This window comes from Dipodomys spectabilis, unplaced genomic scaffold (genome assembly GCF_019054845.1).
Source record: "Dipodomys spectabilis isolate Male_0828 unplaced genomic scaffold, ASM1905484v1 ptg000164l, whole genome shotgun sequence".
In the NCBI taxonomy this organism is placed as follows: domain Eukaryota; kingdom Metazoa; phylum Chordata; class Mammalia; order Rodentia; family Heteromyidae; genus Dipodomys; species Dipodomys spectabilis.
Genome location: NW_024870841.1, coordinates 21,001 through 93,089, shown reverse-complemented (window position 1 = coordinate 93,089; position 72,089 = coordinate 21,001).

Below are 72,089 nucleotides of genomic sequence, written 5' to 3'. Positions count from 1 at the left end.
AAGCCTTCAGGGACTGTATATGATTGTGGTTAAACATTTTTATTAATATAGTTTACCAAGTTTAGGAACCAAAGAGGGTATACTATAATAAATTATTTTGAAATGAGTGAATCCTTTAACATAAGGTGTGTATCTTCCTTGAAAGGGAGTAATAGGGTGGAGGCTTAGCCAGTCATGGCCAGTCTTTGTAATTAATTTAGATAAAGTTTCCTTTAAGGCCCTATTCATTCTTTCTACCTGCCAGGAACTTTGAGATCTATAAATACAATGTAAATTCCAATTTATTCCTAGTACCTTAGCTAATAATTGAATAATTGGGACATGAAAGTTGGGCCATTGCTAAGGGTAAACTAAATCGAGGACTTATCTTATTTCATGGAGAAATTTTAGAGCTGTTACCTGAGTGGTTTTGGTTTTTGTGTGGAATGCCTCAGCCCAGCCTGGAAAAGTGTCCACTAATCCTGACAGATACTGATACCTCTGCTCTTCATGCTTCAACTCTGTGAAGTCCACTTCCCAAAATCCATCAGGTGAAGATCCTTGCATAAGAGACTTTTCCACCTATTCCAGTTTTCCAGTATTTACCTACTGGCAACTTTCTACATACATTACATTGGCTTGTCAGGCTGAGGCCCACTGGTTTTAAACAGATTTAGGCAGTGGTCCAGGGTAATTTTAACAGAGTGCTAAATAACCAGGTATAAACCGACAGAAGTCTTGAGCCTGTATCCATTTTTCACGTTTAGTCTCTACATTTGCACACTTGTTACAACTGTTTTGGTTTCTTCCTTTAATCTTAATGACTAGCAGCTCAACAGACCCCATTGCTTTTAGAGTGGTTTCCCCTGATGGTTGATCAATTTGTTTTTGTCCTGAACTTCAGGGTCTCTAGATTCTTTAACCCCTATTAAACTCCTGTTTAGTACTCTGAACCTCAGATTTAAGCTTGGTGACTTCTGTTTTATCCTCCTCCTTTACTCTCATGCTCAATTTTGTAATTACAAGCTTCATCAAAGAATGCCTATTCTGTGGTTACATTCTATTTCACATGTTGCTTGTGGTTTGATATAAGAAACCCATTCTGACATCAAAACAATTGTGGCATCACAGTGACTTTGTGTACATAATCCTCATTCTAATGACAATTGAGGTCAGACATGCCACTGTAACATCACAAACTATTTGTTATCTAATCTCCAGTGTGACATCACATTTCTGTTATGACACTATCACCCACTCTGACATTAAAATTCCTGTGTGACATCACCTTGCCATAGAAATATCAATAATCACATACCTCTCATTTCATGAATTTATTTATTTTTTATTGTTAAAATACCATACAGAAGCGTTATATTACATGGCCAAGATAATAAGTACATTTTTTATCAAGTATTGTTGCCTCCTCTTTGTTTCCCCTTCCTATCACTTCCCATCTCCCCCTACCCACCATACTTCCCTTTATGCACCCAACCCCACCCCAACCAAGCTCCATGTTTTCCCTTATTTGCAATAACTAGTGTATGTCTGAGACAAGCAGAAAAGTTCGGATAAGTTGATGTTAGATGAAATGAACCCGAAGATACATAATCAAATGTTTTTTTTTTTTTCTTTCATGTGATTGTTTGTAACATATTTGTAGATGATTTCTTTGTATGTCCCTCCCCCATGGAATAACCCTTGCTTTTACTGTACTTGATGTTGGTCTAATTTGTGGAGGGAAAGGGAAAAAACAAATTGTTGAAATTGGGATACAGGTGGACCCATTGCAAGAATGAGATGTACGTCATTATGACATCATAAATTTTGTGAAATACACTCATTGTAATACTTTAGGACCTTTGTGAGCTCATTTGTTTTTAAACTCATAATATTTCAGATATGACATGTGATACAAGAGAAACGTTGGGAGAGCAAGACCATGGTGATATCACTGTCAGACATTATGACCATTGTGTCACATGTGACATTACAAACCCATTGGGACATCATAAACCTATTGTCACTTCCTCACCATGATGGAATCATCAAATATTTGTGACACCAGTACATTATTATGACAAGATATTGTGAAATCATTTTGCCATTGTGATAGCCCTGTTCCTTTTTGTTTTCACAAAACTAGTATGACCACATAATATTTAAGAAAATTCCTTGCCTTTCGGGCATAAATCTCTGAGCGTGAATATCTATCCTCATTGTGAATTAGTGGCAATTGAAATTGGACACGTTACTATGATAATACAAACTCGTCCCATCACTAACCTATTGTGTCCTCATCACCCCTGTGACAGCACAAACATAATGAGACATCTCATTGCCATTTTGACATCATGATCACATTTTGACATCCCAGACATATTTTTAAAAATCATGGTCTTTATGACATCATGGTCCCTTTGTGTACCATATCCTTATTGTAACTGACAATTGAGTTCCGATAACATCACAAACACTTTGTGACAGAACATTGTCATTATGACACCATCAAATCATTGTGACATCACAAATCTGCAATGACATCAACATATTATTGTGACATCATTGACACATTGTGAAAGGCCTACCCTGTGATTTCAATATATTTCAAATATGCCATGTGTGTTCATATCAGATGTCACATTGTTTTTATGATATTTCTAACCCACTGTGCTATCCAAAGTGTCCTGTCATAAATTTTATGATATGATGCATTCTGATATCTTAGGTCAGAACACCCCATAACTCAGCCCTTTGAAGAAGCTAGTATGAACCAGTTAACAGATCAAAGGAACTTGATATGCCAGGCTCAGATTCAGTCAACGAGAAAGTTTCATTTCCCAGGCAGAGGAATCTGTGCCCATGGAGGACTAACTTTCATCACTGGGTAAATGGAGTGAGAAGCTCCCCCACGGCACTGTATCTTAGTCAGCAGACCTAGCTGCCTGAGAGTAAAAGATAAACAATTGGTAACTCAGTAAACATAAATTCTGACAATGGCTCCAGGCTAGACTATATGAGTGTCTCAGGAGCTAGCCCCTCAGGGAAAAGCTACACATTCTGACAGGGCTCAACACTACCCTTAGCCTAGCTCATCAGAACAACACCAACTTAGAAAAAACAGCCACCTCTCTTTTTTGTGATACTCAAAGGAATTAACCTGGGAGGGTGTTATAAAATCTCTAGTAAGGGAGAGCTTTGCTCTGCCTGCTGAAACAAACTGATTTAAGAAACCAATGAAGCCACAGGAAATCCAAACACTGTAAGTAAACCAGAGACCCCACCAATAAACTGGTTAAGGACTCAGGGGAGATAGAAGATCACTCCTGAAAAAAAATAGAACACTTTTGTCTACCTATTTTTAAAATTTATGCAAAAATTGTTTTCTATTTTTTCATCTTTTTTTAATTGTTTTTACTTTTTTCTCTTGGTACTTTTGTGCTTCTTTTGCTGTATATAATAGCGGTTCAATTCATCCTCAGATGTATATCCATATTCAATTATTTGACCTTATTCTTAATTGTGCACATACTTAATTCATATATTGGTTACTTAATTACAAACACTCATCATTAACTCCCTCAGGTGTAGTATTATTCCTTTATACATTTTTAAGTGTTTCATTTAAAAGTTTAGTTTTTCTTTTTTCCTTTTTCTGTATCTCCCTTATCATTCCTTCTATCCATTTCCTCTCTCAGCATTTAGGTATTGTTTATGTTTTCTCTCTCCCATTCCATCCCCACATTTCATTAATCTTATTTTCTCCTCATAATTCTCACTAAACTTACTAATTTCTGGTCTTCTGACTTCTTCTCCTGTCTTCATAACTTTTGTGACATGCTGCTATTGTGATATCTTAGCCCTTTTTTTAGTTCATATTCTACTTTTGATCTCATAATATTTCATGTATGAGACGTTATATCAAACACCCACTGTGACATCCTAGCTATTATGACATCATACTGCCAGAAAACATGATCAATGTGCCACATTGTGACATCATAAACCTGTTAGCATTTCATAAAATTTGTCAAAACACATGAATTTGCAGACATCTAAATCCCTTTGTTAACTGATATACTAATTTTGAGTTAATGAAAATTGCTATCCACCACGCTATTACATCACCAACCTATTGTGACAATACTAACCTACTGGGTACCTCAAGAGCATTGTGACATCACAAACCCATTGTGAGGTCACAATGCAGTTGTGGCATCACAATGGCATTGCGATATCTCAAACCAACTTTGTCCTTTGTCTCATTATTTCAACATCATTTTATATGAGCATATGCCTACATATATTGAGCCTTTGTGATACTCATTTCCAGTTAGCAAAAGGAAATAAAACTTTACTAAGAAATTTGAACCTAGGTAATGTGAGCTCGGAGCCCCATATTTTAATATGGCTATGTCATTATTGTATAACAATTGTGTTAAAAGAAGGTGAAAGCAATCATAATGTTCAATATACCTATGTGAAAATTGGACCAGGTAAATGGAGGGGACATGTGGGGTTGAGAGAGATGGAGGGAGACCAGGTAAATGGAGGGGACATGTGGGATTGAGAGAGATGGAGGGAGATTGATAAAAGAGGTAACACTAATCAAGATGACATATTAAATTGATGCCATTACATACAACTACTCTAAGATATTAAAAACAAAATTTTGAGACAAAAGAGTGATGCACTAAGAACAGCAAAATAAACGGTATTAACTCTGAAAGAGTTTCAAATGTGTTTAGTAAGGGGAGTCCATGGGGTGGTCATGAGTTATCTAGTAATTTGTGTGTACCTCAGGTTTAAAGTTTCTTAAACACAAAAAAGACCTTTTCTTCTATGCTTCAGAAATACTGCCAACAGGGTAGATGAAAGTTAATTGATGGTTAAATTACTTAATTGTCATTAATACTTAGATCTAAAAAAAAATCTTTCACTACCATCATGAAGACTATGTCCATGGGTTTTACTGACAAATTGCGAGTGGATTTACAATGATTACCAGAATAAATAGATTTCATCAACCACCTGGAATTTTAAATAATTTCCAAAATCTGCTGCCTGAACATACTTAAAACTCAAATAAAGCAAGCTCAGCACCGTCAATGATGAAAAGGGGAAGAAACAAAGTGGATGGTGACTCGCTTTCATAATTTATTGGTCCACACAAACGATGAAAATATAAACATAAATATTTGAAAACCCTTTCAGCAAAAGCAGTTACACTTTTTTATTTATCTATTCAATAGGATTTGCCAAAAGTCTACCACATTTACACCACAAGGGAGCATGTATACTTGAAGAGGTTGATTCAAATTTTATTCTCATTTTAAATGTATGAACCCATCTGTTGAGTTTTTACATGTGCTTCCATCAAGTTGCACCATATTCCCTTTCAGGCCTATTGCATAACATTACTGCATTGTTGGTGAGAGTGTAAACCTGTTCAACCACTTTGGAAAGGAGTATGGAGGATCCTCAAAACACTTCACATAGAGCTCTTCTATGACCCAGCAATCCCACTTTTGGGCATTTACCGAAATGTTTACAAACAAGACCACACTAAAGCTACCAGCACAACTATGTTTATTGAAGCATTATTTACCATAGCTAAGATATGGAACCAACCCAGAAGCCCCTCAGTAGATGAATGGATCAAGAAAATGTGGTATATATACACAATGGAATTCTACGCCTCCATCAGAAAGAATGACATTGTCCCATTTGTTAGGAAATGGAAAGGTTTGGAAAAAATTATATTAAGTGAAGTCAGCCAAGCCCAAAGAAACATAGGTCTCATTGTTTCCCTTTTTTTGCAATATGTTGTATATGTCTGAGTCAAGCAGAAAAGATCAGATAAGGTGATGTTAGGGAAATGAACCCTAAGATAGGTATTCAAATGTTTTTAGTTTTTTTTTTCTATCATGTGATGGTTTCTAACGCATTTATAAGATTATTTTTTGGTTGCTTTGTATGTCCTTCCCCCACAGTATAACACGTGCTTTCACTGTATTTGATGTCGGTATAATTTGTGGAGGGGAAGGGGAAAAACAAGTCGTTTAAATAGGGATTCAGGTGGACCCATTGCAACAATGAGAAGTACAAGTCGTTATGTCGAAAACGAACTTTACAACTTTGGTGGAGGGAGGCGGGGAGGATTGGGTGGCGGGGGAGGATTGGATGGGATGGGATGGGGAAACAAATGAGGAGGCTACAATGCTTGATAAGACTTGTAACCGTTATGTTGCCCATGTAAGTGTAACCCCTCTGTAGGGTATTTTCACAATTAAAAAAAAGAACAAAAAGTGAGGTGACCCCTTCATTTGTAAAGGATGGATCTTAGAAAGAAGCGTGCCACCTCACAGTATTCATACTTCAACTGAGTGAATTTATTTGATAAGTAACAGCTTGCAGATTTCCACATTGTGAGTTGCAATATATATATATATATATATATATATATATATATATATACATATACATATATAAAAGTGTAGAAGTTACCATATATGAATACATAATAATATAGGTAAAGGTGTAATTATATAATGTATATGTGCATAATATTCTTATTACTACAGATGTCTGATTACTAAATGCTATATTCAATTTAATAAATTTGGCTTGATACTAGCAAAACATTATTCTCAAATAGTAAAATTGGTATATATTTTATAGCCAAAAAAATTAAAAATCTGTTATATAGCAAACATTATATTTTGGTAGGAATTAGAGAGTGTCCTATTCTGCAATTAAATTTTAATCTAGACCGACTAAACTTGAATTCTCATTTTCTGGAAATTGTTTGAAGAAAATCATTCATCTTTATCTTAAACCCATGTTCTTAAAAGGAAAACATATATATATCTTTACCAATTATACCAAAAAAGAATGATTTTGCTTTATAGTTTGTAGTTTCTGAATCTGTTAAGGACAGGAGGGGGTTATATTTCATATTTTCTCATGGTACAATCTTGGCTTTCTCATGAGAACAGTTGGCTTTCTTCTACGACAGGGAAGAGAAACATGAGTATCAATCCCAAATTGCTCAAGTTGACAGCAAGTATGTTTTTATGGGTCCTACAGGCAAATGATGTATTCACTTCTATCAGTGAGGTAATATTTTATAATTTAAACCATGTAGCAAAATGTCACCCTTCCTCAGATTAAACAAATGACAGGAACTTGCATATGCATTCTGAGCATAGTGTGAATTACATATATGTAACCATGTGATCACATATTCCTATAGTGGAGTGGTCAGACAGCTCATATATCCATTGCTGGAGCACAAATGCGTATCCTACATCAAAAATGATCCAGAGAACTGTCCAATTCATCCTTTCAATTTCTAAATGTCATTAAGATGTATGATATTTCACATCTTCACAATGGTGCAGGGTAATTAAGTGGAAAAATGTCAGTCTTAAATTTTATTTTTATTATTTTTATTTTTCTATTTATTCAAGCAAACGCACACAAACATACACACATACACACACGTGCGTGCAAGCACACACACACACACACACACACACACACACACACACACCAGACCTTCATCTAAATTATCAACATCCATTTACTCCTTAGTAGTACATCCATTACGTATTGACAGAGAAGCCAGAATAGAATCATTTCTATTGTTAGATTAATAAAATAAAAATAAAATAAAAAGCACTTAGGTTAAGTAATGCTGTGAAAAGGTATATAGTAGACTGTATGCAGGAAAAATGTCAGATTTTGCAGCTTAAAATTAGTATAATATCCTAAGAGCTTTGAAATACATGACAAAAGTGATGATATTATTATCAAGTAAAATCTACACTTTTACTCATTAAGTATACCTGTCTGTTTAACAAGTTCTTGATTAAATAGATTTCACTTACTGACATTTATTTCTGTATTTTGATTCATTATTATACCATGTTGAATATTAATTGAGTGGATTTTATCTCAACATTATTAGTTATAGTATAGAACTTAAGAAATTATAAATTCATATCCGTTTTAAAAATAAATTTAATCACGCATGCATTCAGTAATAATTACTTATTTCATTCAAATCACCTCTAAGTGCCAGTCCTAGTTCATCAACAGAAAACAAAGTTTGACCTTAAAAAGAGTAGATGGGATATTTTGTCTGGACATCATTTAAACATATGTAGCATATATAAGCGCGCATTTTTATTTAAAGTTCTGTGGGTTTGAAGAAGGCCAATAGAATATATAGAAATTACTTTGCCACTGGAATCACAAGGTTTTCTGTTTTTTTTTTATAATTATCATGATTGTCAATGCCTCCAACATCTACAACTCTGATCTCATCTCCATCTCTACCGTTTTCCCTTTTCTAAAATGCCCTATGAAATAGCTATATGTAAATTCAATATGTTTTTATGTGCATATAATTATTTATAAGTGATGAATAAGTGATTGTGGTTTCCTACATAGGTTAATGGATTTGTAATTTCCTTTGTGCAATAACCTTCCATCGTCTTCTGTTGCTCAATCAGTAGCATTCCAAATTACCAGAGTTTTCATCCAGAACATTGGCTGAAGGAATATTTACATTTTTGTTTTTAGCAAATAAGATTGTTCTAAACAGTCACTTACAAATGTGTTATTTCAAAGACAATTTCTCTTATATAATTGTTATAAATTACATTTCAGAGGAATTTTAAATGTTATTGTAAAGATGCTGTACCGAGGGTTTACAGTTATAGGAGTAAGGTAATTAACACGTGTCTTGTTAAGCATTGTTACCCCCTCTTTTGTTGTCGTGGAGTGTATTTTTAGTTTTATTAAAAAGAGTTAATAGCCAAGTACATGTTATAGAACATATTGCATTCCTACCAACAATAGGAGAGTACAGATATTTTTCATATCCTAGATAGCAATGAGAATTAATCATCTCTCTCAAACATTTTAATGAGTTAATAATAAAATCTCTTATTTTAATTTGAATTTCTCCAATAAGTAAAGAAACATAATGAGGCTCATTTCATACAATGATATAACTATTTGATGAATATACTAGTATTTGTCTATCATTATATTATTAAATTGCTTATGACCTATTTTTAACTACCATAGTCATCACTGAGAATGAAGAAATTATTGACTAGCTCTTCTTCTTCTGTCCTTGCACTTGGTCATTCACTAGAACCACATAGAGTACATGCCAACCTTCTTGGTACTAGGTCCCACCAAATAATTACTCAATCAGAATCTTAAAAAGGAAGGACCAAGAAACTTAAGTATTTTTTCTAGACAGAAATGAGCATAAGGAGCATAATGAAACATCACTGCAATTCTTAGTCTTTCTAAAATATTAATCTTTCAATATAATTACAATATTACAATATTAAATTCTGTGAAAGGCATGAACAGCAATAGACCTAAGAGTCAATCACCTGTGGCTCATGACTGTAATCCTAGCTATTCAGGAGGATGTGATCTGAGAGATTGAATTTCAAAGGCAGCATGGCCTAGATAACTTCTGAGTCACTTATTTTGTTACGACAAGTAACAACCAATAATTCCTGAAGTGAAGGTGTGGTTCTAGTGGAAGAGCAATGCCTTGGAATAGTACAGCTCAAGGATGCTGCCCAGACCCTGAGTTCAAACCCTGAGTTGGAACAAAACAAAAATAAAAGAACTAATATTTTGAGATTTTTATGTGTCTCAGAATTTACTGATAACTTCTAATTATTAACGTTATGTGGAAATGTCATTTTCAAAGCTCTCAATCCATAACTTATTTCTAACATATTTGTACTTTAAGACAAAGCATATATTTCTATCAATGCTCTGCCCCTCCCACAGAATTCTTTTTATAAAATTCTAACCTAAACTATTCTAAATTTCTGTTGGTTTCGGGAGACTGGTCCGTTTTTCTTTCCCCCCTCTTACTTGCTTTAAAATCTAATTTGTAAGATTTCCGTTGTGATAGGAAGATGAAAGAAGTTGACGACTTTAGATCTTGGAGAAAAGTCTTTATACCTTACCCAAACTGACCAAGCAATGACCATTTATTTATTTTTCCTTGAATGCCTTGCACATGTTCAGCTAACTTGATAAAAGCTGATGTTCTACCATTTAATATATACTCCATCCTGTTTTATTTTGGGTAGTACTATTTTGTTTTAATTTTTTTCTGGTTAATTAGATTTTGGATAACTTTTCTACTTTAGCTCACTTTGAGTCAAAAATCCTCGAGATCTCAGCTTCATGAACAGCTCAGATTGCAGGCATAAGCAATTAGCGTCAATCTAATAAGTAAGTTTCTTGAGGAAATCTGCTAGAAGGTAGTGAATGACAGGCCCATGGCATGCCGCACTTTAAAGGCATCTCACATGAGATTACACTTCTCATCTTAGCCTTGATAGTAATCATTGTCATGGGATAATAGTTTAAAAAATAGTCAAAATTTACTTCCATGTAAAAATTACACCATCACTGTTAAACATATTGATGTTTAAGATTTAAGTAACTGTGTAGACTAGGCTGTAGGAAGGCATATATTTAGTAAATATTTTCATCATTTGCTCATTATATAAAATTTTAAATGATAAATGACCCTTCAATATTCACTCAGTTGATACTGAGAAAATGAGTAGCTGATCTGACAACTAAGAAACTATAAAATAATATTTTAGAAAGGAACATAATCTTCCCCAAGGAAAGACAATTTAAATCCCAAATTACTGAAGATAAACTTCATATGTTATATTAAAGCCAGGGTCCAACTAATAAAGACCCAAAATAGATTTGTGTTGGGGATGGATTAGATATAACAAGCGTAAGAACATTATCTCTGCAAGACCCTTATTAGAGATGATATGCCTGGGACTCATGGCCTAGAAAAAATGTCCCTCTTGCTTGATAAAAGCAACCCTTGAAATGCGAGTTATCTGGAAATAGGTACTTTTTTTATAAATATTTATTACCAAGCAGTATTATTTAGTATTTGAGCTATTGCCAGCCACTGGTTATTAGATATTTAAAATCCAAATGCTCCTCAGTACAACTCACATCTATATTATGTCAGCTTTTATGTCACTATTTTGTTCTTGTATGTGTGAAGAAAGGTTTAAGGTTGCCATATATTTTCAAGCTCTTTCTTGTCATTGCTCATATCACTACATATTTTTACTCCACACATAACACACGTTATGTGCATGCTTTTCACTGATCTATATTTGTCCATTTATCTGTTAACTGTACTCAGTGTAGTTTTCTCACATTGAGTCCATGTAAATATGTACATGCTTATGTAATAGATACAGATGCACACCATTCAGTTAGTGGAACAACTTGAAATCTGATGTTATTACCAAGATGGATATATCCGGCAAAACAGATAGAGGGAAAAAAAACCTCTGGGTATTTCATACTTAGCATTTGCTTATCAATAAGCAAACAAAAAACAATCATACAAGCAAAAAACTCATGAAATTCTCATGATATTTTCCCTATCTTTTGTATGCTTCTCACATACATTATTCAGCACTTGTTTGGAGTTGAATAAGCACCAATATTCAGACAATAAATCCTAAAAATTAATATTCCAGATTATGATCTCAAGTGTGATTAGAAATGAGTTGATATGAAGTTATACTAGAGTTTGGTAGTCCTTAAAACTAATAAGTAATCTTTGTAAAAATAGTAAATAACAACAGTAAACAACAGTGAAACGGCACTCAAAGATGTGTACATACAAGTATGTCCTATAAAGATTGAATTTATACTGCTTTAAGTTATGGGCCTAAAATGCATGGAGTAGGTGATAATTGAATCTTTCTGTAATCTTTAGAGAGAACATGACTCTGTTAGTCTTGTGGTCTCAGAAGTATAGGCTCCAGAATTATGAGACCATACACTTCTGTTGTTTCAGCTACATATTCTTCCTTAATCATACCTGCTTATGCTATTGATGTTGGGACTTAAGACACCCAGCTTATAGCCTACTCTTTTGGAAGTTCTAATAAAAGAATAAATCATCTATCCAAAATTTAAAAAAAAATCACACTTAGGAGCCTACTCCTACACTTCCCTTCTTCCAAGTATGAAACCATTGCCAGCTCACCCATTTTTGTCTTCAGTTAAATTCTACCCATATTTCCTGTCAATAGTATTCCTATCTAGTATATCATGGATTTCCTATTCCTCTATCCACAGCCTTCATCAAGAATTTTTCATATTTAAACCTTGAGAGAGCTACTAATGCTTCCTGCTCCATTTTCTTTAGCATTTATTGCTAAGCAATGTGTACCTTTTTAGCCTATATAATTTATTGTGCTATATTTGTTGCAGTGCTCCCTTCTAAAATTCTGCCTTAAATATAGGATGTTTAAATAATACTCTCGTAGGAAAGGGAAACACAGAAACAGCTGGACAAAGAATGACCTAATGCAACAATGATATCCACTAGACACTATGTTGGAATGAACTTTACAATTTGCAGAGAGGGGATTGGGGAGGGGTAAGCAGAAGAAATCCATGGGAAAACCGTATAAAAGAAATGTACCCATTACCTTACTTATGTAACTGTAACCGTCCTGCTCATCACATTACAATTATTTTTTGAAATCCTACTTTCAATTTTTCTACTAATTTCAGTTGTTATATTCATGAAAAATGTTTCCCAAATCCAGGTATCCATTATTCCTTTTAGGTGTATAACTTCTCTTGAATAGTTCACAGTATAATTCTTAGAATCTTTCCCTTATCATTATCCCCATCTTCACTAAATTCCTGTTTTGATCAAAGAAAAGATTGTGTAGAATATTGGCATTCATCCAAGCAGCTGATTTTTTTAGAAAAATTATTGTTGTTCCTTTCTCCGAAGAACTGGAACAAGTAGGTCTATCTGTACACATCACTGAGGAGGAACATTTCTTTGGGAGACACTGAATAGCCTCTCATTATTAAGGAATGTAAGACAGTGGTTCACACCTCCAGTTCTAGCTACTTTTGAGGGTGAGTGCTGAGTATCATATATCAAATCAAGATTGAACAGACAAATGAGAGGTACAGAAAAAGGAAGAAAACAGAAAGAAAGAAACAAAGAAACAAAGAAAGAGAAAGGAAGGAAGGAAGGAAGAAAGAAAGAAAGAAAAAGAGACTGAGACAAAGAGAGAAACCAAGAGAAAAAAGGGAGGGAGGGAGGAAAGGCAGACAGGGAGGCAGGCAGGCAGGCAGGCAGAGAAGGAGGAAGAAGGAAGGAAGGAAGGAAGGAAGGAAGGAAGGAAGGAAGGAAGGAAGGAAGGAAGGAAAGAAGGAAGGTAGGTAGGTAGGTAAACATGGTTCAATTGGAAGAATGACAACCCTGAGCAATAAAAAGCTAAGCAAACATGAGTCCCTGAGCTCAAATCTCAGAATAGTCACCTAAAACATCCACAACAAAAAAAGAATGTAAAAACTGAGTAAAATTAATGAAAGATACAACATTGAACTATGATAAGTATCCATGTTGGAACAGTGTGCTGTACAATAATTCTCCTTTGTGTTAAATCCATGTCATCAAATTTTGGGGTTGCTAGTACCTACAAGCTCCTATGAGTGTGGGCTGCTTTCACATGAGTTCCAGATACCTATTTTCAAAAATTCATTTATAATTTGATCCAGATATGCTACATGTTCCTCAAATGTAATTTCTCTAAAGACAGATATATTTTGTTCCAAAAACCTGATATTGTATCAGTGTGTGATTTGTGGTGTATTTTTTCTTCTTCTCTCTTTGTGGTGTGCCAGGGCATGGACTCAGGGCCTCTGGGTCTTACAGCTGGAATTCTACCCTCAGAACTTTACCTCCAACCTGACATTTTGTTAGTTAAGTTGAAAGAAAATTTCACAGAATTGTTTTGTTCCAACTAGCTTTGATCCAAGAACCTGCTTCTCTGCCTCCTGAAGAAGTAGGTTTACAGGTAAGTGATTTGCTATGTGTGTTGACTTCAAATTTCAGTCTATAATGCCTTCAGATATAAGCCAGAAATATGCAGTCAGCTTTCTTCGGTTGCCACTAATTCCTGTTACTTCTACATGTGAAGTGTGTCAGATCTACACTTAGAGTATTTTTGCTAATTTGCCAATAAATTTCCACAAATTTCATCATATGTATGCACTGTTTTCACAGTTCTACTTCTAAAAAGCTTAATTAATATATCTATAAAGCCATTGATATCGGAGAATTTCACTCTGCTGCCTTATGAAATAAACTTTTATTCATTGATTGACTGATGGTTTGATGAATTGTTCTAGTGCCTACACACTGGTCCTGGGCACTGTACTTGTGCTTTACTGCTAAAGGCTAGTGCTCTACCACTTGAGCTATAGCACCACATTTGGCTCTTACTGTGATTGATTGCAAATAAGTGTATTACAAATTTTCCTTGCCGGCTGGATTCCAACTGCAATCCTTAGATCTCAGCCTCCTGAGTAAGGTTGCAGGTTTGAGCCACTGGCACAGGGCTGTAAAAAACTATTAGTACTGTCAATGTTTTATGAGTATTTTCTTGCTTATGCCACATACAAAGTCAAATTTTCTCTTGCTATACTTATCTACCAATAATTTCCTATATGAATACTTTATCTGAGGGAGAAACTTTCCAAGGCATCTTTTAGCACAGGTACTCAAATTCTACTCTGTTCTTCAGACTTTTCATTACTGTGAGAAATACTTATGAGAAACAGTTCAAAAGGGAACAAGATTTATTTGGGCTCATAGCTTCAGAGGTACTGTCGCACTGTCAGTAAGTGCATGTTTCTCCAGAATCTATGAGCAGTGAGGCAGAAAAACATTGCAGAAGGGTTAGGATTGCATAACTATGCACACATAGAACAGAGAGGAAATAGAAAGAGGAAGAGAAAGAGGAAGAGAAAGAGGGAAACAATGAGGGAGAAGGAAAGGAAGAGCGAGAGGGGCAGAAGGAAAGAGAGAGAAGAACACCCTTAGAAAAAAATCCCATGACATATTTTATTTACTTCTTTCTTGCATCTTCTTTCTTTCTTGTTCTAGCAATTTATGAATCAATTTGCAGATTAGTACACTGATTAGGCCAGAACATCATGATCCAATCACTTTTCAATTACTGAATCCATTGGAACGGATGGAGATTTAGGTTCTTAACTAAAAGAAGAAATTTAGAATGTTTTATTTTCCGTTCATACACACAATAAAACTCAATGCTGTAAATGATTAGCAATAGTGAGTTACAGTAAATAGAACAGATAAATATCGTAATAAAAGTTGCATGAATTTGATCTCTCCTCTTTAAAATTATTATTCTTTACCAATGAGTCTTTTATTTTTATAAGTATATACATACCCACATATAAATATATAATATTTATTGTGCAAATGTATAGTTTATATAATATATATCTGCATATGTGGGTGTGTATGTGTGTGAGTTACATAACTTTATGGCTAACTGTTTGAATTTGTGGCCTTGTACTCTCTGTAATTTCAGCCACACTAATTTAGGTTAACTTTACAAAGGTTCACACTATTTGCTCGGGCTGTCTGGAATTATCATTCTCCCATTTATACTTCCCACATAACTGAGATTAAAAGCTAGAAAACATGTTTCAGTTATTTATTGAAAAGGAATCTTGTTAAGATTAAGCTTAAGTTGCCCTGAAAAATGGGTCCTCATGATTTTCACATTCTGAGTAGCTGGGTTCAAAGTTGGTGTGAATTTGTGAGTATACAAAGGTGTCTTTGAAGTGATGCAGTGAGGATGACTGATTTTTTTTTTGACTTAACTCATTAACCCATTGCTTTCAATCAGCTCTTATTTTGTCTTCCCAAAATTTGATGTATTTTTCCTTTTAAATAACCACCTTTAAACTATGGTTATAGTTTAGTACTATGAAAACTCTTGCAAGAAAGTTATTTTTCTTTCTTCAAATAAACACAAGCAGAAGACTCCATCTTGCCATGGAATTTAGCAACCGTAGAATATGTTTATTTTACTTTTTTTTATTATGTCAAGATATTTCACCTTTTCATTTATATCAATTAAATTTTGTTTGATGTCATTACCAGCATCACACTCAATTTTGGATCACGACCAGGTATATCAATGAACACAGACATTGCAGACTACTTCACTGAACCGATTGCTACTAAGTGACTGACAGTTTGTAGTACCTATAGCCTTTGAATGCTGGGCAAAGGAGTGGTTCACCTCTAGGGCAGGATGGAGAGTGATGGGACAAAGTATATTTTAATGAGAATACTACATGATTTCTAACTTAGGATTTTTTTTATTTTGAGAATTTTAAATGTAGTTATTTTGGAATGTAGTTAACTGTATGTAATAGAAACTGCAAAGTTAAGGTCCTGAATAAAGTACAAATTTTGGACAATTTTACTAGTATTGTAACCTCTAGATATGACACTGTTTTACATATTTTACTAAAAAATCTTTGTTAGGCCTCCTTTTTAAAAAATTTTAATATCCCCTGCCAATATTAGGAAGTACTAAGATTTTTGAATAATACTTAGATTGAAAATGTATTATATATGGTTTGCATTTTTACTATTTAGATGATTGATTTTGTATTTTTCTATTATCATAAATAATTTTTAGCTCAAGTCCTAAATCTGTTGTATTCACCTAGAAAAAATTAAGACATAAGTAGATATATAATGTTAGGCATAATATACACAATTGCTATCCACCAAGATGTGAGGGAATATTCTATATGACAGAGCTGGCAACAAAGCAGAAGTGGCAAACGGTAGTTTTTAAATTTTTTGAATAAAGTTCTTATACTAATTTCTGTATAAAACCCATCACACTTTTGAAACTATGGGAACAATAACTTATATGTGTAACTAGTAACGATATTGGTGAAATAATGACAGATAATAACTGGCAGTTAAAATCTAACTTCTCTTCAACTCATTTACCATGTATTTAAATTGGGCAAAATGTCATGCCTTCATACTCTTAAGTGATGTAAGAAACAATTAAAAATAGTTATCAACATATTAATGCCAAATTAAGGCACTTATAGAACAAATCCATCACTCCTCAAAGTCTGCTCACTTGAGGTGATGATACCACAGAGAGAACTGTTATGACAAAAATGGGTCCTGTAAACAATTTTTCTAGCAGCTGGTTTTCAAATTTGGTCTTGCCTACAAAATCAGTGCACCTTGAAAGAAATCAGAGAAGCTGATTTCAGTATTCCTCAATGGTGAGCCACTTATTAGTATTTTTTAAATTTCCATTGAGGGCTTTAAACTGTTGGTTGAAATTAGAACTCTTGGCCTTCTTGTGAAAGTTATTGCATCTTTCTTTCTTTTTTTAATACACTTTTTTATTGTAAAAATATTGTGAAGAGCGCTTATTGTTACATGAATATGCTATTGACTACATTTATTATCAAGTATTGTTGCCTCCTTCTATGGTTTTCCCCTACCATCCCTTTGTGCGACATCTACAACTACACTCACCACCCCCCAACTAAATTGTAAATTTTGTTTTTCTACAGAGTGTCTTTTATATCTCATTGTTACAAAGGATCAAACTGTATCCCTATATGAGCATTTTGTTTTTTTTGTCTTCCCCTCCCAGAATTTGAGAAGGCACCAACATCAAATACAGTGAGAACAGGGGTTATACAGTGGCGGGGTGGGGGGGAGGTTGTGGGGACATACAAAGAAACAAAAAAAAAAAAAACCACATTGCATTGTAAATACGTGGGATGTGGGAAATAATAATTAGAAAGAAAAACAAAACACTCGTGTCCCTACCTTGGGATTCATTTCCCTTAACATTATCTCTTATGGTCATATGTACATAGCTTTTGACCTTTTCTGCTTTTGTCAGATATATAGTAGTTTTTGCATATAAGGGAAACCATGGGATCAATGTTATTTGGGACTGGCTTACTTCACTTAATATAATTTTTTCCAAGTCTTGACATTTCCTAACAAATGGGACAATGTCATTCTTCCATATGGAGGTTTAGAATTTCACTATATATATATGTGTGTGTGTGTGTGTGTGTGTGTGTGTGTGTGTGTGTGTGTGTGTCTGTGTCTGTGTATATGTATATATACATATGTTTGTATATATACATATATGTATGTATACATAGTGAAATATATTATACATATATATTTATATATAATATATAGAGGGTTGGTTCCATATCTTAGCTATGATAAATAATGCCACAATAAACATAGTTGTCCTGGTAGCTCTTGTATGGTCTTTTTGTGATCATTAGGGTAAATGCTCAAAAATGGGATTGCTGGGTCATTGGGAGTTCTATGTGTAGTCTTTTAAGGAATCTCTATGCTGCTTTCTACAGTGTATGAACAAGTTGCACTCTCACTAACAATGCAGGAAGATTCCCCTCTTGCCAAATTCTCATTCAGCATCTGTTTCTATTAGACTTCATGATTAATACCAATCTAACTTGGGTGAGGTGGAATATCAATGTTTTTATTTGCATTTTTTTTTATCTTACTTAAGAACAAGATATTTATGGGTTTTGTTTCTACCAATTCCGTTAGTATAACTCAAAGACATTCTGCGTTCGTGACCACTTTTTTCTCAATTTTTCCATTTAAACTACTTTTAAATTTTACAATAACATTTACAGACCCTACTTTTGCCAAGTTAATTTTCACATGATTGCTGTTTTTTCCAGGAGTACCATCATAGCCTTCTTGTGCTAACTGAAACTTCCTGTTTTAAGAACAACAAATCTACACATTTGTAAGTGTCTAAAATATTTGGATTTTTTTTCACTGCTCAAAGAGTTTTCATATGACCAGTTGCCAAAAGAAGATTAAATATTTATGGCCATTTTAACAAAAGACATATTAGCTATTGACATTTTGAAGGTAAAATTTATATAATGAGATCCAAAAGCAAAATCTATAAAATGGCAATAGTGAAAAATAACATATTTTATTTCCTTTTTTTGAATATTTATTTCCTAATACTGAATGTATTATGTTGTTAGCTCAGTATTTTTATGGCACAATTTTTAATATTCTATCCCAGAGTAGAGTGGTATCCACTCTAATATATGGCAGGAGCCAATAGCTTAACTGTCATTTTCTAGAGAAATATTACAATTAATATATTTCTCACAGTATTATCATAAAGTGAAATTAATGACATATTTTATGTGTTGAACATCTTTCAATTACAAAAATAATAACAATTAAAATTGCAAATGCTGCTTTCTTGAGTTAGATATGGGGGACGAAGATGGTGATGGGGCAGTAGGGAAATGCTACATATCTCTTCAACGAAAATGAGAATTTGAGTTCCAAGTCTGAATTTCCCCGAGACCAACAACAAAAAGACAAACACCCAGAGAGTAACAGGAGAATGGGGAAAAAAGAAAGAAAAAAAAAGAAAAAATTTCAGAACAGAGAAACATAAAGACTCCTCCCCCAACCTTTACAGGCTGAGGGACAATGCACCAAGGGGTGGACAGCCCATCCTGGCAGGGGCTGCCAGAGTCCCAAGAGACAGAGTGGGTAATCTGCAGATCACCCATGCAGAATATGCCTGAGGTACCAGTGTCGGATTTGCTGATCGCGATGAACAGAGAAACCTCCAAGCCAGGAGCCTGTACAAAGATCCCACCCTCACCCCTCACTCCCTCACTCTCCTAGCAGAGAGGCTCCATCCTGCCAAATCCACTCGGCAGGAACCCCAGAACTACACCGGTCACACATAGAACACCACAGCAGATGACCTGCAAGGTACTGGAGTTTATTTGTAGAGCATAAATAGAGAGAATCCCTAGTGTTCAGAAGCTGCACAGAGACCTCTCCCCCAAACCTCGGCTTGAGGCCAGAAGCTCATCCCACCATGAGGCCTGAACACAACAAAGGCAGGACAGAGAAGAAAAATGCAGAGCCACCACAGCCCGACCCAGCCCACAACCATTTCAACTGAACTTTTATTGCAGCAGCAATCAGCAAAGTACATCACACATAAACAATTAGCCCCATGTGAGTACTTCACAGGGGACAGTGTTTCCCTCAAGGGACACCAGAGGTGGTGGGAACCCCAACACCCTGACCCAGATCCATACCACAACACCTGGACTACAAGACCTACAAAAACTTGGAACATTTCGAGAGCTCCAAAAGCCCATAGAGCACACCCAGCTGGCCAGGCTAGAGCAAGAGCATCCTTGGAAGGGAGCTTAAAGGCCCAAGCCAGGAATAGTGCCCCTCAGTGACAACAGCCAACAGTTGAAGAAACTTGAAATGTGTACTCCAGGCTGCGTTACCCAGGCAGGATACAAAGCAGCACAGGTCCAACTGGCATGCCCCAGGCAGGGGGCCAGTACCAGGCCTGAGGATCCAGTGCCTAAGCAAAACAGCCAACTCCTCCCAACTGAAGTCAGGATCTGAGCATCCACCTCAGCAGAGGGCTGGCGGGGAACAGGGAACTTCACCACCTGGGAATCATGCCTGTGACAGCAAAAGACCTGGGTGTCCAGAGCAAGAGAACCAGAAGTCCAAACCCCACCAGAACTCAATCCATATATCCCTGGGTGGGAATTGGACAACTCAGACCACCAGCACCTGATAACAGTCAGGAGCTCAGGCTGGTAAGGTAGCTCAGTGTTAGATTGTTTGTCTTCTTTGCATGAGGCCCTGGATCTGATTCCTCAGCACCACATAAGAAGAATGGGGTAGAAGTGGTGCTGTGGCTGAAACGTAGGGTGCCAGCTTTGAGCTGAAGAGCTGAGGGACAGCACCCAGGCACAGAGTTCAGAGCCACAACTGGCAAAAAAAAAAAAAAAATCAGGATCCTATACAAGACTCCAGTAACTGGGAGAGTACATCCATCACATTTGATCTCACCCCGAGCACCTCTAGGCATAAACAGGAGAAGTCTAGGGTGCTCAACTCTTCTAGAGGCAGGAACTGCCAGTGATCTACAGCAGAAAGGTGAGAACCCTAAGTGGGTCAGACCAGCAGCTGGAGATCAGCTTCCAACACAAACCAGACCAGGTACAGACTCTCTCAGCCAGTATAGAAATAGCAACCAAACAAAGACAGACGACTATTGACCAAAACAAAATTTCAGATCAGTATCCAATAATCCCTGATTCCCCATGTGAAAATCAGATAAAAATTACAGGATTTATCAACACCAACGATAGCAAGCTAACCCCAAAAGCCAGCAGCCACCCAGGGGAGAGACCCAGTGGGAGCAAAGTAGGAATGGAAGACAAAATCTACATCCAAGAGATGCTGGAGGCAATGACTCAAGAATTAAGTGAGAAATAGACCAGAAGAGGTTCTGGGAAGAAGGCAGAAGCTGGAGGCTAAACAAGCTCTCGCATAGAAAGCAGTTTTAGAGTTCCAGTGTACAGTCCTAAGCCAGACAATCACACCTAGTGTGCCATCACAGGACAGAGAGTAAGGTCAGAGAGGAAAAATCTAGTCAAGGAGACACATCTGAGCTCTCGCCAGCAGCCGCTACCATCGCGGAGGCAGCTGTGGCGGACGGCAGTGGCCGAACCTACCAAACCTGAATCACAGAGAGTCCGGGACAAAGGAGCCAGATGCAGTGAGGGAGTGGATTCTACTCAACACCAGCAAGAACCGACAAGGAGCAGAAATCTTCATCCTGCAGTTCACAGACCAGAGACGACCCATGAACGAAGACTCGGTGTGAGTAGAAGCCTGATGTCCTCACTCCTTCTCAGGAGCAGAGGAGGGAAGGCCACTCCTCTCCCCTCCAGTACCGGAGATCTCCATCTTAGATACTGACATAGCTCAGCGGAGCTGCGAGCTCCAACTCAGGCCTTGGAAGAAAACTAGAGTCATTTAGCAGGTCACAAGAACCTAAGCTAACCTGCCAGACTCAGCTCCACCCAGGAAAAAGTCACCTAGCTTGGGTGCCAGCCCTAGGAGTGGCTTTCTTCTCTGGGTAATCAGAGCCAGAGTCTCCTCCTCCCTATAGCAGCCTTGACAATCAATTGAAATTCAGTAAACAGAAACCCTGACAATGGCTCCAGGCTGGGCTCTGTGAGTTTTTCTCAAACTAGTCCCCAGGAAATGCTACTGTTTGCTGAAAGGCTTCAACTCTACTCAGAACCTAGCCTCATCACAGCACCTTTTTTTTTTTTTTTTTGGTACCTTTTATAAATTTTTTTTTCTTTTCTAAAATTTTTTTAATTTTAAATTTTTACCTTTTTTGAAAAAAGTTTTTTTCTAGTAACTTTTTTTTCCTCTTATAATTTTTATTTAGAGATATATGTGTGTGTGCGTTTTTCTTTCTTTTTTTTTTCCTTTTTTTAAAAAAAAAATCTTTTCGTGTTTTGTTTAGCTCTACTGAACTTCTGATCTTTTTTTCTTACTTTCTTATTGTTTTCACCTTTTCTTATCTTTCGTTCTTCTTTATGTGACTTAATTGTTTTTCTGGACATGCTCAGGTAAGCCCGTGGTTGACTATTAGACCCTATCCCCCTTTGTGTACACACTTAATCCACAAATTTATTACTCAATTCAAAACCTCTGAGACATAAATTCCTTAATAACAGTACTACATCTTTATACCTATATAATATTTTAAGTATTTTTATTTTTTAGTTTTTCGCATCTCCTTTATATCCCTCCCCTTCTCTCATTATATTCACGTTCTTTGAATAGTTTTTTCTCGAATTTGTATGATATTTTTTTATTTTTACTTTTCCATTTCTTTTGGTCTCTTTTTTCCCCTTTCTCTTTCTTCTTTTTTTTCTCTCTCTACTTTATCCTATCCTACCTATTTCCTGCTTTGAGATTAGGACTTAGTTAAGTTAATTCTCCCTGTTCCTTCACACATCACTGTATTCCTATTTTTTGCCACATCTCTCCCTAACCATAATAATTTCTGGTTTTCCAAATTCTTCCTTGCAGTTCGTAGCCAATTAATATATACTTGTTTGATGTTGAATAGATGTATCTCTTAAACTAGATTTTATCTGCAGACTATTGACTGTGCAAATTCAGACTTCGGTTGGTGCTTGCCTTAAGTTAGTGTTCTAGCACAAAACTGGTGCTATTTTCATCCCAAATGGGCAGAGTAAGCCGTAAAAAAAACAAAAGGAAAATGGCAAGTCCTCCGGGTATCTCAACTCCCACTCATGATAATAAGGGGTCAGAACAAATAATGAATAACACAGAGAAGAGTTCCCAAATAGCTCTACAGACACTGCTGGCAACATGATAAATGAAAAGATTGAAAACCTACAAAGAACTCTGTATAGCGAGATAGGGAGAGAGAGGAGGCAAACAAAAGGTCAATGCAGGAAAAGATTCAAAACCTACAAAGGATTCTGTATGAGCGTGAGAGGGAGAGAGAGGAGGCAATCCAAAGTTTTATACAGGAATATCATGAGTGTGAGGAAGCTACTCAAAAACTGATACAAGATTTGCATGAGCAGCTTTAGAATACTCTAAGAGAAAGACAGGAATGGCATAAGCAGGCTGAGAAAACTCAAATAGAACTACAGGAATGGCATGAACGTGAGGAAGTTAAGCAAAGAGCAATAGAGGAATTGAGAGAGCAGGATGAGAATACACAAAGATCAGTAAAGGCATTCATGGAATCCATTAACAAAGAACTGAAGGAAGTCAGGGAGACCACAAAGGGAATGCTGAATGGAACCCAACAGAAGGAATGGGAGTCCAAGGAAACCATAACCAATCAACTATGTGAACCCGAATTAAGGAAGTAAAGAAGTTCATACAAGATCTAAAAAAAAAGCTTCAACAAAGAACTTGAAGCCATCAAAGCTGACCAATTAGAAGGAAAAGAAATAAAAACAAAGTATAAAGTCTTGACAGCAGGTCAGACCATGCAGAAGATCGATTCTCAGGGATGGAAGAAAGCCTAGAGAACATACAACGATACAAAACTAGTCGAAGAAATATGATAGATCTGTCCAACACTTGGAAGACACCATCAGAATGCCTAATCTAAGGATAATGGGTGTAGAGGAGCACCTAGAAAGAGAAGTTAATGGTCTAGGAAATTTGTTTAACAGGATCCTAGCAGAGAACTTCCCAAAGATGCAATAAGATAGGCCTATTCAGATACAAGAAACTTTAGAACTCCAAATAGACCAGACCAGAATAGGATATCCCACCATCATATTATAATCCACACAGGATCAATTCAGACCAAGGAAAAGATCCTTACAGCTGTCAAAGAGAAAAGATTAATCACCTACAAAGGAAAACCAATTAGAATCACCTCAGATTTCTCAGCAGAGACAATCAAAGCAAGAAGAGCCTGGAATGATGAATGCCATGGCCTAAAAACAAACAACTATCAACCAAGAATATTGTACCCAGCTAAACTCTCCTTCATAACTGAAAGTCAAATAAAAAACTTCCATAACAAAGAAAAATTGAAACAACATGTCTCCACCAAACCAGCCCTACAAAAGATTCTTAAAGACGTCCTACACATAGAAAACCAACAAGGCTACAATAAAGGCCAAGAAACTGCACCCAAACTGAGAAGCCAAGAACCATAGGAAGAACCCAGTTTTTGCAGCCACCAAGAAGATGGATAACATGGCAGGAACTCCCAAATACCTCTCAACAATTCATCCAAAAAATCATACACCACGATCAAACAGGATTCATTTCAGGTATGCAAAGCTGGTTCAATATACGAAAATTAATTAATATTATTCATCATATCAACAGGAGCAAGAATAAGAACCACATGGTTATCACAATAGATGCAGAAAAAGCATTCGACAAGGTCCAACACCCCTTTATGAAGAAGGTTTAGGAAAAATTAGGAATCCATGGAACATTCCTCAATACAATAAAGGCTGTATATAACAAACCTACAGCCAGCATTATACTTAATGGTGAAAAACTACAGCCATTTCCTCTTAACTCAGGAACAAGACAAGGATGTCCACTCTCTCTACTTCTCTTCAATCTAGTATTAGAATGCCTAGCTACAGCAATAAGACAAGATGCAAACATAAAGGGGATCCAAATAGGGAAAGAAGAAATAAAACTTTCCCTCTTTGCAGATGACATGATCTTGTATTTAAAGAATCCCATAGACTGCACCCCCAAATTACTCAAGCTGATTCAAAACTTTGGCAAAGTAGCAAGGTATAAAATTAACTCCCCTAAAACAGTGGCTTTTCTGTATGCCAACAATGAGAAAAGTGTGGCTGCAATTAGGAAAGCAACTCCATTTGTAGTAGCCCCACAAAAAATAAAACACGAACGAATTAAACAAAGAAGTGAGGGACCTCTATGATGTAAACTTTAAAAACGTGAAAAAGGAAATCAACACAGAACTTAGAAAATGGCAAAATCCCCCATGTTCCTGGATTGGAAAGATTAACATCCTGAAAATGGCAATACTTCCCAAGGATATCTACAAATTCAACGCGATACCTATCAAAATTCCAACCTCATTCTTCAAGGAAATAGAAGAGGCAATCCTAAAACTCACATGGAACAATAAGAGAACCCGAATAACAAAAACGCTCCTCAATGGAAAGAACACTGCTGGAAGAATATCAATACCAAATTTCAAACACTACTATAAAGCCATAGTAACCAAAACAGCTTGGTACTGGCACAAGAACAGACCTCAGGACCAATGGAATGGAATTGAAAACTCAGAAATAAACGTACAGACCTATAGCCATCTAATCTTCGATAAGGGATCTAAAAAAATAGAATGGAAGAAAGACAGCCTCTTCAGTAAATGGTGCTGGCAAAACTGGTTAACTACCTGTAGAAAACTAAAGCTAGACCCTTATATATCACCCTGTACCAGAATCAACTCCAAATGGATCAAAGACCTTGGAGTCAAAACGGACACTATGAAAACATTACAGGATGGAATAGGAGAAACCTAAGTCTCCTTGGAGCAGGTTGAGATTTTCTGAATAGAGATCCGGAAACACAACAAATCAAAGAAAGGTTGGACAAATGGGATTACATGAATTTGCAGAGCTTCTGCATGGCAAAGGACATAGCTAGCAAGCTCAATAGAAAGCCCACAGATTGGGAGAAGATCTTCAGTAGCCATACAAAGGATAAGGATTTCATAGCTAAAATATACTTGGAACATAAAAAATTATATCCCCTAACAACAAATCCTCAAAGAAACAACTGCCCAATAAATAAGTGGGCTAAAGACTTAAAGAGAAACTTCTCTGAAGAAGAAAGAAGGATGGCCAATAGACACATGAAGAAAATGCTCAACCTCCCTAGCCATAAAAGAAATGCAAATCAAAACAACATTGAGATACCTCCTCACCCCAGTTAGAATGACAAAAATCAAGAACTCTAACAAGTGATGCTGGAGGGGATGTGGACAGATGGGAACCAAATAAAGGCCAGAAACCGCACCCAAACTAAGAATCCAAGAACCATAGGAAGAACCCAGTTTTCGCAGCCCCGAAGAAGGTAGATAAAATGGCAGAGACTCCCAAATACTTCTCAGTCCTACCTCTCAACATTAACGGACTTAATTCTCCATTTAAGCGACATAGACTGTCTAGTTGGATTAAAAAGCAAGATCCTTCTATCTGTTGCCTTCAGGAGTCACATCTTGCCCATAAAACAAACACATTTTCAATGTGAAAGGCTGGAACAAAATCTACCAAACCAATGGCACCCATAAACAGGCAGGAGTTTCAATACTAATGTCAGATAAAGTATGTTTCAAATTAAAATTAGTAAGAAGAGATAAAGCAGTCTTCACATAGTAATTAAGGGATCTCTCCTTCAGGAGAATAATACAATTCTAAATATCTTTTCGCCAAATAATGGAGCACCCAAATTTACCCAATAAACATTACTTTCCCTCAAATCCCACATAGATCCAAAGGCATTAATTGTTGGGGATTTTAACACACCACTCTCCACACTAGACAGGTCAACTCAGCAAAAACTCAACAGAGAAACCACAGGTCTAAACAACTACATAGATCAACTAGATTTAACAGACATCTACCCAAATTTATCCCAACATCATCAGAATACACGTTTTTCTCAGCAGTATATAGAACATTTTCCAAAATAGACCACATTTTAGGCCACAAAACAAACCTGTCCAAATTAAAAAACATTGAACTTATACCTTGCATTCTCTCTGACCACAAGGGAATAAAATTAGTATTCAACACCAAAAGTCACCAAAGAAAATCCTCTAACACATTGAGGCTGAACAACACACTGCTGAATCACGAGTGGGTCATGGAAGAGATTAGAAATGAAATTCAAATGCTGGTGATATTCATCAAAAACGAACATACAAACTACCAACTCCTCTGGGAGACAGCATAGGAAATATTCAGGGGCAAGTTTATAGCTCTGAGTTTCTACATCAACAAATTGGAGAGATTTGAAACCAATAATTTAATGAGACACCTGAGCCTCCTTGAATAAGAGCAGCAAGATAAACCCCAATCCAGTACATGGAAAGAAATAATTAAAATTCAATCAGAATTAAATGAATTAGAATCCAAAGAAAAACCATAGAAAGAATCAACAAAACAAAAAGTTGGTTCTTCGAAAAAAATAACAAAATTCACAGAGCTTTAACAAAGCTAATCAGAAAAAGAAGAGAACACACCCAATTAAAAAAACTCAGGGATGAGAATGGAAACATCACCACAGAAACAACCAAGATTCAGAACATTATAAAGGAATACTTCTCAAAAGTTTATACTAATAAGTTTGAGAACTTGGAAGAAATGGACATTTTCCTAGCAATTATTGACATGCCGAAACTAAACCAAGATGAGTTAAATCATCTTAACAGGCCCATATCAAGTATTGAAATAGAAAGAGCAATAAGAGACTTCCTATCTAAGGAAAACCCAGGACGACATGGTTTTACACCAGAATTCTACACGGCACTCAAAGCGGAGCTCACATCAGTACTGCTCCAACTCTTCCATGAAATTGAAAGACAAATTTCACTACCAAACTCATTCTATGAAGCCATCATAACCCTCATCTCAAAACCAGGCAGAGACTCATCAAAGAAAGGGAAATATAAACCCATTTCTTTCATGAACATTGATGCAAAACTTCTCAACAAAATTTTGGCCAGTCGACTTCAACAAATCATTCAAAAAATCATACAACATGATCAAACAGGATTCATTTCAGGTATGCAAAGCTGGTTCAATATATGCAAATCAATTAATATTACTCATCTCATCAACAGGAAAAAAGATAAGAACCACATGGTTATCTCAATAGATTCAGAAAAAGCATTCGACAAGATCCAAAACCCCTTTATGATGATGGTTCTGGAAAAATTAGGAATCCATGGAACATACCTCAGTACAATAAAGGCTATATATGACAAACCTACAGCCAGCATTATGCTTAATGGTGAAAACCTAAAGCCATTTCCTCTAAACTCAGGAACGAGACAAGGTTGTCCAATGTCTCCACAGCTCTTCAATCTAGTATTAGAATGCCTAGCTACAGCGATAAGAAAAGGTGCAAACATAAATGTAACTCAAATAAGATGACATGATCTTGTATTGAAAGCATCCCACATAATCCATTCCCAAATTACTCAAGCTGTTTCAAAATTTTGGCAAAGTAGCAGGGTATAAAATTAACCCTCAAAAATCAATGGCTTTTCTATATGCCAACAATGAGAAAAGTGTGGAAAGCAACTCCATTCTTAATAGCCCCACAAAAAATAAAATACCTAGGAATTAACTTAACCAAAGAAGTGAAGGACCTCTATGATGAAAACTTTAAAACCGGAAAAAGGAAATCAAAACCGACCTTAGAAAGTGGGAAAACCTCCCATGCTCCTGGATTGGGAAGATCAACATCGTGAAAATAGCAAAACTTCCCAAGGCTATCTACAAATTCAATTCAATACCTATCAATATTCCAACCTCATATTTCAAGGAAATAGGAGAGGCAATCCAAAAATTTATATGGATCAATAAAAGATCTTGAATAGCTAAAAGGATCCTCAACAGAAATAACAGTGCTGGAGGAATATCAATACCAAATTTCAAACTCTGCTACAAAGCCATAGTAATCAAAACACCTTGGTACTGTCACAAGAACACACATCAGGACCAATGGAATAGAATTCAAACTGAGAAATGAACCTAAAGATATATAGCCATCTAATTTTCAATAAGGGAGCTAAAGAAATAGAATCGAAGAAATACAACCTCTTCAGTAAATGGTGCTAGCAAAATTGGTTAGCTACTTGCAGAAAACTGAAGCTAGACACTTATATATCACCCTGCACCAGAATCAAATCCAAATAAATCAAATACCTCGGAGTCAAAGAGGACACCCTGAAAACATTACAGAATGGAATAGGAAAAATCGTAGGACTTCTTGACACAGGCCAAAATTTTCTTAATAGAGACCCAGAAACACAACAAATCAAAGAAAGTTTGGACAAATGGGATTGCATGAAGTTGCAGAGCTTCTGTATAGCTAAGGACATAGTAAGATTAACAGAAAGCCCACAGATTGGGAGACAACCTTCACTAGCCTTATAACATGGAAGAGTCTCATATCTAAAATGTAAATGGAACACAAAAAATTAATTCCCCCAACAACAAATCTTCAAAGAAACAACTACCCAATAAATAAGTGGGCTAAAGACTTAAAGAGAAACTTCTCTGAAGAGGAAAGAATGATGACCAATAGCCACATAAAGAAATGCTCATCCTCCTTAGCCATAAAAGAAATGCAAATCAAAACAACATTGAGATACCACCTCACTTCCGTTAGAATGGCTTATAATCAAGAACTCTAACAACAGATGTTGGAGGGAAGTGGACAGAAGGGAACCATAATGCATTGTTGGTGTGAATGTAAACTTGTTTAGCCACTTTGGAAAGCAGTATGGTGGTTCCTCAAAAGACTCCACATAGAGCTCCCCTATGACCCAGCAATCCCAGTTTTGGGTATTTCCCCAAATGATCACAGACAAGGCCACACGAAAGCTACCAGCACGACTATGTTTACTGCAGCATTATTTGCCATAGCTTAGATATGGAACCAACCCAGATGCCCTTCAGTAGATGAATAGATCAAGAAAATGTATATATACACAATGGAATTCTATGCCTCCATCAGAAAGAATGTCATTGCTCCATTTGTAAGGAAATGGAAAGAATTGGAAAAATATATATGTATTAAGTGAAGTAAGCCAGGCCCAAAGAAACTTAGGTCCCATGTTTTCCCATATTTTCCCATATTTGCAATAACTAGTATATATATGATTCAAGAAGAAAATGTCAGATGTTACTAGGGAAATGATCCCTAAGGTAAGTATTGAAATGCTTTTTTTTTTCTTTCAGTGATTGTTTCTATCACAATTATTTCTTTGTTGCTTTGTATGTCCCTCCCCCATGTTATAACTCCTGCTTTCACTGTATGTGAGGTTGGTATAATTTGTGGAGGGGAAGAGAAAAAACAAATCATTAAATTGAGATATAGGGCGATCCATTGCAACAATGAGATATACAAGTTATGTGGGAAAACGAACTTTACAACTTTGGTGGAGTCGGGAGGAGGATTGGGTGGGGGGAACTGGGGAAGGATGGGAAGGGATAGGAAGGGGAAAGAAAAGACGAGACTACAATGCTTGATACGAAATGTACTCATTATCTTGCCCATGTAATTTTAACACCTCTGTACAATATTTTCACCAAAAAAAGAGAAAAATTCGTAAGCTTCATTTTTGCAAAGCTTCTCCAAGAATGGAGAAGCCAATTTGGTAAATATTAGTAAATGATTATATGATTTTTGTCTCTATCTGATCTTAAAATGACTTGAAATGCTGTCTTTGAATTCTCTCTGATGTTCACATATTTATGATAACAAGATTTACTTGAAATGGCATTCCTTAAGAAGCCTTCTAAAAGCTGATGGAAAAAACATCTTCCAACACATCAATCGACCAAAAGGCATTCAATATAGAGTTCATGTATTTATAATATCTACATTGTTATTAAATAATGTAAACATTAAAAGTGAGCAATATTTCAAGAATCCTGGGAAAATTACCTTAATTTCATATAATTAATAATATCACAGCCTGTGTTACATTTGCCTATAAAAAAATTCAAGCCCACATTTTTAAATGTTATGCTTAATTTTCCTAAGTTATAATAGAAATAACTAGATGTTTATCGACCCTATTATATAATGACATGATAAGTGGAAACTTTAAGGCTGACATATGTAATGAATTGGAAATTAAAATTTTCTTAGGCAGCAAGATATTTCTAAATAAATTTACACAAAAATTAACGTTAAATTTTCTATGTCAACACTATAAATAATAACAAACCAAAGAGGAAGAAAATTTATTTGTCAACATGTGCATTAAAAATTGTCTGACCAGACTTTTGCACTTGTACTACATAAGACTGAAGCAGGAGGTCCCAAATGAAAGGCCACTTGAGAATCCCTTTGTCTAGAAAAACAAAAAGAAAATTTAAAAACCTGCTTCATTTTGTATTTAGCTATAGATCTACTTTGAGCAGCACTTCATTTCCATCTTCTTCCACAAGTAAGAAATAACATATAGATGCACAGTTGTTCACAACAGATGTTTTTTTTTTTTTTTTCAAACTTAGCCTTTTTAGTCTTTCAAAGATTCCCCATAATTGCATAAAGTTGCAGAGCTTCTGCAGGGCAAATGACATAGCTAGCAAGATCAATAGAAAGCCCATGGATTGGGAGAAGATCTTTACTAGCCATACAACGGACAAGGGTCTCATATCTAAAATATACTTGGAACTCAAAAAATTAAACCCCCCAACCACAAATCCTCAAAGAAACAACTGCCCAATAAATAAGTGGGTGAAAGACTTAAAGAGAAACTTCTCTGAAGAAGAAAGAAGGATGGCCAATAGACACATGAAGAAATGTTCAACATCCCTAGCCATAAAAGAAATGCAAATCAAAACAACATTAAGATATCACCTTACCCCAGTTAGAATGGCTATATTCAAGAACTCTAACAACAACAGATGCTGGAGGGGATGTGGACAGAAAGGAACCTTACTTCATTGTTGGTGGGAATGTAAACTTGTTCAACCACTTTGGAAAGCAGTATGGAGGTTCCTTGACCCAGCAATCCCACTTTTGGGCATTTACCCTAATGTTTACAAAAAAGACCACACTAAAGCCACCAGCACAATTATGTTTATTGCAGCATTATTTACCATATCTAAGATATGGAACCAACCCAGATGCCCCTCAGTAGATGAATGGATCAAGAAAATGTGGTATATATACACAATGGAATTCTATGCCTACATCAGAAAGAATGGCATTGCCCCATTTGTTAGGAAATGGAAAGGCTTGGAAAAAATTATATTAAGTGAAGTAAGCCAGGCCCAAAGAAACATAGGTCCCATGGTTTCCCTTATTTTCAATATCTAGTATATGTATGAGTCAAGCGGAAAAGGTCAGAAAATGTGATGTAAGGAAAATGAACCCTTAGATATGTATTTTAATGATTTTTTCTTTCATACATGTGTTTCTGAGGCATTTATAATATTATCTCTTTGTTGCTTTGTATGTCCCTCCCCTACAGTATAACCTCTGCTTTCACTATATTTGATGTCAGTATAACTTGTGGAGGAGATGGGGAAAAACCAGTTGTTTAAGGATACAGGTGGACCTGTTGCAACAATGAGAAGTACAAGTTGACATGTCCAAAACGAGCTTTACAAAGTCGGTGCAGGGGGGGAGGGGGGGAAGGAGAAGGATTGGGATTGGGGGGTAGGGGGGAGGCTGGGAAGGGATGTGAAGTGTAAACCAAAGGAGGAGGCTGCAATGCTTGGTAAGAAATGTACGCATTATCCTGCCCATGTAATTGTAACCCCTCTGTACAGTATGTTCACAAATAAAATAAAATTAAATTAAAAAAAAAGATTCCCCATAGTCATTTCCAAATGAAAATAAATATCTTTCTAGAAGAAAGAAAAAAATTTGACCAAAGGACTTGGCATGGAACAGTTACTCCATATAGTATTGTGTAAATAATTATAGCCCTTTTCATTCTTGAAATGTTTAAAAACTCCCTAATAGATCTCTAATGTACCCTAAAAATTTTAAATATTTTAAATACATTTTGATCATCAATAGTACATTTGACATCATGCTAATATTTTAATATATATTTTTGTAAAAATGCTGTACAGAGGGCTTATAGTTATGAGTAGTGTAATGTGTACATTTCCTATGGGACATTGTTACATTCTCTTTTTTTTTCCTACCATCATTTCCCTCTCCATATCCCCAAATCCTCCTGCCTCCCCCCGACATTATAAAGTTCGTTTTCAACATAGTGTCCTGTACATCTCATCATCATAATGGGTCAACCTGTACCCCATGTGAGCATTCCAATATATCCTTTCCCCTCCCCAAGTTAGAGAAGTATATATAAAAGATACAAGGCACCAGCATCAAATACAGTGAAAACAGTGGTTATACATTGGTTAAAGACCATAAAAAATTTTTTAAAAATCCCACAGTGCAAACTAAGTACTTTAAAAACAGTAGCAAGAAAAAAATGCTTGTGCTCCTGTCTTGGGATACATTGCACTTAGTATTATTACATATGGTCATATGTACATAGGGTTTGACTTTCTCTTTTTGTCCTAGACATGTACTAGTCATTGCAAAAAAGAGAAACCACGGGTCTTAAGTTTCATTGGGCCTGACTTACTTCATTTAAAATATTTTCCCCATGTTTTTTCATTTCCTAACAAATGGAACAATGTCATTCTTTCTGATGGAGACATGGGATTCATATATATATATACATATATATATATATAAAATTTTCTTTATCCACTCATGTACTTTGGGGCATCGGGGTTGGTTACATATCTTAATTATGGTGAATAATACTATGATAAACATAGTTGTGGTGGTAGCCTTAGTATGGCTTTCTTTGTGATCATTTGGGTAAATGCCAAAAAGTTGGATTGCTGGATCATAGGGTTGCTCTATGTGGAGTCTTTTGAGGAACCCCCATACTCCTTTACAGAGTTATTGTACACGTTCTCATTCTCATTTTTAACCACAATATAGTAGGATTCCCTTCTGGTCACATCCCCTCCAGCATCTGTTATTAGATATCTTGATTATAGCTATTCTAACTTTGGGGAGGTAGACTCAAAACCTCGTTTTGATTTGTGTTCTTTTATGGCTAGGGAAGATTAACATTTCTTTATGAGTGTATTGACCATTCTTTTTTTTCCTCTTCAGAGAAATCTTTCTTTAAGTCTTAGCCTACTTATTAATCAGGCAGTTGCTACTTTGTGGATTTGTTGTTTGAAGATTTAGTTTTTTGAGTTTTAAATATATTTAAGATTTGAGACCCTTTTCTGTTTTATGGCTAGTGAATTTCTTCTCCCAGTGCTTCTTCTTTCTATTGACCTTCCTAGCTATGTTTTCTGCCTTGCAGAATCTCTGCAGTTTCATGCAATCCCATTTGTTCAACTTCTCTTTTATTTCTTGTGTTTTGTTCCTTATTAAAAAAAAACGTTAGCCTGTGCCAAGGAGCTCTAGAGTTTCTCCTATTGCTTCCTGTAATGTTTTCAGGGAGTCTGTTTTTATTGAAAGGTCTTTGATCGATTTGGAGTTGATTCTGGTGCAGGGTGATATATAGGGTTCTAGGTTTAGATTTCTACAAATGTTTAACCCATTTTTCCTTCACCATTTACTGAAAGGGCTGTTTTTCTTCCATTATAATTCTTTCGTTCTCTTGTTAAAGATTAGGTTATTAGAGGACTGTGGTTCATTTCCAGGTCTTCAGTTTTATTCCAGTGGTCCTAAGGTCTGTTCTTGTGCCAGTATCAAGCTGTTTTGATTACTAAGGCTTTGTAGTAGTGTTTGAAATTTGGAAGCCAATATTCCTCCAGCGCTGATCTTTCCATTAAGTAGAGTTTTTGCTATTTGGGTTCTTTCATTGTTTCATGTGAATTTTTGGATTGCTTCTTCTTTTGCATTGAAGGATGAGGTTGGAATATTGATAGGTATCACATTGAATTTATAGATAGCCTTTGGCATTATTGTCATTTTCCCGATGACAATCCTTCCCATCCAGGGGCATGGGAATTTTTGCCTGCATTAATTTCCTTTTTTAGGTTTTTTAATTTTTTATGATAGAAATCTTTCACCTCTTTTGTTAACTCCTACTTTATTTTTTGTGGGTCTTTTACAAAAGAGGTTGCTTTCTTAATTTCAGCCACACTCTTCTGGATATTGGCATACAGTAAAGCCGTTTATTTCTGAGAGTTAATTTTATACCTTTCTTCTTGGAAGAAATTAAATATCAGCTTAAGTAATTTGGGAATGGAGTCCATGGAGTTCTCGAAAGAGCAGATCATGTCATTCGCAAAGTGGGAGAGTTTTACTTAATCTTTCCAAATTTGGATCCCCTTTAGGTTTGCATCTTTTCTCATTGCCCTAGGTAGGCATTCAAATATTAGGTTGAAGAGAAGTGGAGTTAGTGGACATATTTATCTTATTCCTGAATTTAGAGGAAATGGCTTTAATTTTTCGCCATTAGGTATAATTCTGGTTGTAGGTTTGTAACATACAGCTTTTATTATATTGAGGAATGGTCCATGGATTCCTAGTTTTTCCAGAATTTTCATCAAAAAGGGGTGTTGGATCTTGTCAAATCTATTTCTGCATCTATTGAGACAATTATGTGGTTATTATCCTTGCTCTTTTTTTTTTTTTTTTGTCGGCCGTGGGGCTTGAACTCTGGGCCTAGGCGCTGTCCCTCAGCTCAAGGCGAGCGCTCTACCACTTGAGCTACAGCGCCACTTCCGGTTTTCGGGTGGTTTATTGGAGATAGGAGTCTCACGGTCTCTCCTGCCCGGGCTGGCTTTGAACCGCGATCCTCAGATCTCAGCCTCCTGAGTAGCTAGGATTACAGGCGTGAGCCACCAGCGCCCGACTTATCCTTGCTCTTTTTGATGTGATGAATTATAAAAATTTATTTGTGTATACTGAAGCAGCTTTGCATGCCTGAAATGAATCCTGTTTGATCATAGTGTATGCTTTTTAAACAAGTTGTTGAAGTCGATTGAAAAGTTTTGCATCAATGTTAATCAAATAAATGGATCTGTAGTTCTCTTTCTTGATGAGTTCCTTCCTGGTGGAATGAGAATTATGCTCACTTAAAGAAACAATGTGATCATGAATTTTTGCTCTCAATTTCATTGAAGTTTTGGAGGATTACTGGTGTGAGTTCTGATTTGAAAGCCTTGAAGAAGTCAGCTATAAAAAGTCCTGGGCTTTTCCTGGGTGGGAGATCTTTTATTGCTGCTTCTATTTTGATGCTTGATACATGTCTATTAAGTTTGTTTAAATCAAGTTGGTTTAGTTTTGGCATGTCAATATAGAAATTCATCCATATATTTCAGATTCTCAAACTTGTTAGCAAAAAGGTTTGAGAAGTATCCCTTATTATTTTTTGAGCCTTGGCTGTTTCTGTAGTGATGTTTCCATTGTCATCTCTGAGTATTTTTTATTTGGCTGAGTTCTCTTTTTTCTGGTAAGATTTGCTAAAAGTATGTCTATTTTATTATTTTTTTTGAAGAACCAACTCTTTGTTTTCTTAATTCTTTCTACAGGTTTTGGACTCTATTTAATTTTTAATTCTGAATTAGTTTTAATTATTTGTTTCTGTCTAATTGATTGGGGTTTAATTTGTTGCTTTTTTAAACGAGTTTAGGTGCCTCACTAAATTGTTAGTTTCAGATCTCTCCTATTTATTAATGTAGGAACTCAGAGCTATAAACTGGCCTCTAGTACTGCCTTTGCTCTGTCCCAGAAGAGCTGATAGTTTGTGTGTTCAATCTTGTTAAATATAATGAATCTTTAAATTTCTTTCTATCACTTCCATGACCCACTGTTGACTCAACTGTGTGTTCTTCAGCCTCCATGTGTCGCACAATTTCCTTTGCTCTCTTTTGGTGTTGAATTCTTATTTTATTCCTTGTAGTTGGAAACATGCAGGGCATTTGACAAATTTGCTTTGTGGTATATAATGTGGTCTTTTTGGAGAATCTTCCATGTGCTGCTGTGTAGAAGGTTTAATCTGATACTACTGGGTTAAATATTTGGCAAATATTAAGATCAGAGGTTTCTCTGTTGAGTTTTTGCTGGGTTGATCTATCTAGTGGGGATGGTCGAGTGTTAAATTCCCTAAAAATTATTGGTTTTGGATTTATGTGTGATTTGAGGGAAAGTAGGGTTTCTTGGATAAATTTTGGTGCTCCATTATTTGGTGAGTAGGTACTGAGAATTGTAATATCCTCTTGAAGAAGAGAGACCTTATTTTTAGTACATAGTGATCTTCTCATTGATTTTAATTTGAAGTGCACTTCATCTGATATTAAGATTGCAAGTCCCACCCGTTTATGGGGGCCTTTTACTTGGTAGCTTTTATTCCAGACTCTTTTTCCTATTAGAGAGAATTTATTTTACATAATTGCAAACACATTTTTTTAATTGTGAAAATACTGTACAGAGGGGTTACAATTACATTGGCAAGATAATGAGTTCATTTCTTATCAAGCATTGTAGCTTCCTCCTTTTTCCCCTTCCCATCCCTTCCCATCCTGCCCTCACCCCCTTACCCTCCCCACTCCTCCTCCCCCCCACACACCACAGTTGTAAAGTTCGTTTTCGACATAATGGCTTGTAGTTTATTTTAGGTCCTTTTTCTTTTGTTTTTATATTTAAATAGCTGTTGAACGAAATTGCCATTCAAAAATTATTACATGAATACAATTAATCTTAATCATTCTTTAATCCTTCTCCCAATCTCTCTCAACCTCTCTCTATCCCTCATTATTATACATTAGTAGAAAATGTGGTGCTATACAAATGGAAAGTCATAGACCTGAGATACAAATTGAAGTCCATTTTCTTTTTTTTTTTTTTTTTTTTTTAATTTAATTTAATTTTATTTGTGAACATACTGTACATTTTCTAAAGCTCAAAAATCAATTACTTTTATTGGAGCTATAAGATAAAATCTTCTTATATTTTAAGTAAAAGAAAGAAAAAAGTAAGTTAGAGTCTTGTAATCATGAATTAATTCCATGTGGTTAATTCCAAATCATAGGTCAGAAAACCAGGCAATTTATATACAAAGAAAATTAGTCATTTGTCTGCATAGCCTCTTCTAAAATTACACTGGCTAATTCCATATTCTTTAGGTAACCAATAAACTCACATAATTCAGTACAACAATCTATTTCAGAGGCTGGATATGTCTTCACAAACACCTTAGATGGAACACAGAGATGTGAAAGCAAGAGGCATCTGAAAAATACCTGAGATTGAGAAAATATTTATTTGAATTCTTTTCCTTTGTAACCATGTATCTGTATGCACTTCTTTTAACTATTTTGTGTAAGATATACCTATATTTAGCATGGTATATTCTTAAAGCCATGAATATACAATGTTTGATAGGAAATGTACTCATTAGCTTACCCATCATACAGTTATAAAAAGATAGGATCTAAAAATAAATGAGAACACCACAAAAGTATTAATCGATTCCTATTTTGTTTCTCTTCATAAATATTTTCTCTTTTAGCCTAAGTCATGCAAAGATAACAAGGAATCCTGAAGCAGATGGTGATACCGCAGGATGAGGTCGACAGTCAAAATTAACAGAAAATAGTTTATAAAATTTCTTTCAGGCCTGACCTAGTTTAATTCTCTGGGAATAAAGACACATGCTAATATTCATACCTGCTCTAAATTTAAAAACATCTGAGAGCATTTTTATTGAGACTAGTTTTCTAAAGGCAGTCTTTTAAATTTACTATCACCATTGATAGATAAGTAGCTATCTGAATAGATAGACAGGTATAAAAATAATGCGGTAAGTTTTCTTTAAAAAACATTTCTTCTTTGAAACGATGTATATAAGAATATGCATTTTAGTTTTCAAGATTACTGACATTCTGTAATTCAAATATGCATTTTATATTACAAAATTACCAAGAGAAAAATTATAAAAAATGTGAAGATCCTGTGTAAGAGTAAGCAGGAGTCGACAATACTGATATTGTACCAATCCTACTGTGCTTCAAGAATCTCTTATAAATGTCTACTTTTAAATAACTTCTATTCCTATCATATCTTATAAAATTGGATATGAATTTGAATTTCAATTCTCTCATTTAAAATACTTCATTCCTCCTGGGTGAATTTAGTGATGCATGCCTATAAACCCAGCTATGTGGAAGGTGGAAGAAAGAGAATATTGGGCTAACTAAGAGATAGCAGTTGGAAAACAAAATTCATAGCCACAAATAATGAAAATTTGTCTCAAGTAGTAGGGTGCTTAGCATTGAGTTCAAATTCTAGTACAACTAGAAAAATTATTACTTTCTATTATTATGCTTGCTTTTAAAAAAATTTCTCATAACAGTTATAAATGTTGGCATAAAGCAATTTATTTAGTTTTAACAGTTTGTAGTACAAATTTTCCCTTATTGGCTATCATTTTTACTCATTGTTCATCTATATTTTAGATATGATTAATTTTATACATGTAATCAATAAAAATTGAATTGTCTTTTGCTTGCTCAATAGTTTAATAGGTGTATAGAGCAACTCAATTTGTTCTTTATTTGTAGTATTTTTTGTGAAAATACTGTCCAGAAGGGTTACAATTATATGGGCAAGATAATGAGTACATTTCTTATCAAACATTGTTGCCTCCTCCTTTGTTTCCCCTACCCATCCCTTCCCATGCTCCACCCTGCCCTCACTAGTCGATCCTTCCCCCTCCCCGAACAAAATTGTAAAGTCCATTTTTCGACATAACGACTTGTACATCTCGTTGTTACAATGGGTCCATCTGTATCCCTATTTAAATGATTTATTTTTTCCTTGTCCCTCCACAAATTATACCAACATCAAATACAGTGAAAGCAGGGGTTATATGTTGAGGAAGGGACACAAAATGCAACAAGGAAATCATCTTATAAACATGTTAGAAACAATTGCATGAAAGAAAAAAAATGAATAATTATTTCGGGGTTCATTTCCCTAACATCAACGTATCTGAACTTTTCTGCTTGACTCATATATACTTTTATTAAAAATAAGGGAAACCTTGGGACCTATGTCTTTGGGCCTAGCTTACTTCAGTTAATAAAATTTTTTTCCAAGTCTTTTCATTTCCTAACAAACGGGGCAATGTCATTCTTTCTGATGGAGGCATAGAGTTCCATTGTGTATATCTACCATATTTTTTGATCGATTTATCTACTGAGGGGCATCTGGGTTGGTTCCATACCTTAGCTATGGTAAATCATGCTGCAGTAAATATAGTTGTGCTGGGAGCTTAGGGTGGTCTTGTTTATGATCATTTGGTAAATGCCCAAAAGTGGGATTGCTGGGTCATAGGGGAGCTCTATGTGGAGTCTTTTGAGGAACCTCCATATTGCTTTCCAAAGTGGTTGAAGAAGTTTACACTCCCAAAAACAATGCAGTAAGCTTCCCTTCTGTCCACATCACCTCCAGCATCTGTTCTTAATAGAGTTCTTGATTATAGCCATTCTAACTGGAGTGAGGTGGTATCTCAATTTGTTTTGATTTGCATTTCTATTATGGCTAGAGATGTTGAGGATTTTTCATGTCTCTATTGGCCATACTTCTTTCCTTTAGAGAAATTTCTAAGCCTTTAGCCCGCTTACTTATTTGGCAGTTGTTTCTTCGAAGATTTGTTAGGGGATTTAATTTTTTGTGTTCCAGGTATTTTTTTAGACATGAGACCTTGTCCGTTGTATGGCTAGTGAACATCTTCTTCCCAATCCGTGGGATTTATATTGATCTTGCTAGTTATATCCTTTGCCATGTAGAAGCTCTGTAATTTTATGCAATCCCGTTTGTCCAAACTTTCTTTGCTTTGACATGTTTCTAAGTCTCTATTAAGAAAATTTGGGCCTGTGCCAAGAAGACCTAACGTTTCTCCTATTCCATTCTGTAATGATTTCAGAGTGTCTGCTTTGACGCCAAGTTCTTTGAACCATTTGGAGTTGATTCTGTTGCAGGGTGATACATAAGGATCTAGCTTTAGTTTTTTACAAGTAGTTAACCAATTTTGCCAGCACCATTTACTGAAGAGTCTGTCTTTCTTCCATTCTGTTTTTTTAGTTCTCTTATCGAAAATTAAATGGCTCTAGGTCAGTAGGTTCAATTCTCGGTTATTAATTCTATTCCATTGTTCCTGAGGTCGGTTCTTTTGCCAGTACAAAGCTGTTTTGATTACTATGGCTTTGTAGTAGAGTTTGAAATTTGGTAATCATATTCCTCCAGCACTGTTCTTTTCGTTGAGGATCGTTTGTGCTATTAGGGGTCTTTTATTGTTCCACAATACTTTTTGGATTGACTTTTCTATTTCCTTAAAGAATGAGTTTGGAATTTTGAAAGGTATAGCAATGAATTGTAAATAGTTTTGGGAAGTATTTCCATTTTCTCAACGTTGATCTTTCCAATCCAGGAGCTTGGGAGTTCTTGCCATTTTCTAAGTTCTGTTTTGATTTTTGATTTTGAAAACTTTAAAGTTTTCATCATAGAGGCCTTTTACTTTTTGGTTAAGGTAGTTCCTAGGTATTTTATTTTTTGTGGGGCTATTAAGAATGGAGTTGCTTTCCTAAATTTAGCCCCACTTTTCGCATTGTTGGCATACAGAAAAGCCATTGATTTATGAGGGTTAATATTATACCCTGCTACTTTGCCAAAGATTTGAATCAGATTGAGTAGTTTGGGAGGGGTATCCGTGGGATTCTTTAAATACAAAATCATATCATCTGCAAAGAGGGAGAGATTTACTTCTTCTTTCCCTATTTGGATTACATTTATGTTTGCATCTTGTCATATTGCTGTAGCTAGCAGTGAAGAAAGTGGACATCCTTGTCTATTCCTGAGTTAAGAAGAAATGCCTTTAATTTTTCAACATTGAGTATAAGGCTGGCTGTAGGTTTGTCATATACAGCCTTTATTATATTGAGGAATGCTCTATGGATTCCTAATTTTTCCAGAGCCTTCATCATAAAGGGGTGTTGGATCTTGTCAAATGCTTTTTCTTCATCTATTGAGATATCCATGTGGTTTTTATCCTTGCTCTTATGTGATGAATTATATTAATTGATTTGTGTATATTGAACCAGCTTTGCATCCCTGAAATGAATCCTTTTTGATCGTGTTGTATGATTTTTTGGATGATTTGTTGAAGTTGATTGGCCAAAATTTTGTTCAGAAGTTTTGCATCAATGTTCATCAAAGAAATGGGTTTATATTTCCCTTTCTTTGATGAGTCTCTGCCTGGTTTTGGGATGAGGGTTATGATGGCTTCATAGAATGAATTTGCTAGTGAAATTTCTCTTTCAATTTCATTTTAGAGTTGGAGCAGTAATGATGTGAGCTCTGCTTTGAAGGCCTTGTAGGATTCTGGAGTAAACCTACGTGGTCCTATGCTTTTCTTAGATAAGGGAACTCTTATTGCTCTTTCTATTTCATTGCTTGATATGGGCCTGTTAAGATGGTTTAGCTAATCTGTGTTTAGTTTTGGCATGTCGATATTTTGTATGAACATGTCCATTTCTGCCAAGTTCTCAAAATTATTAGCATAAAAGTTTGAGAAGGATTCCATTACAATGTTCTGAATCTTGGTTGTTTTTGTGGTGATGTTTCCATTCTCATGTCTGAGTTTATTTATTTATTTGTTTGTTTGTTTCTCTAAGTAAATATGTAGAATTGTAATATCCTCCTTAAGGACAGATCCCTTAATTAGTATGTAGTGCCCTTCTTATCTCTTCTCACTAATTTAATTTGAAGTTTATGTTATCTGATATTAGGATTGCAACTCCCGCTTGTTTATGATGACTGTTTGGTGCTAGAATTTGTTCCAGCCTTTCACAATCAAAATAAGATTGTTTTTATGGAAAAGATGTGACTCTTGAATGCAACAGATAGAAGGATCTTGCCTTTTAATCTAACTAGACAGTCAATGTCGCTTAAATGGAGAGTTAAGTCTGTTAATCTTGAAAGATAGGACTGAGAGGTATTTGGGAGTTCCTGCAACTATATCCACCTTCATGGGGGCTGCAGTACCTGGGCTCTTCTATGGTTCTTGGATTGTCATTTCGGGTGGGTTTCTTGGCCTTTATTGTGGTCTTATTGGTTTTGTTTCTGTAGGGCATCTTTAAGAATCTTTTGTAGGGCTGGTTTGGTTGAGATATGTTGTTTCAGTTTTTCTTTGCTATGAAAGGTTTTTATTTGATCTTTCTTTATGAAGGAGAGTTTAGCTGGGTATAGCACTCTTGGTTGATAGTTGTTTGTCTTTAGGGTATGGCATACATCATTCCAGGCTCTTCTTGCTTTGATTGTCTCTGCTGAGAAATCTGAGGCTATTCTAATTGGTTTCCCTTTATAGGTGATTAATCTTTTCTCCTTGACAGCTTTAAGGATCTTTAACCTTGGTCTGAGTTGATCCAGTGTGGATTATAATGTGACAGTGGGATGTCCTGTTCTGGTCTAGTTTATTTGCAGTTCTAAAAGCTTCTTGTATCTGAATAAGCCTATCTTTTTGCATGTTTGGGAAGTTCTCTGCTACGATCCTGTGAAACAAATTGTCTAGACCATCAACTTCTGTCTCTAGGTGCTCCTCTACACGCATGATCCTTAGATTAGGCCTTCTAATGGTTTCTACCAAGTATTGAATAGATATATTATTTTCTTGGATTTGTCTTGGATGGTTGTCTGTTCTTCCTCTATAATATCTAGGCTGTCTTCAATATCTGAGATTCGATCTTCTGCATGGCCTAACCTACTCTCAAGTCGTTTTTGTTTTTTTATTTACTTTTTGCTTCTAATTACTCGGTTTTGAAGGCTTCAAATTCTTTGTCGGAGCTTTGTTTTAGATCTTATTTGAAGTCCTTTACTTTCTTAATTGGTGATCAGTGTTTATTCTCAAATCATTGTTTATTGGTTATGGTTTCCTTAGACTTCCATTCCTTCTGTTGGGCTTCATTCAGCATTCCCTTTGTGGTCCTCCTGACTTGTTTTAGCTCTCTGGTTATGGATTCCATGAATGCCTCTATTGATCTTCGTCTATTCTCATCCGGCTCTCTAAATTCCTGTATTACTCTCTGATTAGCTTTCTCACGTTCACTCAATTCTTGTAGTTCTCTTTGAGTCTTCTCAGCCAGCTCACCCCATTCCTCACTTTCTCTTTGTCTGTTCTCATCCTGCTCACGCAATTACTATCTCTTTGACTGATCTCAGCCTACTCACGCAATTCCTGCATTTCTCTTCGGGTGTTCTCAAGCTGCTCACACAATTCCTGTATCAATCTTTGATTAGCTTCCTCATGCCCATGAGATTCCTGTATTGAACTTTGATTTACTTCCTCTCTCTCTCTATCACTTTCACACTGAATCCTTTGCAGATTTTCACTCTTTTATTTTACCATGCTTACCAGTTGTGTTTGTAGTGCTTTCTGTGAACTCTCCCCTCGATTATTCATTATCTGTTTTGTGCCCTGATTATCATGAATGGGAGTTGAGATACCCAGACTTGCCATTTATCTTGTGTTTTTCCAGTTTGTTCTGCCCATTTGCGATGTAAGTAATAGCAGTTTTGTAGAATAATACTTTAAAGCGTCAACCAAATTCTGTAGTTGCACTGTCACAAGTCTGAAGATACAATACAGTTCAACAGATACAATCTATTCAACATCAAACAATCAGGTCTGAATGGGCTAAGAACAGAAAAGAATAATTTTGCACACCAGACATTGTTAGGTTTAGGGAGAAATGTGCGGACAAATAGGATTATAGGTATGTGGAAAGGCAAAGGGATAGTGAAATTAACCAAGTCCTAATCTCAAAGAGGTAAATGGATTGGGCAGAATGATAGCAGAGGGAAAAATAGAAAAAGAAAAAGAGAGAAGAAAAACGGAAAAACAAAAATTTTAAATTAAAAAGAGAAACACAAAATTATGCAAGGTTAAAGAAATATATTCTGAGAAGAACGGGGATAGGATGAGTAGAGGGGATGGATAGAAAGGAGACATGATAATACTGCTATCAAGGAATTTAAGTCTAAATTGTTATCAATTAAATAATAAATTACTGGATTAAGTGTGTACACACTGGGACATAAGGTCTAATAATAGATGATGGTTATATCTGAGGATGAGCATAACATCAATGAAGTCACCCAAAAAGAATGAAAGAGAAGAAAAAGTTAAAAGAATGAAAAGGAAAGAAAATAAAGGATCAAAAGGTCAACAGAGTTTATGAAAAAGCACACACACATACACACCTAAAATAAAAATTATAAGAGGAATAAAAAAAAGAATAGAAAACAATTTTTAATTAAAAATTAAAAAAAATTAAAAAGTTAAAAAAGAGTTCTTTGAAATTTTTGGGGGGACGGAGGGGGGGATGCTTGGAATATTCTGTATCTGCGTTATGTCTGTAACCAGTCTCTTGGTGGAGTCTCTGGTCTGCTTGTGGTATTTGGTTTTCATGTGGCTTGATTGGTTACTTAAGTTAGTTTGTTTGGCAGGCAGAGAAATAGACTGCTTTACCCATGATTTTGTGATCCTCCTCGGAGGCTACTTCCATGGGAGGGAGATCTGCTTTGAGTATCACAAAAGAGGGAGATGGCTGTTTCCTTTAGTTTGGAGATGCTGTGATGAGGCTAGGTTCTGAGTAGAGTTGAGGCCTTTCAGCAAACAGTAACTTTTCCCTGAGGGTCTAGCCTCTGAGATACTCACATCGCCCAGCCTGGAGCCATTCTCAGAGTTTATGTTTACTGATTTTCAATTGATTTTCTAGGCTTCTCTAGGGAGGGGCAGCCTCCAGCTCTGTTTTCCCAGTGAACATAGCCACTCATTAGGGGCACAGCTTTCTCTGCCTGGGCTGGGTGATTTTCTGTGGGTAGAGTCGACCTGGCAGGTCAGGTTAGGTTCCTGTGACCTGTTAAAGGATTCTTTTGTTTTCTTCCCAGACCTAAATTGGAGCTATCTCCTCAGCAAGGCCTTTGTCAGTATCAGAGTTGGAGATCATCTATAGTGGAGGGTGGTGATCTTCCCTCCTCTGCTCCCTGAGAAGGAGTGAAGAGGATGTCAGGCTTCTACTCATGCTGGAGTCTTGGTTCCTGTTTCATCTCTGGTCTGCGATCTGCAGGATGAATATATCTGCTCCTTGTCAGTTCCTGCTGGTATTGAGTAGAATCTGCTCACCCACTGCATCTGGCATCTTTGTCTGGGACTCTCTGTGTTTTAGTTATGGCGGCTACGGCCACGATGCCACAGCTGTGGCTGCTGACAAGTGCTCAGACGTGTCTCCTTGCCTGGATTTTCCCTCTCTGGCAAAATGTATTGTGATGGCACACTTGGTAAGATTCTCTGGCCTAGGACTCTTCACTGGAACACTAAAACTGCTTTCTATGTGAAAGCTTGTTTAGCCTCCAGCTTCTCCTCTGCCATCTTCCCAGAACTCCTAAAGTACTATCCTTGAGCAACAGATGCTCAGAGACAGTACCTTCTCCCAGAGTTCAAGTCCCAAAGCTACAAAAAAGAAAAGAAAAGAAATGTGCTTTCAATAGCAAGAAAAAATGTTTTCCATAAGTTATCTGTATGTGTCTCAAGTTTTTATATTCTAAGAACATAGAATTCTATCATGTTACTGTCTCATATATTGATGGACAAATACATGCTGGATTTGTAAAGCTAATAAAGTTTTGAATCTTTGTTTATCATTTATTTTAGAACTCATAAATTTCTTAAATTCCTTCGAGAAAGTACAAACATGCCTTTTACAATGTTTTATTACATGAAGGATCACATCTATAAGGCTGACCTCTATCATGTCACACTTATCATCACAGCATCATACATTATACATCATACATTAAACAAGATTGAAGTTTTTGCTGATGATGATAGTAATAATTAAACCATGGTGATGCCAGGGTTGTATACTATAGCACATGTGATTATGATCCATGACTAATTGATAATAATAAATAATTATTTTAGTTCTTTGGGTGTGTATTGGACTCAATGTTTCATCATGATTTCAGAGTACATCTCTCCTAATAATTGAAATGTATTCATAAAATGTTAAAAATTACTTGGATGAGCTTGTTCATGTTTCAAATTGGGAGATTGTATCAAGAGGCTCACGGCCAACATAGGCAACATGAGACCCCATCCTAAATAATAATAAAAAATGCCAGACAATAGTTCTGTACCACATTTCTTGATTACCTTAATGTACCACATCAAATGTCTATTCTGTGCCACTTAGGGCTGTGTAAGTATATTTTGTTATATTCAAAGAATAATGACAAATGAAAAATTTCTGAGTATGTCTCATTGTTGAGCAACACATCACTGAATCTTGCTTAAGAATGTTATGTGATTGTCTCCAGAATCAGATGGCATCGGATGAACTCACAAATCACAAAGGCTGTGACAGCTTCCCCAAATATTCAAAAACTATTTCTTCTCTCCAATTGGGCAAAAATTTCCATGTCTCTAAGCTCTTCCTCTATTTAGGTGTGAACATCTGAAGGAATTCTGCCCTCTGCATTGTTGGTGGAATATGCACAGTGTTGATCTCTCCTTCTTCCCTGGTTTGCTACAGAGGCTGAGGCTAGCATCCTAAGGGAGAGGAGAGAGCCAACAGCAGCTCCTGGCATTCTAAGACCTTTAAAATCTACCCTGAGCTATATGTATGAGCAATGAAACAATTCTTTATTGTGCTAATCTACTGAAACAAAAATGCTTTCTTACAGTGTTCTCTCACACACACAAGCTAAGGCCAAATATACAATTCTCCAAATATCCAATTCTCCAAATATCCAATTCTTACCCTGTGTAATCTAATGTCAATGAGGATAGTATATTGCTATTGTTTCGTATGTCCCAATCCAGATCTTTCAATGGATTTTAACCCTTTTTCTGGAGTTGAACAGACATACAGATAAATATATGTGGACATCTGTGTGCATCCAAGTTTTTTCTTAACTGATTCTTTTGGTCTTATTTTGTCCATTTTTGCTGCACTCGGAATTGAACTATATTATATTGATGTACATTATATTGACTGACATATTATGGGCAAACACTCTACCAGTGAGCTACACCCCCAAGATGCCATTGTTAATATTTTGTAAGGTTTATCAGGACTGCTTAAACAGCCACACTTCTATTCAAAAGAACTGACTTGAAAACAACTAATCTTGACTTAGCCTACTTTTGCAGTTTCAGCAACTGTCAAAATCTAGGAGTCCTCAAAAAAAAAAGGAAGAATACTTGTTTACTAGTCTCCTGAATGTTAAACACTAAATAATAGTAAATGTAGACAATTTTTTGATCATTTGCAGAATACTTTGTTCAAAAGATACAGGTAGACATATTTTTAAACATTACATATTACATATATATATATACATATAATATTATGTATATTTTACATTTGATGCCAGTCCAAAACTGATTTCACTTCTATATGTAATACATATAAAATTTGTATGTCCTACTAGCGATTATATTATGGAAAGTTATCATAGCTTTCTGCAATATGAAGTTCAATGACATGACAATAGAGTTGATGGAGAGCCTCATGATTTAGGTTGAATTATCATTAAATAATTAATACCAAATACTCAGAATATAATCATATATATAAGAAACTAGTAAAAATCAGATTCATTACTTTTGTTTTAAGAGCATGAAGAAACTGTAAAATATCAGACGTGAAAATGTCTATTGAGTAAAATATTTCAAATAACTGAAAATTTTACTATCAAAATGTGTGAATGATTTAAGCTAGAAATGAGTAGTCTAATCAATAGTCTCTAAATATCTTAATACTTGGTTGAATTTTAACTACATATATTTAATAAATAACTTTGAATTTTGTTACTTCAAAAAGAAATCGAAAAAGGTTTTCATTAATAAAATAATTTATCTCTTTCCAGGTATCAGTGGCTCCAGGCTTATAATTCTAGTTACTCAGTAGTCTGAGACCTGAGAAGCAAAGGACACCAAAGTTATCTGAGTCATATCTCTATTTACCCATGAAAAAGTTAGAAATGGCGCTGTGGCTCAAATGGTAGGAAGCCATCTTGATGAAAAAATACTAAGGAATGGTGTGTAGGCATTAAAGTCAAATCTCAGAACTAACACCAAACAGGAAGAAAAAGGAAGAAAGAAAGAAAGAAAGAAAGAAAGAAAGAAAGAAAGAAAGAAAGAAAGAAAGAAAGAAAGAAAGAAAGAAAGAAAGGAAGAAAGAAAGAAAGAAAGAAAGAAAGGAAGAAAGAAAGAAAGAAAGAAAGAAAGAAAGAAAGAAAGAAAGAAAGAAAGAAAGAAAGAAGGAAAGAAAGAAGTTGAGGAAAGAATTAAGGAAGGAATGAAAGAAAAAGAAAATTCTTTTTTCAAAATGAAAGCTCAGATACTAAATATGAAAAATATATTCAAAGGATACAGGACTTGAACCAGATTAAAAAAAATCCTTTAAAATCCTTTAAGAATATTTTGTGGATATGTTGTTATTATAGAGTTAATTTGTCTATAAAGTGAGGTCTCACTTTATAATGCAGGTAAGGGTTGATCTCACAATCTTACTGTCAGTGCTCTGAAATGCTAGGAGTATAGGTACCATTGGATAGATACACACATCCATAACAAACATAGATAGATAGAGAGATAGAGAGACAGAGAGAGAACAGAGAGAGAGACAGAGAGATATGTGTAGATACATAGATACAGAGAGAGAGAGATGCATAAATAGGTACATGGATACATACACATACAGAAAAACAATACAGTATTTTCTCTGTGTGTTATTTAACTTTCTATTTTTTATGAATAGTTCATTATCGTTAAGTAGTTGTACAAAGAATTGCTATTCACTAAAGGAGTTTAAGAAGACAGTGCACCGTGATTTATGTCATCCCTTTCAACATTCTTAACCTGCTCACCTAACGTACCCTTTCCAATACTTCTCTTAATTTTAGATTGTATATTGATTGTTATGCAATTTATCAATACAGTTTAGGTGTACAATGCATCTTGATCTGTATCATTACATTAACATCTTCACGCCCCTTCAATTCATCCCTTCCTTTATATTTCTCAATTCTCTGGCGCATACAATCAATTCTTGCCTGCATCCTCACCCCATCAGCCTTTATTCTACTGCATATTTCCCCTTAGCCCCACCCTCCCTTCTTCCAAGAACACATGCTCTAATATGTATTACGTTAGGCTTGGGCTTTGTCTTTTTGAAGATTTTTAATATTTGTGCTCTCTATGAGTCTGTTACTCTTCATAACACCTTGCTTACCATGAAGTGTTTTTACTTGTATATTTATGGGCATATTCAGTGTACCAAAAATGAGGAAAACCATGCAACCTCTATTTATCTGGGTCTGGTTTACTTCACTTAAAATAATATTTTTCAAGTCTTTGTTTTACTAGAAATGGTACAATATAATTTTCTGATGGATATGTAAATACTATATTTTCTTGATCAATTTGTCCATTTGGGGACATTTAGTCTAATTTTATATATTGGCTATGGTTAATAATACTGCAATGAATATGATTGTGTTGGTAGCTTTAGTTTAGCCTTATTTGTGCTAATATTGGATAAATAACCAAAGTGGAATTGCTGGATCATAGGGAAGCTCTATGTTCAGTTTTTGGAGGATTTCCAGAGTAATTGAATGAGATTATACTCCTATCAATAGTGTACGATATTTCTCTTTTGGTCATATCCATGTGAGCATTATTTATTACTATTTTCCATGATATTGTCCATTCTAAATGGGTTGAGTTAGATTCTCAATATTGTTTTGATTTACCTTTCCTTTAAGGCGTCAGAAATTGAAAAATTATTTATTTATTTATCATTTTTACTTACTTCTTCTGTAAAATCTTTTTTTAATTCTTCATCCCATTTATGAGTGAGGTTATTGTTGTTGTTGTTTTTTTTGCAGGTTTACTCAGGTTCTGTTTTTAAGCTATAAGTATATTTTGGATATTGGGCCTTTGTCTGATGTGTAGGTGGTCAAACAAACTTCTTCTATTGTCTGGGCTTTCTATTTAGCTTGGCAGCTGTCATATTTGCAGTGACACACTTTAGCCTTTCTGATCTTTATGAAAATATCACAAGGTGTTGATTTACATTTTGTCACGACATAATTTAGTCAAGATAAAAGATGGTCATAGAAGAGTGGGGGCACTATCAGAACGACAAGCTACCAAGTTATGAGAGCACACTGAAGTGTTCTCTGACTTGTTTTTCAAACACTTCATTCACCACTGTAAAAGTGACCTTCCTGATAATCACCTTAATTGACATCAAACATATGAAAGGAACATTGGACAAGCAATCAAGGACTGAATAAAATACCAATTTTCTAAAATTAATTCTTTATTCAATCAGATTTTAAAACATAATATGTAGCAACTTTTCAATTTTCTTTATAGGTACAGACAACAATATAGATATAAAGGATTCCTATGTAATAATCATCTAATTATTGATAAAGTAGAGTAAATTCAATGAGCTCATCTAAGACAAAGGAAAAAAAATACCAGTGTGTCATTTAGTTTGATGACTGTGGAAGTGGAAGCTCTTAATATATAAATTTACATGGTCTGTGAAGAATATTTGCTCTTTACTTCAGATAGGAGAGTTTTCAAAAACCAGATGCTTGATTAGACTTTATTAACATCCTAATCATTCATTGCTGTTGAATACATATTCAAATATTTTTTTTCTTTCTCCTGTTTATTTATTTATTGGTCATTCATAGGGCTTGAACTCTGGGACTGGTCCTGTCCCTTAATTCTTCAGCTCAAGGAGAGTGCTTTTCCACTTGGGCCACAGCACTACTTCCAGCTTTGGGTTGTTAATTGGAGATAAGATTTCATGGAATTTCCTGCCAGGCCTAGCTTTGAATCACGACCCTCTGATCTTTTGAGTAGCTAGGATTATAGGTATGAACCACCCGGTTCCCAACAAGTATTCTCATTCCTATGTTTCTGTTTATAAGAGTTCAAATAATATTAAACAAATATAGACACTATATACATGCACACAGATCTCATGTACTCATGTTCATATCAAATGTATATATTTTATATAGCAGTTCCCAATAAAATATTAGAAAGCATTGCTCTTTTCCCCAGATTCAAGTCACAAAGAAATCTTCATGCTTTAAAAATATATTAATATTTCAAACCTGAAATAGTCTAGTCTAGTTATATAATCCTACATTCCCGCTTGCATATAGGTCATAAAGGTTACAAAAAAACAATGAAAAACGTTGTTTAGACAGCTATAGAATAAGCCACTATACAATAAGTGTTCTTCTATATTTGTACTGAGGATAACAATTGTCAATCTGAATGTTATGAGGGGAAAGTACCATGACATCAAATCTTTTTCAATTCAATCTTGGTTTATAAAACACCTCTATGTTAAAATAAAAAATGTCCATTTTATCAATTTTAGAACTCACCTTTAAAGACAATGTTTAACAACGCTCAATTAACTTAATCACTAGTACTAATTTTGCCACCTTGCCATGAACCTACTAAATAAGTAAGTGCCTTGTAGTAAGGTTCTTCTGTAATCCTCAGTGTATAAGGAAAATATTGTGGAGTTAGCAATAATAATGATTCTTACTTAGTGGTAATGACATTTCCATGAATTATCTATGAAAATTTCTACCCAGTGAAATTCAGAATATCTTATTCAAATTTTGTCTTATCTACATTGAATATTTTTATCATTGTTTGAGTCTTTAGAAAAACTAAAAATTGTCTGGCAAGAAGTATTTAAGTAAATTCTCAAATCACTTTCTCCAATAAGAAAAGCAATGTTCACATCAAAACTGTTACTATGAAAAATATTAATAGGAAATTGTTAGTGGTTGGGAAGGTAGCTCAGCGGTAGTGTGCTTGCCTTGCATGAATGAGGCCCTGGTTTGATTTCTCAGCCCCACATAAGCAGATAAAGCTGGTAGTGTCACTTTGGCTCAAGTGGTAGAACAGTTGCCTTGAGCAGAAGAGCTGAGGGACAATGCACAGGCACAGAGTTCAGGCCCCATGACCAGCTTAAAAAAAAAAAAAAGTAAATGTCAGAAACCACATGACTGGGTAGGCAAAAGGAAGAAAACAGAATATTAGCAGATGGAAATATATTTGGTTTCTAAGACCATCCATGAAGATGAATATGAATATTTGAACAGAGTCAGGTGTGGAAAAGGGGCATGTGAGATACTGGTTTTTGCCGAGATCTAAAGTCAAGATGTTACTTTTTTGTACACAGTTAATGGGGGTTGGTGAAAAGAACATTTATACATGGTCATGGTAGAATTTATATGATGATACAAAGTTCTTGGCGGAGAAAGAAAAAAATAAAACTTACTGAATTTTTGAATATGCATTTCTGGAACTAATTCAGGAATTTTAAAGTAAAAAATATTTAATTGATAAAAATTTAATATCTGTGAATCAAAGCTTTTCTCATGAGAATAATAAAGCCAAGACTGATAGGATAATATGTGTCTTCATACATTTGAGTACCATATAGAACACAAAAATATAGAAGAAATTTCTGTACTTAGGGATACACGAGAGTATTCAAACATATTCTGAATAAGAAAAATTCAGTATCACAACTTCCTTTGTACAATATGGATGTCAATATACACAAAGAAATTAAAGGATTTGTACAAGATTAACATATTAGGTTTCTTGTGTTCTTAACTTATAGTACCGAAATTAATAGTGATTGATTTTTAAAAACAACACTGAGAGGAGAACAATTGATTATCAAGGCAATGGAAATAAAAAATGAAAAATTTGAAGTTTGCCCAAATTCAATCTGAGAATTGAACCTAGTGTCATGTTTCACATTTAGAAATGAGTTTTTCAGGTACAGACTTAGATTATATAATGAATAAGGTTATTGGTAACATAGAAGTTTATATTGTATGACATAAACATGCTTGATGTCGATGATTTAAATCAACTTAACAGACCCATATCAAGCAGCAAAGTAGAAACAGCAATAAGAGACTTCCCACCTAAGCAAAGCCCAGGATGGGATGGGTTTACAGTTGAATTCTACAATGCCTTCAAAGTAGAACTCAAACCAATACTCCTCCAAACTTTAAAGTGAAAGTTAACTACCAAACTCTTTTTATGAAACCACCATGACCCTCATCCCAAAACAAGGAAGGGACTCATCAAAGAAAAAAAAGTATACAACTTCCTTTGATAAACATCAATGCAAAACTTCTGAACAAAATTTTGGCCAATCAAATTAAACAACTCATCACCAAAATCACACACCATGATCAAACTGGATTTATTTCAGGGATGCAAAGCTAGTCCAATCTGCAAAAATCTAATAATATAATTCCTCACCTCAACAAGAGTGAGGATAAGTACCACATGATTATCTCAGTAGATGTGGAAGAAGCATTCAACGAGATCCAACATCCCTTTAGGATGAAAGCTCTGGAAATGTTATGAGTCCATGGAACATTCCTCAATATAATAAAGACTGCTGATGACAAACCTACAGCCAATATTATACTTAATGGTGAAAAGCTAAAGCCATTTCTTCTAAACTCAGGAATGAGACAAATGGGTCCACTATCTCCACTTCTCTTCCATTTAGTATTAGCATGCCTAGCCAGAGCAGTAAGACAAGATACAAATCTGAAGGGGACCCAAATAAGGAAAGATGAAGTAAAACCCTCTCTCTTTGCAGATGACAAGATCTTGTATTTAAAGATCGTCATGGACTCCACTCCTAAGTTAGTTAAGCTGATCTGAAACTTTGGCAAAGGAGCAAGCTATAAAATCAACCCTCAAAAATCAATGGCTTTTCTGTATGTCCACCATGAGAAGAGCACAGCTGGAATAAGGAAAGCAATTATTTTGAAATAGACCCACCCCCAAAAAAACCTAGGAGTTCAGTGAACTGAAGAAGTAAAATATCTCTTTAATGAAAGCTTTAAAAAGCAGAAAAAGGACATTAAAGCTGAACAAAATAAGTGGGAAAATCTCCCATTTTCCTGGATTGGGAGGATTAACATCGTGAAAGTGGCAATACTGTCAAAAGCTTTCTACAAGTTCAATGTAATATATATCAATATTCCATCCTCATTTTCAATGAAATCGACCAAACATTGCAAAACTTCATATGGAACGATAAAAGACCCAGAATAGTGAAAACAATCCTTAGCAGACAGAACAATGGTGGAGGACTATCAACACCAAATTTCAAACTCTACAAAGCCATTATAAACAATACAGCTTAGTATTGGAACGTACTTGGAATATCAAGAACATACTTGAGGGCCAATGGGATAGAACTGAATACCCACAAATGAACCCACAGACCTATAGCCATCTAATCATTCCTAAGGGAGCTAAAACATAGAATAGAATAAAGACAACCTCTTCAGTAGATGGTGCTGGCAAAATTGGTCAAACATCTGTACAAAATTAAATGTAGCTCTTGCAAGGCAAGCGCTCTAGCAACCTTCCCAGCACTAAATGTAGATCTTTATATATCACTTTGCACTAGAAACAATTTCAAATGGATCAAAGACCTGGAATTCAAAGCAGACCCCTGAACATATTACAGGGAGGAATATGAGAATCTCTAGAACTCTTTGGTAGAGGCTGAATTTTTTTTTAAACCCCAAAGCTAAAAAAATCAGAGAAGTGTTGGACGAATGGGATTCCATGAAACTTCAGAACTTCTGCATCACAAAGGACGTACCCAGCAATTTCCATAGAAAGCCCATGGAAAGTGTGAAGATCTTCACTAGCCATACAATAGACAAGGGCCTCATATCTAAAACACACAAAAAACTGAACAATTTAAATCCCCACAACAAATCCTCAAATAAACAACCAAAAAAGTGTAAGTGGTATAAGGAGAGACTTTTCTGAAGAGGAAATAAGAATGGCCGTAGACACATAAAGAAATGGGCAACTTTTTTAGCCATAAAAGAAATGCAACAATAAGATGTACAAGAAGTTATGTAGAAAAATGAACTTTACAACTTTGGCTGGGGTAGGGCTGGGGAAAGAAGAGTGAGGGGGAAGATGGGAATCGATGATAAGTTGAAACAAAGGAAGAGGCAACATTTCTTGATAAGAAATGTACTCATTATCTTGCCCATATAAATGTAACCCCTCTGTATGGTATTTTCAAAATAAAAAATGCAAGTCAAAACAAAATTGAAATTCCACCTCACCCCAGTTAGAATGATTATAATCAAGATTTCTAATAACAGATGTGGGAGGAGATGTGGCCAAAAAAGAACCATACTGAATTGTTTGTGGGAGTGTACACTTGTGTAGGTTCCTCAAAAGACTACAGCAATTGCACATTTGTTTTTTTTATCGAAAGGGTCACAAACAACGACATACTGAAGCTATCAGCACAACTATGTTTATCAGAGCATTATTCACCACAGCTAAGGTATGGAACCAATCCAGGTTTCCCTTGGTAGATGAATGGAACTTATATGGTATCTATATATCTATATCTATGTATACATACATACATATGATCATATATGTATACATACATATACATATATATGATCATATATATACTATATAGGATACTATATGATATATATGTATACTATATATGTACTATATGTGATCATATATTATATATGTATATATGTATATAAATACATACATACGCACATATATCCATATATAATTATAAAGAAATACATTGTATATACACATAAAATATAATTTTATATCTCCATCTGAAAGAATGGTATTGCCTCATTTGTGAGGAAATGGAAAGACTTGGAAAAAAAATCATATTAAGTGAAGTAAGTCACGCTCTAAGGTCCCATAGGTCCTATGGTTTTTCTTATTTACAATAACTAGTGTATGTCAGGGACAAGCTGAAATGGTCAAAAGCTATGTGCCTATGACTATAAAAGATGATGCTAAGAGAAATGAACCCCAAGATAGAATCATTAGAGATTTTATCTTGCTGTTGGTTTTAATTTACTTATAATGAACTATGTGATTTTTTTTTTTGCTTCTTCCCCCATGATATAATCTGTTTTCAATCTGCTTGATTCAGGTGCACTGCAGTTTGTATCTACAATTTTCTAATTTGGGGAGGGGAAGGGAAATAACAAAATGCTGAAGTAAGAATACAGGATGACCGATTGTAACAATGAGATGTACAAGACACTTTGTTTAAAATGAACTTTGCAGCTTCATGTGTGGGGAAATGATGAGGTGTGGAGGGAATCTATGGTAGGAAAAAACAAAGGAGGGGGTAACAATGCTTGATAGGAAATGTACTCATTACTTTACTCCTGTAACTTTAACCTCTCCGTACATTATCTTTACAATAAAAATATATTTAATTTACAATACTGCTTAGAGAAACTTTTACCACAAATGCAATGATAAAACAGTTTGCTAATGATAGAACATAGTCAGTAAGTGTGGTTTACACGCTTCTACTTGAGAAAAACTGCAGATGTGAAAAATCTTGTTTTTTCTCTAACTGCTTACATATTGGACCTACTCAAGTGATGAGGAATTATAGTCTATATAAGAATTATTTTCTTTCATATAAAAGCACTTGCAAAATCCTAACACAAGTGGATTATACCTTTAATCCAAGTTATTCAGGAGTCTAAGATCTGAAGATCACCATTCAAACCGTATGGATCAGACAGACCCAGAAAACAGGTTTTTCGTTTAACCTGGAAAAAAAAAAAAAACCTGAAGGAAGTGGAGATGTGGCTCAAGTAATAATATGCCAGCTTTGAAAGCAAGAGCTGAAGAACACAAAGCCTTTAATGCTAGTCCCAGTATTGAAAAAAAAAATAAATTAGTAAAAGTAGTCAAAGCATATTTTGGTAACAATTAATATTTAAGAGCAAAGATACCAAATTGATCCTTATTATAAGTCCAAATAAAACAAGAGGCGAGTAAAAAACTCAACCTGTTTCTGCTATAACTTCTCAGTGGGATTCAAGGCAAAGCATCCTCAAAATAAATACTTCCTGCCTCCTGTTTCCATAATCCTTGATTACAGGAATTTAATATTATATCAACTTTCCTAAAAACAAAAACAAAATAATCACTTTTCTGCCTGCATTTCAAAGAATTTCCCTATCACACGTAATGCATTCAAACCAATAAATACTTTCTTCACTAACACCTCTGAAAAAAATCCTACCATCATGGTTAATGGAAGGTGTCAGTTTCTTCAAATAGTTCAATATTTTACTTTCCCAGTGTCTACCAGTCTCCTCAGCTCCAGTCTGTTTTCTTGGTACTTTTCAAGCTCCGTAAATAGTGTGATGATTTCTCAGCTTACACAGAAGTAAAGATGATTCTATCAATACAATTGCTTATGAGATTTTAAGGAAGAAAAAGGTACAATTCCAAAGTGGTACTGCTAAATGATTTTCTTTATAAACACATAATCAATTATACGAGTGGCCATCTGCATTGTCTGCATGAATTTAATGAACACACCAAAGGAACTACGTTTATATTTTACAGAAATCTTAAATCCAATAGCCCGATAATAGCTTAGGTTTGTCAAAATGAAGGGGAAAAGGGTCGTAATCTACATGGTAAAGACAAACAAAAATAGACAAACAAAAATAAACAGGACTGAATGTTTCTTTGATGACAAATAGTGAAACTTATGCGGGTTCCATGGACATTATTTCCAAGTAAATCTCTACTTATTTAAGCCTATATGGTATAGAAAGTAGTTAAAAATCAATATTGCGGTAAAAATTGTTTTCTTTAAAAAATGATCTATTTAGCTTTGTTCAGCATGTCTGGAGTAAGCACTTTTTTCTTGCAATCCTTAGAAATAACACAACTACCATAGAACCATTTAAATTATCATTGCTATAACCCTATTGATTCTAATATTTAAAGAGGAGAACCTTTTAAGCTTCTTTTTATTTTTAATTATATTTTATTTTGTTACAAAGGTGGTGTATGGAGGGTTTATAGTTACATAAATAAGGTAATAATTACAATTCTTGTCAAACATTATTACTGTATTTAATTCCCACTATTGCTCCCCACTCCATTTTACCCCCCTCCCAAACAAGGAAAGTTCATTTCCAAAATAGTGTCTTGTGAGTATCATTGTGGAACTGGGTAACAAGGTCAAAAGTTAAACTAATTTTTTAAAATGGAAAAAAATCAATAAATATCCTACAAACATAAGAATTGTGTGGTAAAGGGTGGGTTCGGAGGGAGGGCTGAGAATAGTAAAAGGGGTGACATTGATCAAGACAAACTGTCTTCGTAAACTCCTTTGTTGAATGGCAACTACTTTGTATAGCCACTTTCAGATAGTAGAAATAAAAATAAATAAAAAAGTATTAATTACGTTTACCTCAGTGCTAAAGATTGCATATATATACATGGAACAATGCATATACAATATATTTAATAAAGTCTCAATATTATATATATATATATATATATATATATAATTATGGCTAGATATATAAATAGGATATACATATACCCTGAAAGCAAAATAATTAAATTATTCATTTTACTTGTTGATTTTTATGTACAATATTCATAATTTTCACAACTAATTACTCTGGAATTTTCAAGAGAAGTCTTTTTTTTGTCAAGCTAGTTCACACTTACCATTGGTGACTTATCCTGTCATTGAAAGACACACTTCATTTATCAAGATGGCATTTCCTCAAGGTCCTTATTAGTTAATAAATCAGAATTTGTGAGACTATTATTGAAGCAATGGATTTTACAAATATGAGATAAAATTATACATAACCATTAACATTGTTGGATTGTACATCTATATGTGCATAGAAGATGGTGTAACTTAAAAAAATAACATTTAAACTGAAATATTTGAGTAATGGACAAGAGTGTAATGAAGAAAGAGTAGATCATGTGCAGGCTAAACTTGAAAAAAGTCATACTCACCATTAACAGAACTGTTTTATTTTTGTCTTTTTCATTGTTGTGTTTTGTTTTTTGATAAAGAGAAAATTTCTTCCAACATAGGGTAAAATGATGAATATCAAGATAGTATCACATACAAATAATTTTCACATGAAAATATATATTTCCAATTTCTACTTAAGCACAAAAGTTTAAAACCATTTGCACTACTATTTTTAAAAATACAAAATGAAATAAAAAATAGCAGATATTTTACAGAAGAAAAGAGTATTGGATTTAAATGTGCAGATTAACTGAGAATATTGAAAAATTAGGTTCTACTCAGGAATTCTGAGTTTCTTTCAGTCCTCATTTTTCATTTTTTACCTAAGTATTTATACTGTATCCCACACAAATACTCCCACATTCATTTCCCTGATTACCTTTGCTTTATTCCATTTATTTCCATTTTATTAATTTTCAAATTTTTAAAAATTTAACAAGGCTGAATGAAAGCCAGGCATTAATATCTCATGCCTGTAATCCTAGCTATTCAGGACGCTGAGATCTGAGGATTTCAAAGCCAGACTGTGCAGGAAAACCCATAAGACTCTTATCTCCAATAAATCAATAGAAAACTGTAAGTGGTATAGTGGCTTAATTGGTAGAGTGCTCGCCTTGAGGTGAAGAATGCAGGGCAGTGCCCAAACCCAGAGTTCAAAACACATGATCCACCAAATCAAAAAACAAAAACACAGCCTGAATGGGAATAACCATTTCACTTATGTAACAACACAGTGACTATAACCATGCAATCAGACAGCAGGTCAATAAAACCAACAGATTATATCAGTGACCTGAAAAACTCAGTTCTGAGGCAATGGGAATAAAAATTGTCTTATGTCTAAAATGATGAGGGACCAAAGGAGGATGTCAAATATTTCTTCTGTATGATCACATCCATACTGATGTTTAGTGATATTGAATACTGCTGAGGAAAGAAAAATGTGCACAAAAAACAAATGTTTAAACAGGGATTGTTTTCCTGAATTAATTAACTGTCATTCACTTCATATCCTCCCCACTGCTTTTTCCAGTTTTCCAGTTCATTCAACTAAAATAATTCTTGGCAAGGGTATAATACATGTCAGTTTGTAGGACTTTAATTTACAAATTGAGAAATTATAGACTAAAAAGATGACTACGTTTGTGCTTGTTTTGCTTTCTTCACCTTTTAAAACCAGTTCATACAGTTCTTTCTATGAAGATCTTCATCTGCTCACTGCCAGAATCATAGAGGCCCTCCAAAGAACACCCATATTCTAATTCTACTCTCTGCCCTGAGTACAATGGCTAAGTACTTTGAACTCTTGTCTCAAGCCTTTCTTCAGAACACCATTCACATGTTAACATTTTAATTTCAATGTCTATCTTTCAAATGAAAGTATTGTTACCAAATTCATCATTAAGTTAGCTATGAATGATAACAAACAAAAAAAAAAGTGTGACTTTGCTTTTCAACTACAATATTATGTATCTTTTCTATTTAACTTTCATAAATTGGCATGCATGATTTTGTGAAACTACTCTTCTGTCCTCCTTTGTCCAGTCTGCCACCTGTCCTGCCTTATAGGAGCTGCATACATCTTTGGGGGAGCCATCTGCCTTGTAATGGATTCGATTTTTCTTCAGTAAGTCTATTGCTTGTCTTGCTAGTCTTCCTGTCTCTGTTGAGAAATAACTTGGATCATTTAAAAATATTTCTCCAATATTTGGTAGAAGGCAAGGCATATATTTAATTGTTTGGTATATATTTATTTCAAAACCAGTTGTTTCAGCATAAAACTCATACCCAATAAAGTTTCTTGGCTCCAACATCTAATTCTGGATGTAGAAATCAATGGATACAGAATAGAGGACAATGTAGCAAAAATAAGTTCTTCATACTCAAATAAGTAAGTTTGTTCTATACCTGCTATTCTTTTATGAGGAAAGCACAATGGCTTGACATTCCCACACAGCAGCACAAAGAGGATAGCCCAGGTCAGCCTAGAATGAAAAGCATGTCTTGAAAACCATCAGTGCAAAGGGACTCCAGGTGTGGCCCAAGTGACTAAGCACCTGGCTATCAAGGAAGTTCAATACCCAGTATCACAGAAAGAAAAATATACATCTTATAATCTTTGTCCTAAGCAATTTTCCCACACAGTTTAATTGGCAATCAAGAAATTCAAAGTGAATTAGTTTTGTTTTGTTTTCTTGATCTTCTAAGAGCAGTTAGTGTAGCTCCTTCTTTAGGAACTTCATCTGACCTGTCTGTTTTTTGTTGTTGTTGTTGTTCTTTGTTTTTTGTTTTTATTTTTGTTTTTCTACCTATATGACCTTGGGAAAGCAGTGTCAGCTTCATGTATCACATGTTGGTTGTGGAAATAAGTATTGCTTAGAATTTCTTCCTTCCTTCCTTCCTTCCTTCCTTCCTTCCTTCCTTCCTTCCTTCCTTCCTTCCTTCCTTCCTTCCTTCTTTCCTTCTTTCCTTCCTTCCTTCCTTCCTTTCTTCCTTTCTTTCTTTCTTCCTTCCTTTCTTTCGTTTTTCTTTCTTTCTTTCTTTCTTTCTTTCTTTCTTTCTTTCTTTCTTTCTTTCTTTCTTTCTTTCTTTCTTTCTTTCTTTCTTTCTTTCTTTTTGTCGGTCAAGGGGCTTGAACTCTGGGCTTGGTATCTGTCCCTGCATTCTTCAGCTCAAGGTGAGTGCTCTACCACTTGAGCCACAGCATCACTTTCTGTTTTCTAGTGGTCTTTATTGGAGGTAAGAATCTCACTGACTTTCCTGCCCATGTTAGCTTTGAACCACAATCCACAGATCTCACCCTCTTGAGTAGCTAGGATTACAGGCGTGAGCCACCGGTGCCCAGCTTATTGTTTACAATTTGTCATCAGCATTTCTACGTAGGAAATATTGATTTGCCAGTTATTTATCTTTGGAAGGCTGTTTCACTTCTTGCAACACTACTGACAATCAGTTCTTTTTGTAAATAAGCTTATTTATGGGAAAATTCACTGTGATACAAAACACATTAGCTGTGGTATTCATGAGTATGAATGCACTATATATGCACAAGGTCATTGGAGATGAAGAACTTTTCAAAATTCTGTTAGAACACTTAGATTGTATGAATAATTCCATGAGTAAATTATATAGAATGCAACGTCTATACACTGTCAATTAATAAATAATACGTGGTCTGCTTTTGCTCAAAAGATGAGTCACATGTTTTGTCTACACTACATCTATATATGTTATAAACATGAGAACATGTTTATATTTAAGTGGTCATTCTAAAGGATAGAATTGGTTTCTGGAGACATTCTGATAGAGAGTTCAAATCTTATCTAATTATGATACAAAGTATTTATGTGGATTGTGTTATCTATAAGACAATGAGAAATTGCTTGTAATTATTTCATTTAGCATTTATGCTCTACCTGTGGGTAAAGACAAACTATTAAAATGTTATTCACAAGTAGGAAATAACACCTTTCTTGCCCTGCTAAGAATGATTCAATCTTCCTCTTATCTATATATCTGCCTTGTTTTTATTTTTCATGAGAATGATTTAAAGTAGTCGTTTGGAATTAGTTTACTTTATAAGCTATGAATAATATATTAGAAGGAACTAGGTAAGGAAAGCCTTGAAATAAATTGTGATCATTTTACCTTTAAAGTCACCAAATATTTAGCGGTAGGTATATAGTAGAATTAAGTCATATTTGCAAGTGTTGAGTGTCTTAAACACTTATAAAAGTAATCCATATCTTGAAGGTATTTTATATTTTCTTATAAAAGGAAAAGAAAAGGACAATTTAAAGAGAAGATGAAAATTCTGCTGATCCAGCCAGAACAGAATTACAGAATTAATCTCAAAACCCCTCTGAGTTTTTCTGTTCAATATCAAAAACCAAATTCTTGAAGATAAACGAAGGTTTAAAATGCATATGGTTAAGAGTGAAGTGTTTTGCTCCTCTCTGCAAAAGGAGACATTATTCTAAAGCATATATTGTGTCTCTCCCTGCCTGTTTTCAGCTTTATGAAGTGATGGGATTTTAATGGGATCAATCTGGGTGTGCTGCCTGTGAAAAGATTAAATATAAAAAAATCAAAGGTTTTACAAGAAAATGAAAACCTGTAGGCTAGTAGCCTTATATCTTCCAGCTTGGGAGAACATGTATCAGTTGATCCTTCTCTTATTTTGAAATTCAGAAAAAAGCCATAATAAGAGGATTTCTATTCCATAGATATTTTAAACACTTGGTATCAAATCTTTGATTAATCTAACGTTTTTATTACATAAGAGATAAATAGCCTTAATGTTATCTTATGTTTCCTTGAGAGTAGCAATACAAATTGTATAAGACAATGAATGTCAGCCTTTGTAAAATTAGTACTCAAATATTGATCCCATGCAAAATCCTCTATGTCCTAAGAGAAGACATACAAAGAGACATTAATTGTTCTTCTGGTAGTAAGTACACCATTCCAGGTAGAACAAGCCCAGCATAGAAAATAAGTTTAAAATAAGTATCTTAGTAAATTGATTTGACAATACCTACTTTTGGAGAAATTGCTCAGATGAATGCTTTGGGAGATATATGCTTCAAAATATATCAGCATGCAGTTCTAATGCACAATTAGAAGTCAAAGGCATAATCTGAATTGCTGCTGCAGAGTGAGGTTGAAAGGAAACAAATAGTGGTTAGAACTTGAGGTGTGAAAAGAGTTACACAAATGAAAGAAAAGCTCATATCCAACAAGGGTAAAAACATTGCATATATAAGGTAAGAATCTAGTTGCTTAGAGGAAAATATAAAAGAAACACACACACTGATAATTCAAAGAAAAACTAAATTTGAGAAAGATACTTTAGATTTGAGAAAAATGATTTAAAGTATAACAGTAGTGAAGATGGTATTATTTCCATTTTTTGAGAAAAGAATTTCTTCAGGTGAGTAGAGAAGCAAATGTCACTTCGTTTTATATTTTACTGAAGAAATGTGGATGATCATTCAGTTGTCACTTCAAGTCTCATTCTGAATTCTCTGCTATTAGAATTTGTGAGAACTGCATTGAGAAATTCTTTCTAGTGGGTATGACAAAGCATTATGCCTTCTATAAATTATTTCATTCATTTAATAGTCAAAAGAATACTACATGAGATCTATGTTTCACAAGCAAAGGAAAAAACTTGAGCCAGCAGAGTTGGGAAATAATATGGAAATTCATGGGAAAACATTCAATTTTTCCTTACAGCCAGAGATAATGAGTTATATGTGTTTAATTGAAATTAGGTTTGAGAATATCAACAGTTATAATATCCAATTTCCTCGAGCTGATATCTGAGTCCTCACTTCAGATATCAAGACAGAGCATTATAAATTAATAAACTTGTGCCAGACACTTAGGTAGTGTTTTGCCAACTTGGCAAATTTCTATTTTGAGTGCTGCAATCCAAGCAGGAATTCTTAATAAAGAGTTTGGATATTAGAGTGTGGAAAGGTATTTGTTAAGATTCTTCCTATAGACAAAATCTATAGAGAAGCTATCCTTTGCTATAAAATTAAAAGTAGCTTTCTGTCATTAGTGTCGCATGCTTGTAGTTCTAGCTATGGAGGTGGTTAAGATCTAAGAATCATGGTTCAAAAGTAACCTGGGCAATAAAATCTGTAAGACTCTAATGTCTAATTATACACCAAAATGCACCTCTAAAAGTTGCTGCATGGTCTTTGATGACAACTGCGTATTCACATCCATGATGAAGTATGCTAATCATAAAAATATTTCATGACCGGATACCATTCATTTCTGAAAAGATGATGAATAATTTTCCCTCTACCATAGGATGAACGCTGAGGAAATAGAAATAAATTGACTTAATGGGGGCATGATTTACCAAGGATGACAAAGCACTTGGGCCATTGTGTACCTAGTGTTAACAGTCACTATATTGAATGTGTGTGGGGTGGAGTGCAGAGTGTGGGGGGTTAGGAGGGTGGGAGGGGGCTTGTTTACTGGTTCTGAGACTGGAACTGAGGCCTAATTGCAATCTGTAAGCTTTGTCTGCTCAAGGTTTGTTTTCTACCACTTGAGCCCAAGTTACACTTCCAACTTTTTGGTGTTATTTCAAAATAAAATCTCACTGCCTTTCCTGTGTGGGCTGCTTTTGAATGCAGATTCTTAGTCCTCAGCTTCCTGAATAGCTAGGATAAGAGGAATAAGCCACTTGCTCTAAGCAACCCATTGAATTAAGACAATATCTCCATTTATAAAACCAGGAAATGCTGTTAATTAGACTCAGTTTTCATGTATTGAAATTATTTCTGAGTTCTGGTAATCTTTACAAAGAAAAGAGAAGAATTTATAATTTGAGGCCTAAGCTCAGATATTTCCAATATATGACTCTTATTCTTGAGATAGTATCAGAACTGTAGTATTTTCAGGTCAAATTATGTTGTCCTTAATGCAAAACTTAACAACATAATAATCGATACATCTTGGAAAATTAGTATCTGCATATAATATAAAGCATTACTTTTTAAACCTATAATTGAAAGCATTAGTAACACTAATACTAAATATTTCTCTCATAAAAGGTACCTATTGAATATTGACATTCAAGGAAGGCCACATACTAGTATTGCCCACATTACCTATGTCATAACAGATAAGGGAATCAAACACAAAACTTGTTTATGCCATTATTAACAAGAAATTTTCTTTAAAGCACTTAATTTCACTTAAGGGTTATGCTCCATATAATTGTTTTCTAGGCAATGGATATCGTCTGAGAGCCCATAAAGCTATAAAGCAGAGGCTGACAAAAATTATGCAAAAGATTTTTGCACTAAAATACTCCTTACAAAGTAGAAAACTCACCATTTGGAAGTTTTAATGAGAGATATTGGAACTTATAAGACTAATTAATATCAAACTTGCTGCTTTTACTTATTTATTTTAAAGAATTATCCAGTAAATAGTTCTATTTAACTAGGAATATGACTGCTTATACCTGGCCTTATAAATAAATATACAAAATGCTTCCAAATTGTGATCAATGTTTTGTAAGTATATAAATTATTAGGAACAAAGAGAAAGTACAGCATGCTTTTTCCCTCTCTATGTTAGTCTTTTAAAACAATACATATAAATTGGAAACAATACATATAGCTTTCTTCCCCTTGAAGAAATAAGTTTACTAGGTAACATGAAATAAATATTAACACTTTAATATTCTAAAATTAGAGGTACACTGCAAAAATTTCAAATTTGTTCATTATTATAGTGATCACTGAAAAATCAATAAATATTAGAACAAGATCTAGTTTCTGATCCTTTGTCCACTATATCTACTTTCTCTCAGATCAATCATATATATATATATATATATATATATATATGTATGTATATATATATAGAAACATATATATATATATGTATATATATATATATATATATGTTTACTTTGGATCCTTAGAGTATGTATATACTTAATATATATACGCACTAAAGAATTTAAAGCATTTCAAGCTGTTCCATTTCCATTTTTTTTTTAATTGTGAAAATACCGTACAGAGGGTTTACAATTATATGGGCAAATAATGAGTCCATTTCTTATAAAGCATTGTTGTCTACTCCATTTTTTCCCCTTCCCATCCCTTCCCATGTGCCCCACTCCACCCCCACCCCCGGCCTAAGTTGTGAAGTTCGAATTTCGACCTGACGTCTTGTACCTTTTCTTTTTGCAAAAGGTCCACTTGTATCCCGATTTGTTTTTTCCCTTTCCCTCCAAAAATTATACCAACATCAAATACAGTAAAAGCAGGGTTATGCCATGGGGGAGGGACATACAAAGCAACAAAGAAATCATCTTATAAATATGTTAGAAACAATAGCATCAAAGAAAAAAAAACACATGAATACTTATTTTGGGGTTCATTTCACCTAACATCAACTTATCTGCTGACCTTTTCTGCTTGTCTCAGACATTTACTAGTTATTGCAAATAAGGGAAACTATGGGACCTATCTATTTTTGTGCCTGGCTTACTTCACTAAATATAATTTTTTCTAAGTAAGTCCATTACCTAACATTTCAATGGAATAATATTTTATAAAAATTTGGCTTTTTACCATTTCCATTGAATATACTTCTGTTATAGTCTATAAAGAGTTTGTCAAGAAAGCTCAGGAGAGAAACATTCAATTTCTCAGGATACCCATACTATTAGATGATGATATTGCAATGATTTGATTCATTTTAGTATAGCACAAACCTCCTTTCATAATTTTGCATTCTTTTTTCAGATTTACAGTTATGTTTCTCCTGTTTATAAAGGTAACAAATGTGATACAATGCTTTTTAATGAAATTCTCACGTCTCTTCAACATACATTACCATGACTTCTGTCTGTGGAAAGACATTCTACTACGGTGCTCCATTTTCAGTTTCTCTGACTGGCAACAATGTGATGTCATTCACATGAGAAGGATTTTTAAATTGAATTATTCTTATTACCAGTTAGAAGAAAGAGTCTTTATTGTAGCTCATTAGCAGTTTACTTGGTAGGCAGAAATGTGAATCTGTGCTTTGACTCTCTAATTCTGATATTTGGCACTGTCAAGAAAAGGGTAATTGTGTGATATTAATTTGGGGAGAGCCAGTGCACAAAATATGCACCTTTTTTCTCTTTTTTATTTCAATGATAGAAATTTCTAGAAATGTTTTTGCAACATTTTAAACATTTAACTTCTATAGCGGAGGCATTACAAAATGCATATATTTTATTTTCATAACAGTATATGAAAGGAAATCCTCCACGCATACTTGAATATACCCTCTGATTTTCAGATCGAGAAATCACTTGACACGTTAGCCTGGTGCCTGTTACGTGTGTGCATATGCTGATACTCTTCAAGAGAAACATTAGTGACAGAAACAATATCAGAATATCAACTTATTGGATTATGTAGCTTCCTTCTTACTTGCCTTCCTGCCTTCCTGACTGACCTCCCTCTGCCCTGCCTAAGTTTTTGTCTACTTGTGTCTACTTGTGGCTCATTTTATGTCTTATCTCAAGTGCTCGAGCACATGATTGGTGGTTTGTCACATCTTTTCATTCAGAACTGCTTCTATCCTCATGTAGTCCTTTCATTGTCCTCTCTTCACTCATATTTTTAATATGATATGTTTATTTTTGTTACCTTATCAAAGGCCCTCAAAATTTTTTATCACAATCTGAACTCTTAGGCGTTAGAACACCAACACAGAAGTTCAGAGTGGACAGTGAATCTATAACCTAGTTCTAGAGCAACCCTTAGGAGGCTTGCACTCTATTACCTGTGGACCAAGTTCCCATCTGGCTTCAATCTTCAATTTTAGTTTAGTTTTTTTTTCCCAATAGTTTTTTATGTTGTAGCTCAGTAACTTCCTAATTCTCATAGTCGATGGTCTTTAGAATGAAATAGCACCTCGTTGGTGGCCGATGGGGTCTCCCCTCCTCCTTGCCTCAGTCCCACTAGAACCCATGTTCTGACTGCTGATTTGTTTACAAAACAACACTGTGCCTTTGAATGTGCTGTTTGTTTATCCTAGAACCCTCGTTTCTTTCTATCACTCACTTCCCTACTTGGTTCCCATTTTCTGCTTCCCATCCCCTCTCCCTCACCTACTCTTTTGGCTCAGCACACAGTAAGCATGCTACATGGCACTGTTTAAGGGGACATTACACACACATAAACACACACACAGGCAAACATACACACACACAAACACACACACACACAATCACTCCATGTATTTTCAAATGTCTGCGTGGGAGAGGGAACAGAATCATCCCAATTAGATAGCACCTAGATTGATGCAGGGTTCCACTGTCTTTCCAAACACTGCCCAGTACTCCTAAGTTCTCTGGATCTTAGCCTTCTATGCAGACAGTCGTTGTTCATTTTGGCACTGACTTAGAAGTTCTGAAAAGCTGTGGTTTACAGTGAAGACATCACATTAGATCAGAGGCTATTTCAGCTGAATAGCACCACTATCCATTTTCAACAGCTCAAAAAAGTCAGATTTTGGTTTGATTTGACCTCTATGTCCTTTCCTTTCCATTTGGATCAGTCTAGAATACATATCACATGCCTTTTCATGTCTAAGGCCATGTTTTAATACCTTGTCCACAAATAGACAATTCAGTGTTATTGCTCTGTATCAAAGTCCTTAACTTATTCACAGTTGAGATAATTATTTTTATTCCAAATTAGGAACCATATTTATATTTTTCTGTAATTCATAGACATCATTGAATGCCTTTGTACCAAACAATTAGAGTATGTTTTAATGAATAACATACTTTAGCTTGATTTTGTAACTCATGTAGTAGAATGAATGCTTGACAAACAAGAATCTCAGATTAGACCTCAAAACCTTCAGTAATTAAACTCAACCAGTATTGTAAGGACTTGAATTTCATTAGAAACAAGATGATCTAAATTCTATAACTTTTTTGTCAGTCATGGGGCCTGAACTCTGGGCCTGACTGTTGTCCCTCAGCTCTTCAGCTCAAAGCTAGTGCAACCACTTGAGCAACAGTGCCACTTCTGACTTTTTCTACCTATGTGATACTGAGGAATCCAACCCAGGGCCTCAAGCATGCAGGGATAGCACTATACCACTGAGCCACCTTCCCAGCCTTATATAACTTTTATTACTACATACATGTCTTCAGACTATACTCATGGAAAGAGAAATAAAAGGAAGACAGGATAGTAATGTATCCTCTAACTCACCTGAATAATTGGAAATCATACCCTACTCCAAAAACTGAATGAAATTGTGAACTGTATCATTTACATACTGACATTTGTATATAATTTGTATTTTTCATTTTTATTCATTTTACCAAGATTGAAATTCTCTCTCTCTTTTCTTTTCTTTTCTTTTTACGCTTTTGGATGTTATAAAATAAAACCAGGATATCTTTGTCTTGAAGCATGGCATAAGAGTCTGAAATGACTCACAACTAAAAGTCTTCAGAATACAAAAACACTTGTAAGAATGAAAGATGAAAGATTCTGCTTGATTGCACTATAAGTAATATAGATCAAGTGCTTAATTGTTAATCTTCTATTACCTGTAAAATATACAAATATTGAAAAATAAATGGAGATTGCACAAGGTATCATCTATATCTCTTAATATTGTACCTCCTAAGGAAGAGGAGAGACATGAAATCAATGGGTATGGAAAGGCAGCCTGGGAGTTGGTTTCTTGACCACTGAGTTAAAGTAATTTTTTTCCACAATTATACTCATCATTTTCTTCTCAGGCAAAGATTTTAAGATTTTTTGTTTCCAGTATATTTTCTATAAATAATGACAGAAATTCACCAAAGTTTACTCCATATGTCAGTGTCCTTTAATGAATATAGTAAAACCTGTTTCTATTTTTGCATATGGAATTCATTTCAAAATTGGCCATAACTTTCACTTACAATGAAGTTCATATATATTGTTACATTTACTTCATTTTCATTTGTCTGACTTTTGGTATTTCATTAGAGATAGCAAGTTATTATTAATTTTTTCAGCAGAAGACTAACAAATAGCAACAATTTTTACACTAAAATATTGTATATTGGTTCAACAAGTATAAATATAATCCTTGACATTGTAGAGTTCCATTTATTCTAGTTGTTTGTAAGAGATACTAATTGTGTGTAAGAGGATTGGCTATTCATATCTATGTTCCTTCAATTTCTTGTCCATCCCATTGTATTGATGCTGAATTTTATAATAACTTGAATTATCTTTCTCTTTTGTATCCATTACTTTTTGGTATTATACAAACACTCACACCCACTCAAATATACACATGAACACATATTTTCATCCTGAAAGGCAGCAAGTATGCATCAATCTTGCCTGAACAGCCAATATTTCCTGAATAGTACAAGCCAAAACAGAGGCTCCTCATTGTTAAAAAATGGTCTAATA